General features: G+C 43.8%; 1 protein-coding gene across 2 annotated transcripts; it reads right to left on the bottom strand.

Annotated features, from left to right (window-relative positions):
• Positions 1 to 19,257: 19,257 nt before the first annotated feature.
• Positions 19,258 to 53,665, bottom strand: GATA6 (GATA binding protein 6). 2 transcript variants are annotated; one of them, XM_048508651.1, is made up of 7 exons: positions 53,550 to 53,665; positions 51,610 to 52,411; positions 42,017 to 42,183; positions 35,208 to 35,333; positions 31,872 to 31,959; positions 31,677 to 31,786; positions 19,258 to 20,756 (listed from the first exon to the last, which is right to left on the bottom strand). In XM_048508651.1, exons 2-7 carry the CDS (start codon positions 52,361 to 52,363, stop codon positions 20,589 to 20,591), a joined length of 1,413 nt encoding a protein of 470 aa, XP_048364608.1. In that variant the 5' UTR covers positions 52,364 to 52,411; positions 53,550 to 53,665; the 3' UTR covers positions 19,258 to 20,588. The 2 variants fall into 2 exon arrangements, with proteins under 2 accessions (XP_048364608.1, XP_048364606.1); XM_048508649.1 differs by lacking the exon at positions 53,550 to 53,665 and adding an exon at positions 52,799 to 52,874.
• Between the last annotated feature and the right edge of the window lie 18,424 nt (positions 53,666 to 72,089).

Genomic DNA, 72,089 nt, shown 5'->3' with positions numbered 1-72,089 from the left:
TATGTACATGTACGAACTTCTGAAACTGTCTTGTACTCTCAGGCATCATGAACCCCATTAGTACTGAGTGCAACTCTCAGGCATCATGTGTACTCTCAGGCATCATGAACCCCATTAGAACTTGAACCCCATTAGTAATGAGTGCAAACAGCCTATTGCTGGGCTCACATGCTTCTTCTCCTTTAACCCCCCCCTCCCCCTAATGCACAAGGAGTTTGACTGGTGAGAAGCCCTCCATTAAGCTCTAGTTTGCAATGACATCTATATAGATACATGAGAAAACTGGAGATTATTTCCTACCCACAAACTGGGATTCTAAAGAGCAATTTAATCCCAGTTTCGAATCTCAGACTTGGGGAAGAACATAAACTCAAATTGGCGCAAATGCCTGCATTTCGATATCATGGCAAATCAGGATCTAATAGACAGGTTCCCAGATTAGTAAAACCTGGTTCAAGGTGCAAAAAGAGAGAAAGGGCAGACTGCATGAGCAACCAACTTGAGTTTGTGTTCACCATGTACGCAGGTCTAGTTTTATTCCCGAGGAATTGTTTGAAAAACTTGCATTGCAGTAGTATTCAGGTAACTATTTCTCCTCTGAAGCTTTTAAAGTAAAGTAACTTGTAGGTGAAAGCAGCCAACTCTAGCACTGCATTTAATAATTCATAAATCAAATAAGGTTCAAATGGGTTCAGAGTTTAAAAGTTTAAATTTTTGCTCAAGCTTTAAAGTTTAAGATGCTAAAGATCTTGACAAAACAACACTTTCTGTCCGGTATACTATGCTATGCTATGCATCTGCTTTCTGTTTCTCTTGAGAATATTCTACTTATATGATTTCCCTTCAGTGATACATAAGATAAAATCAACATTTTTGCGCAGTTGTGCAAACCAGAAGTTTCTATTAGCTATTGATTACTGAAGATTTCAGATGAGTGACACACTGCATCTTTCTTTACATTAAGCACATACTATGCTGTCCTAAAACATCTTGAGAACATTTCTTTTTGATCTGATTTTTAAAAGTGGTTCAGAGGTTGAATCTTTTTATACTGCTGGACTCCATTCATTTTCCAGGAGTGTGGAAGTGTAGGGAGGCTTCCATATCATCACCCTGCAAAAATGTACTCACCTACAAATTTATATGAGTGTACTGATGATTTTTCTGTTTTATTTTTCTACAGCACCCAGTAGATTTTACATACTTTAAAAGACAGTAATAAGAGTAAAATCTGGTCAGGGGTACAGAAATTTCACTTGCAAGAGCATTGTGAAATGGATAAAGCATATTTGGGGGCTAGTTTAAACCATTCTTGAGGGTCTTGAACCCTTAAATATCATTGTGATGTACCTACTGTAGAGAAGCATTATTCTGCATGTGCGGAAGGGACCTCAGGTCCTCAGAGGTCGAATCCCCACTACCGTCTTAGCCAGGTTTCAGAACACAAACTAACCAGGTTTGAGGGACGACCTCCCTGGTCGAATCCCCACTACCGTCTTAGCCAGGTTTCAGAACACAAACTAACGGTCGTTTGTGTTCTGAAACCTGGCTAAGATGGTAGTGGGGATTCAACCGGGGAGGTCGTCCCTCAAACCTGGTTAGTTTGTGTTCTGAAACCTGGCTAAGACGGTAGTGGGGATTCGACCAGAGTGTCCTCTGTATTATATGGAGTATTACAAAACACATGGACTTGTCTGCAGTTTGAAATATATGAATTTGTTTTCATTTTTTTCTGACCACCCACAATTAAATGTTAGTCCTTATGCTTTCTTGACATAATCACTGTTCTCTTGACTGCTAAGTCACACACTAAAGCATTTGAACCATGCACTGAAGTATTGATAGTACAATTTAAGAAATAATTATAAAGTGCAAAAATTGCGCAAAAGTGCAAAGGTAATATATATGTAGATACACAATTCATATAACATAATGATAATAGACGCACAGATAACACATATAAATTAGTCCACTTAAGGTATAAACAGAAAAATGTGTTATTTTAATCAGTGGCTGAGTCCCTCCATCCTACCTCCTGCTGCTGTCCTTTAATTGTAGATTTCCTAAAGCACAATCCTAGTGTATGTCTTCTCCTCAATGGGGATTCTTGGGGTAACTCTCGGGTTGAGAATACATAATATGGAAACAAATAATTCCAATCTACATCCACAACAAAATCCAAAACGCACTCTGCAGTCCACACTGGCGTTTTCAACTGAAGCTGAATGTGTGGGATTTAGCCTAAATGGCATTGTGTCTGACAGGTTTTTTCTGCATCTCATCCCCATGATGGATGGAGGCAAGTGTAATAGTGATACAGTATTAGTCCACTGACAAAGGCTGCAGTTGAAAATGCCTGCTTGCACTGTGGAGTGCATTTTGAATCACAAGTTCAGCTAGACATGCATTGAAAATGACATGAAAATTATTCCTTGCACATGTAAAGAAAAATCAAGTGTAAACTGTACATGGATGATACATAGTAAACCAGCAATCAAGGTACTCCTCAGGAGTCATTGCATTTAATTTAAAAGAGAAGGAATGGTGCTCCATTTTCAGTGTCTTGGCCCATTGGCCATACAACCCAACCTGAAGAAAAGAAGGTCTAATAATAGAACTAAACTCCTATTTCAAATTCATCAATGAAGTAAACTTCAAACTTTGTAATGTGAGTCCCTTCCATATTTAAAGATTTTTTTTAAAAAAACCATGAAGTACCACACAGCTTACTTGAATACTACGTTCCTGAACACACTTATTCAGATGTATATTTCATAAAAATCCATGGTAAGTACTGTGGCAAACCTATCTTTGAGATTTTATATATAAATATTAATTTAGGAGAAAATTGTTTTAAATTATCTTTAGGAAGCTGGTATGTGACTTGAAATAAGTTGTATTAAATTATAGGAACTCACATACTGCGTGTTAGGGATCAGAGGAAAGAATGCAGTAATTTTTCAATATAATGACCTTGCTCGGTAGCAAAGAAATTTTGTAATAAGATAAATAAAGGCACTAGGAGGACAACTGGTTTAAAGTTTTGCTTGGATCCATTATTGTTTCGGTTAGTTTATAAAAATAATATTCCAGTTAATTATTGTGAATTAACAATGATAATGGTTGTCAGGGTAATTTATGAATAACACTAGAGATTAATGTTCTGTACATTGATAGTAGAATGGGAAAAATAAATTATATGGCTGTTAAATAATGTCAAAGTCAACAAACTTTATTAAAGTGAAAGAAAACACACAAAGATCAAATAATTTTGTCCAAAAATGAGTAACTTTTAAAACTTAAACTGTTGGTAAAATGTCACATACAAGTATGATTCAAATATTTGTATTACTATACAGTTACTAAATCACTTTTACAAATATCATCATCACTTTGTATGTATATTTATTATATAAAATTTAATGAAATATATATGAAGAGAAATAAATCATATTTCTAAAAAAAAAATTTCATGATATGGCAATAACATTTGAATGGGGCAGAGACAATGATCTGCTTATTGATTGGCTTAAAAAGTAAGACTCCCAAGAATGGGGGAAAGGGAGAAAATATAGCCCTGAGCTTACCCCGGACTGCTGTTGCAGCTGGAGAAGGGAGAGCTAACAAAGCCCTGCTGCAAAAGGGCAGGTTGCACAGGGTTGGGAGTCACATGACAGGGCCACGTCACAGGGAGCCTGGCCGTGCCTATATAAGGCAGCACCCAGCTGACCCCGCCCTCTTTTGAGACCATCAGAGGAAGTGGACCCACCCGCCCTCCCTGTGTTCTGGGTTGGATTGGTTAAATTTATTGTTGACTGTTAATTTGCTTTTTTGTCACAGCCTGGGTGGTTTTGGACATAGGAGCACATCCTTTCTGGGGAGGCTGAGCTTGCATGCCGGACCTGCCCATGGCTGGGGGCCTCAATAAGAGGTCTGGGGGTGTTCTGGGCTCTATAATGCAAGCCACAGAGGCTCTGCTAGGGAGTCTACTACCTCCGGCAGGAAGGGGTGTCAAATAATGGGCAGGCGCTCAGGTAGCACCAAGCAACTTTCTGTCCCAATTCCCCAATGGGATTGGGGACAGTGTGGGTTCAGCATGCTTGCTACTTGAAGGGCTGGGTTCAGCACACTTGGTGCCTGAATGCCAGGTTTAGCACTCTTGGTGCCCGAATGCCGGGTTCAGCACGCTTGCTGCCCAGTGGCCAGGATGTGCCCCTTATGCTTGCCCAGCTTCCTATGATGATTTTAATAAATGGGCTGTGGCCAAAGTTCATTCCAATTAAAGCTGAGTCTGTGGTCATTGGGAAGTGAGCCTCCACATATCAGCACACAATACGTTAATGAGCTTGAGTGGTAAAATTTTTTAAAGGATTGAACTACCATCTGGCAGTAGTGCCATTGACTCCAGTTCCTGACAAATAAAATGAGAGTTTTGGAAATTCTTGCTCCATGTTTTATTTCCGTAGGTACTACACAAGTAGTTCTACTCGTAATCACAATTCTTACTACATGCATTCTTTTCTATTACAAATACTTTTCTCCCTTTTCTCCTAGAATTCAAACAATAATTAAGTAGTGCACTGTCAAGTGTTTTTGGCCTGATCATCCCCTCCCTCCACTGGAATATTGTCTGAGATGTGGTCAATTCACAGATGGGCTGACATAAACTATGAAGTTACATTGGCATCACCGGGATGTTAAGTCACTGTCAGAGGTTTGCGTCAAGAAGACAATATCAATAAGCAGCTACCAGCAGATGGAGCTCTAGCAAGCTAATAGAGGAGGAATGCAATGGTGTTGAAGTTGACTTCAATAGGACCCTTTAAGCAACCATTACACTGTCATATTGAAATCAATAGTTCTTTTAAAAAAACCTTGACATTGCCTACTACATGTTTTATAATTTTGGCTCTTATCAAAAATAACAGAAATTGAAGATTGGTTTGCAATATATTCTTGTTCCTAGGCAATGTAACATTTCAGTTCAGATACTTACAACTAACCTCTATGGCATTCAGAAGGAGTTATTTCACATGCATACATAGAACAGGGCTCTAGTTATATGGTTCTTGGACATTACAGAAAACATTTGTTAATGACAGAAATGCACACGTACATAGATACTGAATGGTAGCCTTACAGGTTTAGCTCTAGCTCAGAAGAAAAAAAACCCTATTATTATATTCCCTGTTAGATTTCGTTTAGACTCATGGATATGCCCAGTAGTGTGTGTGACTGCAGTTTATAGAAAGTTCTCCAGAGACATAAATGTAAAAGGTAAAACTTACATTTATTCAATCATCTTCAGTTCACAACTTTGTTCCAAGAAAAGGTAAATAGAAAGAACCCTATCTAAAGAGATTACTTTCCCTATGACAAGTGGGCACAACTAACGCGCCATCACGTGTGTGGATGTGAGAGGATGCTGCAGTGGGAAAGGCCCCACTGAGCAGGCTGCCATTGACCATGCGCTCGGTTCAAAGGCTAGAGCAGAAGTGAAGCTAGCATGGGGAAGAAAGGAAGTTAGTGGGCGGTCTCCTGGCCCAGACAAGGAGGGGAAACAAGAGAGGCAACATCACAGAGTGAGATACACAGCACCCCCCCAGTGTCCAGGCGTGCAGAAGTCGCTTATTCCAACATTCCCCCCTATTTCTGCCAAAATATTATATTTCTTTGGAAAAGAGATGTTCCAAGAAAATACTCATGGACTGTTCTGTTCCCCACACAAAACTGTTTTTGGTGTCCTGTGCCCGGCCACAACAGAGTGGGAGAGTCACAAGCAAGGTTCAACAGTTCAAACAAAAGGTTTAATATTTAGAAGAATGGAGACCCTAACTCCTCCCTGGCTCTGCCTAAAATAAAGTACTTGCTTGACTGGACAGTAGAAGCTGTAGACTTGTTTTTTCTCTGACTGCTTCCAGGAAAATCCACTTCTTTAAGTTCCTTGAGTCTTTATCAGGCTACTATTCTCTGTAAACCTCAACTTTGTGCTCTGTGTACACATTTGACGTGGCAAAATACTTCTGCCTCCTAACTCCTTGGGCACCTGTACTGAACTGGACTGAGTTAAACAGGGGCATTTCTGGGAGATAACAGAAAGACTGCCTCTTGGAAAACTTCTTAAAGGGACAGGGGCTAACTAAAATTCCCTCCGTTTAGAGACTATACAGAGGACTAAACCCATGCTAGCTTTGGGAAACTGATCCTTAACAATGAAAATAATAAAGGCTTCTGTGGAGGCATGACATGGATATACATATACACATTTATGTTACCTACAGACAGAGACTGTGGGTTCACCCACCATGCATTTTATGATGGTTGGTCACAAACAGACTTTGTAGGGGTGACACCGAGGGGGGTAGGACTCTACCAAAATCTTGCTTCTGGCTGTCAGTCAATTTATAAACGGCTATTTCCAAAGGCTTTCAATAGTACTAAATTACTGTGTGATTATAAGTAGAAACTGATAAAACCCTCAATTAATGGACTAAAAAATTCTTGTTAGTAAGCTCCTTTATTTGTGTAATGACAAAATTATTGTGCTGATCAAATAGAGAGCAGCAGGAGTATGCCAACCTGAAATTTTGAAGGAAGAATGGAATAAAAATCTACCAAACAAATAAAAGTGTGTGTTTTTTAAAAAATTCTATCTTTTAGTAGAGTTTGGATTTTAATTCTGTTTGTTATATTATGAACCCAAGAAATAAATATTTTAAATAAAATAAAACAAGAATGGCATTATCGATATTGGCAGTTGGTTCTACATACGCTGTTGGAGCAGAATTATTCTAAACTGGAGAACATTAATTATGTTGGCAGCAGCTGTGATATTCTGGAATAAGTATCATCATCAGGTTTTGATACTTTGCAAGCACTGATCGTAATAATAGTTATGGTTTTGAAATAACATTTAGCAGTTGCCTCATAGCATCGACGTGAACTACTAAAACTGCCACAGACTGACATAGCTTATGGAGAACCACCTTAATTTTGGGTCAGTTTCAGTATAATCCTAGACAGAGTTACTCCAGATTGAGCACACTGATTTCAAGGGGCAGACAGTGCAATTTTGAAGGGGGGGACTAGACATGCTGAGTTCAGGGATGGCCACTGGCGTTCCTGCCTAGGGACATGGGGTACCCCTTGTCCCCGGGCGCATCGATTGAGGTCACGTGGGGGGCGCCAAAACATCCTCCTACACAGGGAGGGATTGAGCAAGCACTAGAAAGCAGGCACTGAAGCTGCCACTGCTCCCAGTGCCTGCCGTAGCCCCGCCCACTCTGTACAGTGGCCTGGAGTGTCCAGGGGCGGGGGAGAAGTCCCACTGGGCTCCCAGGAGCAGGACTGGGGAGCTCCGCCTCCCCTCCCTCTAACCCAGCATGCCTTATTCGCCTTAAATTAAGTGTGGCATTACTCAGAAGCCTTCTCCCCGGCAGCCGGGCGCCGGCAGGCACAGGAAAAGGCAAGCTGAGCAGGGAGCCCAGAAGCAGCAGCAGAATTGAAGATGATGCTGACGTTTGCTTGGTAAACCTTCAGATGGGGGGTGACTTGTGAGAGATTTACATGCTTAAAAGTTAATTCCCACTTGCACTGGCTTGGAGCTGTTTCTCAGGTTAGCAGCCTACCTCACAGGGTTGGTGTGAGGACACAATTAGGAAGTGGTGGGGAGAGAGCCATGTATGTTTTGCTGGGGGTAGGAGGTGATTTGTGAGAGATGATGCTGATATTTGCTTGGTAAACCTTCAGATGGGGGGTGACTTGTGAGAGATTTACATGCTTAAAAAAGTTAATTCCAACTTCAGCACTGGCTTGGAGCTCTTTTCTGAGGCTGGGAACAACCTACCTCATAGGGTGGGTGTGAGGACAAAATTTGGAGAGGGGGTTGTGGGGGAGAGAGCCAGGTGTGTTTGCTGGTGGTGGGAGGTGTTTTGTGAGCTGGTGCAAAAAATCATTGTTTGGTCGTTGTGGGGGAGGGTGGTCGTCCATACCTGGAGTGGGGGTGGGGGGGGGCACCAAACTCAGATTTTGTCCCCCGGGCTCCAGTTTGCCTAGATTCGCCCCGGGGATGGCACAGCCATGGCACCGCCACACCCCCTCCTATGAGGCTTGCTGCACTGCAGCCATCAACCCAACAGTGATGCTATACAGCACAATGAGCTACTCCACTGTTTTTGCCCGCATAAGTTCACATTTGCAAATGGGGGCATTTCCAGGCTGAAACGGCTCAGGAAGCCAAGTAATGCTGTCCCTGTCCCCAGGAATATCCTCTTTGGGGCCAATGCAAGCTCCTATGCCAGGTGGTGAATGTGGCTCTGATACTCGTCAGGACAGGGGGTGTCCCCTACTGGATTCCAAAATGCTCGGGTATGTGCATGTGTGGGTGTGTGAGGATTACTAATACATGTTTTGTTGAGGCTGCAATGTCATCTTGGAATGTAAACTTCCTAGAACAGTGATGGCGAACCTTTTCAAGACTAAGTGCCCAAACTGCAACCCAAAACCCACTTATTTATCGCAAAGTGCCAACATGGCAATTTAACCTGAATACTGAGGTTTTAGTATAGAAAAAACGGTTGGCTCAAAGGCACACGTTACTCAGGAGTAAGCTTGGTGGTAGTCGGTGGCTTTGCTTTGACGCAACTGTGCAACGCTTCAAATGGGTGAATCACGACCCTAGGAGGGTTTACTCAGAAGCAAACCCCGTTGCCAGTAACCGAGCTTACTCTCAGGTAAAGGATCACGCTTTCGTTCTTCCCTTGAAAATCAGTAGGGTTTAACAGTGCTTAACAGGGTTACCTACACTGCTTCCCCAAAACTAGGTCTTAGGTTTAATGCTGAAATAATTACACTATTATCACATGACGAACTCTGTGCACACGTGCCCACAGAGAGGGCTCTGAGTGCCACCTCTGGCACCCATGCCATAGGTTCGCCCCCACTGTCCTAGAAGCTATTGACAAGGCTGTTCATCTTTGACTTTCACTTTACCCATCCTTGGGGCAGAACTTGGTCAGGGCTGGAGCCAGCAGTATAAAACTGGGCTCAGCCAGGCTGAGGCCACAGTTTGACAATGGCTCACCCTGGCCAAATCCAGCTTTAAACTGCAGGATTGAAGTCTGCAGTTGAAAGCTGAACTGGCCAGGCTGCCCCAGCATTGAGCTGCACCCTGCCCCAAACTCCTAGTAAAGTTTGGGGGCAGGCAGGGAACACAGTTAAACAGTGGTCCTCACCCAGCTCTGTTGAGGTCCCACATGTAACTTTATTTATTTATTTATTTATTTATTTATTTATTTATATTTATTATCATATTTATATACCGCCCCATCCCCTGAGGGCTCTGGGCAGTGAACAACAGATTAATATCACATAAGCATAAATAATTAATATAAATAACATCATTAAAACATAAAATTACAGCGTTCTACAACTGATGGAGGGAGGGGTGTTTTTTCAAGGTGTTGGCCAAAGAGGCTTGCAAGATTCTGGGAAAAAAATCAGTATTGGGGGGATTGACTTATTTGGCTCCCTTTTGCTGCAGCCTTTTGGAGGGGGGACTGAAAAACCCTGAAAAATTCAGACAAGGTATTTTGGGGGGGGGGGTGTGTCTTATTGGATTATCCAAATTATCCAAATCTTATTGGATTATCCACCAGTAGTGGACACTATAGTCAAGTTGCTGCTGACTTATGGCAGCCCTGTAGAGTTTTCAAGGCACAAGTTATTCAAAGGTGGTTTGCCACTGCTTGCTTCTGTGTAGCAGCCTTGGACTTCCTTGGTGGTCTCCAATACAAGTACTAGCCAGAATGGACCCTGCTTAGCTTCTGAGATCTGATGAGATAGGCTAGCCTGGGCCATCCAAGTCAGGGCAAAGGCTGCTTACAAAATAAAACTAATAAAAACAAAACATTTTAAAAATTAACTAAACTCCAGGATTAAAAAAGCACCAGTCCAGCATAAAAACATGGATCATGAAAATGAGCCATAGACAGCTTAGAACAACAGTTTGCAGGGGAAAATAATGTTAAAAAAATCAATCCCTTAATTAAAGGTGCATATATGATCAGTGTGTACGGTACATCGAACAGATACATTCGTGTGATTTCTCTATTAAACTTTTTCCAAATACACCCTCAAGAGCCCTTGAATTAATGTATTACAACTGAACTAATATTAAATATTAAACTAATATTAAAAACTCAGATCATCAGCACAGACTGCTATATCAGAGTGTACTGCCTGATGGTCATGTGGTTTCAGATTGTTTCCAGATGTCATGCCCAGCAGCAGCAGTAATATCAAACCAGAAGGATCCATTCAATAGTGTAAGAAGCTACCATTGCTGTTTTGATGAGATGGTTGCTGTGTCATCCTCACTGATCCTGCTAGTTGATCTGAACTAGCAAGAAGAGGAGTGGGGATTGGTCAGCCCCCTGGTGGAATGTGTATGTTCAGCACACTGATTCAACATGCTGCCTGCTTGCAAAACAGTGCCATGGAAATCATTCTGAGGCCCAAATGTATTTCTGCTGGATTCATAGTACTATTGGCAAAAAAGCCCTGTACCTTCATCTTCTTATACCAGGTCATCAAGATATGGATCTATGAAAAGAAAAGATGTATAATAGACACTGAATACTGTGAGACTTTGAAAATGTCTGGCATTGTGTGGAAAGAAGAAAGTCTGGCTTCTTTTCTTAATTGCTAGAAAATTCAGAAGTACAAATTACAATTCCCTGTGCATATGAACAACACATTTAAAACATCAGCAAGGGAATACTAATTTTAAGGAACACTGAAAAAATAATGCTTCCCCCTCCATCTTTTCTTAAACTTATCTTGTTCAGTTTGCTCCAAGTATATGTCTGACTCTTCTACAAATGCAGAATCTAATTTTCAGTATGTATTACAGTTATATGTTCAGCTTTTCCTGCTTTCTTGGGATATATATTCTAAACAATTGGTGAAGATCACACCATATTCCAAATGAAATCACTGATTGATTTCATGCACTACCAGATTTGGCTGTGCGAGCACGAAGTTCTAATTTTAAACACGAACATATTTCTCATAAGTGGAACAGATATCATTAAATACCTATCAGTTTGTCTCACATTCTGCACAGTAGTGATGAGCTAGGAGCTTGTTTTTCACTGAGCAGTCCAACTGTTCATGAGTAGCTTGGGTATAGTGTAATTAGCATATCTTGAGTATAGTATAGCTTGAGTATAGTATAATTAGCATGTCCCCTCTTCCACAGACCAGTTATTGTGGCTTGCCACTAGGCAGCTATTCATATAAATAACATAGTGGAAAAATCAGCCAATGATTATGAATTAATGTATTTTTAAACATCTTACCATTTGTGTTTATGTAAATCTGTGGTATTGCAAAAGTTAACTGTGACCTGGATGGTCTAGAGTAGCTAGATCTCATCTGATCTCTGAAGCTAAGCAGGGTAAACTCTGGTTAGTGTTTGGATGGGAGACCTCCCAGGAATACCTGGGTCATGATGCAGAGGTGGGCCATGACAAACTTAAAAGCTCCTTAAGGGGTCATCATGAGTCAGCTGCGGCTTGACTTTACATGTACACATTGTGAAGGCAATTTCATACATGCATGTTTTCTCCTAGCCTAATTGTAGGATTCCCTTACATTATTTAGTTACCTGAGCTGACCATGCATAACTGGGGGGAAAATTAATTTCACCTGGGGCACAGATGCAAAAGCGACCTGCCAAGCAGAAGGAAATGAAATTAAAACAGAAAGCTGTTGGCAGCTACTTGAGGCAGATGCAGAGGCGTAGCAAGGGGGGAAGCATCCAGTGCACTGGTGTCCCCCCCCCATCCCGGAATGCCCCCGTCCCAGTACGCCACGCTTTGGAACACCAGGGCTAAAAAGGCCCTGGTTCTGGTGGAAGATAGCTGAATGTCCTTGGGACCAGGGACCAACAGTAACTGTTGAATCAGAGGATTGAAGGGTCTTCTGTGGGCAATGTGGGGAGATCCAGTTCCAAAGATATGACGAGAGATAGAGATAAACTGTGAACACTTCCAACGTGGATAGTGTCAAATATCTATTTGGCAGGGAAAGAGGAGAGGAGGTCTTGCTGCAGCAGTAGTCATGTGGTGTGAACACATGCCTGGATTGTGGCCAAGGCTTTTGAGACTGAGGTGTCAATGCTTGACATTTTAATGCCATTGTACTGTAGCTGACAATGTTTCAAGATAAAGGATGGGAACTGTTAAATAATGATGATTAGAATTAACCTATTTCTGCAGTCAAATCAATGGATTGCAATACATTATACCACACATAACTAGAGTGAATGAAATTAGCTACTACACCAGATGTTAGATGACACTGAAGAAACAGAGTGAAAAAAATGTATCCTTATAAATAAAGCATGTTTGAAAATTCAAAACAAATCATGATGCACCTCAATAATATTAACTGTATAGTTATTTTAAATGCTCTTAAATAAAAGCTTCAAGTTATGATGCAATACATTTACAAATTATATTCAAAAAACATTCCCATTCTGCATCCACTCCTGACAGAGCACATATTGTAGCAGTAAGAGCAATCCATAATCAAATTCTTACATAATACTAATTTGGCTGTAGTGCTGAATTAAATAAATATTTTTACCATGGATACAAAGGTACTAGCTGACAGCACAACATTAAAATAAACATGTGTGCCACTAGTGGTAATCCATTTTGCATCTGAAGAAGTGAGCTTTGATTCCTGAAAGCTTATGCTAGAATAAAAGTTTTTAGACTTCAAGTTGCCACTGGACTTCTATTTTATTCTCATGAGAACAAAAACATTAAATATTTTCTAGGAAATGCGGATAAAAAGTTTGTTCAGTCCCACTTCAAATCTAAATTTATCCACGTGTAAAATAACACACTGTGTTTTCAAAATACAAAACAAAATGTGCACATTTGTGCTTATATGTAAATTTTTAAAAAGCATATGCCCTTTTAAAAATATCTGCTCCCCCTGGACACCTTAGGTATGTTTGCCCATTCACCAGAAAACTGGGAAACACCTAAATCCCCCCTTTTTTGCCTCCAGTATTTAAATTGTTGCAAATCAGCTGTCTTTTTTAAATTTCTCATCCAAGGAAACCTCCAAGTTTTCTTATTATAGAGGTTCCCCCCCCCCCCCTAACTGCTTCATAGTAATAGGACGAGCTCTCCAAAGGAATAGACTGTGGTTTTAACAGAGAATGTGGCACACCTTCTCTAGAATGTTTTCCTACACCTTGTTACAATTTTGTATTCTCCCACCTCTTCCCTGCTACAGTTCCTGTCCTGTACTACTGCATCGCATCACAAAGCCCAAACTCCATATCAAATCAGGCATATAAATCACTTGTCCTAATAAAATAAATGCCTTTAAGCATAGCACGTGTGTCTGTCTTGCAGTTTGGTCAGTCCTGAGCAAAGTACACTTTTATTGGGCCAACACTGTGCAATAAACACAGGCTCCAGAGACCTTTGTCCTGCTGCCTCCCCACAGAATTTATGTTTTGTTTGCATTTGGGGGTGGAGGGCAAGTGGAAAAGGTAAGGACTGTTGTTTCAGAGTCCTAATACTGTGCCACATATTATGAAGGTAATCTCAGAGCAATATTAAGAAACGGTTGCTTTGCTGAGAGCAGGAATTAGGAGATGTATAGATTGTTGTAATCATGGGTGAATTAAAACCTGGGAAGAGATCAGTCAATTGATGGGATTAGGAATTACAAAGTGCTTACAATACTTGCAAATCGACTTTCTTTTAGAATACGAGAGAAACTGAAGATATTTTCAGGCCATTGATAAGTTTAGAGCCATTCATGTATAAGTTTGTTGCTCTACAAGGCCTGTTGCATAAAATTTATGCTTTGCTACAGGAAGTCGGCAATAAATGAGGTATAGAAAAGGAAGGCAAAAGGATAAAGAAATTGACAGCAAAATATGGAATAGAATACTTAAGGATGTGTTTCAGATGTCAAGGAATGTTGAGATTAGGACAAAAAAGTTCTAAAATAAACTACAGATGGTATTATACCATTGAATTATCTAAAGGCCAAACTACATGCTACATATTCAAAAATAATCTAAAGATGGTATTATACCATTGGATTACCTAAAAGCCAAACTACATGCTACATATTCAAAAATAATCTACAGATGGTATTATACCATTGGATTATCTAAAGGCCAAACTACATGCTACATATTCAAAAATAATCTACAGATGGTATTATACCATTGGATTATCTAAAGGCCAAACTACATGCTACATATTTTAACAAAATTCCCTGGATCTAACTCTTTTTTACCTTGTAACTCAGCCACAGCAGGAAATATCGCCTTTAAAGCCTGTAGGGGTTGATTTGACACAAAACAACTTTGCCAGTATGCCCATTTTATCTGAAGTTCAGTTTACAAGTAAATCCTAGTATTTTGAACATAGTTCAGTTGGGTTGTAGTGCAGAACGTCCTGAGCAGCCTGCCTGGAAACTGCAAAGAAAGAACTGGTTTACAACTTTTGTGGGTTGCTGCCAGTCTCATGCAACTGTAACTGGGGAGAGGGGGAAGCTGGGAATCAGAGATCAGTGGCATTTTGAAGTCTAAGGGACTTTGAGGTTGTTTTGGTGAATCATTCCCTCCCCCCTCTGCCCCCCACCCCGCCCCTGTCGCCCATGAAACGATACTGTCTGTGGAAGGAATGGAGAAACGCAAGAGTTTCTTGTAAATGTGATGGAGCTCATGTTCCCTCCCAACAGAAAAAGAACCTAGAAAGGTCAAGGAAGTTGTTATTTCCAGGATTCAGGGTGGGGAGTTGGACCTTTGGCCAAGAGTGGCTTCCTGGCCTTGGGTAAGATCAAATGCAGGCTAGTTCAGCATTATTACCTTGTATTATTACCAGAGCCCTTCGGGGATGGGGCGGTATATAAGTCCAATATAATAATAATAATAATAATAATAATAATAATAATAATAATAATAATAATAATAATAATAATAATAATATTCTCTGATTGTGCTTGGAGCCAATATTCCTGCAAAGTTGTGTGTGTTAAGTGCCATCCAGTTGCTTCCAACTCATGGAGATTCCATGAATAAATATCCTCCAAAAATGACATATCATTAACTGCCTTGGTCAGGTTTTGCAAACCGAGGGCAATGGCTTCCTTTATAGAACCAGTCCATCTCATGTTGGGTCTTCCTCTTTACCTGCTGTCTTCAACTTTTCCTATCATTATTGTCTGTTTCTGAGACTTTGTATCTTCTCATAATGTGGCCAAATAATGATCATCTCAGTTTAGTCATTTTAGCTTCTAGAGAGAGTTCAGGCTTGATTTGATGTAGAACCCACTGATTTGTGATGTGAGTCTGGCCTCCATGCTGGATTATTGTAACTCATTCTACGCAGGACTTCCCTTGAGACTGACTCAGAAACTTCAATTGGTGCACATTGTGACTGCTTCTAAATATCCTTCTTCAGTCTGGAGACTCTCCTGGGCTCATCCAGAGGGGCCATCATCCAGCACCCTTCCATGGTAGAGTGGTGACTCAGACCTGGGTCTCTCTTAGGCTGACATGTTAACTGCTACACTAGGCTGGCTTTCAACAGTCAGGGTCAACTAATGGCTCAAACAGTATGGGAAAGAGTCTCCCTGCTGCCTACTGTCAAATGATTCCCATGAATGATATCCTTCCATGGCACAGCCTCGCTCCCTCCCTCTGCTGCACTGCTGGAGAGAAGAAGAGTTGGATTTATATCCCTCCTTTCTCTACTGGAAGGAGACTCAAAGGGGCTTACAAACTCCTTTCCCTTCCCCGCTCACAACAAACACCCTGTGAGGTGGGTGGGGCTGAGAGAGCTCAGAAGAACTGTGACTAGCCCAGCTGGTGTGTGTGGGAGTGCACAGGCTAATCTGAATTCCCCAGATAAGCCTCCACAGCTCAAGCAGCAGAGCGGGGAATCAAACCCAATTCTCCAGATTAGAGTGCACCTGCTCTTAACCACTACGCCACAGTGGCTCTCTCTTGGGTCGGAGGTGGGCCAGGAGCAATCGATCATTGGTGGTGGTGGAGGATGCTGGCAAGGCCTGGCTCCTCCCTCTGCAAGAAAGCAATAGGAATTTGGAAAGTGGGAAAAGGGTGAGGGAAGAAGAGATGGGGGTATGCCAGTGGGGCTATATTGATATTCTTCACAAGATTGCTGGCTTTTTTCATTTGAGTCCTTTAAATTTCCTTTTGATATTCCTTATATCGCTTTTGCTTGTTATTAATTTGGCGGGGGGGGGGAGTGCCAACCACCAGCACCTCAGAAATACCTGCAAGGAGTGGCGGGGGAGACCAGAAGGAGCAGAAATCCCAAAGCAAGGGAAAACATTTGGTTTTTTTTCCACTTTCAGGAACCGTGGGGCTTCTAAATCAAATCCTACCCTGACTCTCCTTGTGCCATTCCTCAGTCCCCCCTATCATCCAATAGCCATATTTTGTGAAGATCAGTGGAACAGAGGCTATGGAAAATTTAGTTTGGCCTAGCACACTGTTAGCAGTATGCCAAGATGGACTGGTCTAAACTTCAAAGCAACTGTCCAGTGCAGGAGTCCCCAAACTTTTTGAACTTTGTGCGTATCTTTGAAATTCTGTCACAGCACAGCACAGTGGGTGAAGCCATAAAATGGATGGATCAGAATAGCTGCCTCAGAAGGCAGAGCCAGTTACAGAATGGCTGCCACAGCTTACTTTCAGCCAAACAGTGAAGTTCTTTGAGCTGTGATGGCAGCTGCTGAAGCAAGATTTTTAAAAATCTGCACAGCCAATAAAAGTTCCAATGGCCAACCAAAAGCCTTACTATGCAAAAATCCCATCTGGCTCCTCCCACTTTCTAAAAACACTTGGACACCACAAAAGGTATCACCGGATGCCATGGTGCTTTGGGGATCCTTGGTCCAGAGTGCCATAATTCCAGGAGTGTCTGCCTTTGATGTCTATCCATCTCAGAGAAAGAACCACTGCCTGTCTCTGGAGGTATACAGAGGTAGTTTAGGAGTTTATTGGCTTATATAAGAACATAAGAACAAGCCAGCTGGATCAGACCAGAGTCCATCTAGTCTGGCTCTCTGCTACTCGCAGTGACTCACCAGGTGCCATTGGGAGCTCACATGCAGGATGTGAAAGCAATGGCCTTGCATCTCTATTGGCTGTCCTGGACAGGGGAGATCTGCAGCCGTATGTCCCTTGTGTTTAAGTTTATTTTTGAAACCATTTGCCTAGGATGGGAGACAGATTGCTGCAGTTCCATAGCAAGATAGTAAAGATGCTAAGCCTTCCCCCATAACTGTGGTTCCTTACTGTAAATTTATCCTCAAAGTTACTCTTTGCCCTGCTGCAGAAATCCCGTAAGTCTTCTTTGACATAGCAAGTAGTAACCTGCAGTGGGGAGTTACCTGAGAAAAACTGTTTGGGGAAAGGGTTAATCTTCCTCTCTCTTCACTGAAGTCTCAATCTAATTTGACAACTATGGGAGACTACTCAGCTACTACAAAGGCAAAAAGAGAGAGAGACAACAATTCATATCACAGATTTCCAATGTCTGATTTTGGCCCATAGTTGAAAAGAGGAGGAAGTAAAATAACTGTGTAGAAAATAGAATTAAAGGCAGAACCCCTCTCCAATTCTATAAACAGGGCTTGAGTAGGTGGATTTCTTCTTCACTAGCCCCTCCCTTTTGCCCTGAAGCAACTTTCAACAGCTCTCAACATGTTGTCCCTTCTGTGCATATTTAGCCCATCTGTAGGCTTTTCTCTTTTGGTGAATGAAGTCAGTTTCGGGGAAATATATTGGGAAATTCCCCAACCATGTACCTTATCTGCGGCTGGCCCCAGATGGAATGGCTTTTGTTATCCATGCACAAGCCAACAAGTTTACTATCAGACATTGGGATGCAGATTTCTTTACTGGTCTTCCTTTTGGTTCTTCAGTTGTTTTATTAGGTCATGCTTTTAGTCCATCTTTATGACCGCATTAGAAATTTGCTAGCTAGAATCTTAAGGATAACTTATAACTGGAGCTTCTGATCTGTACAAAAGCTCTCATCAATAGTTTACTTACTGTAAACATGTAAAGGAGAAAGAATAGCAAAACAGATGAACAAGAAACTTCCCTTTTTCCATTCAGATATCCCAGTCATTCTTGTCTTAAGACTTCTGTATTATCCATACAATATGATAGCACAAAATAGAAATTCAGGAATTTGACAAAAGAGATTCATGTGGAAAGGCTGAAAAATTCTCCCCGCAAACAGCATGGTCTACAGTGGTCTGAAAAAACTTGTCAGTGGTACTGGTGGATGTGCAGATATTAAAAACCAAAGCAGATTAACACATTTTGTATCATGGGCCCTGGAAGTTCTAATTTAAACTTTTTCAGAGACCTTTATTAGGCATATACAGCATGGGGACAAAAGAAAAAAGTAAATCCAATAAGGAACAGTGAAAATAGTGTGAACAGAAGCCAAGGGAACCTAGTTCAAAGTGCACAGCAAAAATTTGGCTACAATTTCCGTTATTTCAGCCTCATGATTGTTGAGCAGAAGAATCACCTTTGTGTTGGTAGAGAGATCCGTGAACCCAGTCGAGATTAAGGCAGAAAAATCGGGCCTAAAGCTGTTATACTTTGGGCAGGAGAGCAAGATGTGTTCAAGAGAGTCGGTATAGGAAAGGCAGAGAGAACAATGTTGATCATGCTGAGGGATGTTTAAGAACCGAACTTGAAGTAAAGACTAAGGAAAGGAATTGCATCTTGCTCTTGAAAGTGCCCATCTAAGTTTATGGTTTGGCAGTTGCTTCAGATAGCAGGCAACACAGAGCTTTCGGGGAGTGATCCCAAAGTACAAGAATGAAAAAAAGAACTCTGCGCCTTGCTCAAAAGGCATTGAAATTCCTGATCAAATAATTTTTTAATTGGGAAAAAACCTTGTTAGTAGTGAGCATGAGCAGGGAGTCTCAAGCAAGGCCCAATGGGGAGATCTAAGCCTCAATTATTAACCACCAGTCAAAGGTCTGGAGCTCATGCATCACTAGTTGTACCAAGCTGTGTGAGTTAGTGGAAACAGAGGCGTACCCAGGATTTGAAAGTTCTGGTTCGCTGGAAGCCTGTGCATTATTTTGATGCTTACCTCACTGTTCCAAGCTTGCATGTAGATGCATCTTGGTATAACACAGTAAATATGAATCACATTGTACAGAAAACACATAACCATTTTATTTTTAAACCTTCAATGAAAACAACTTTCCATATGAAATCCCATTTCTTAAAATGTATACCAACCTAGCTATGGGTCAGCTACATTATACAGATTGCATATTTTAAAGAAACCTAAATATTTGATGGAGTATTTACATAGGAATCCATTAGGTAGTAAAGTTTCACTGCAGTCGATATGTTTCTAGCAATACTTTATTCAGTGTCAAAATAATGGGCATGAACTGGTAGTTATCTAGAAAAGCTTATGACTGAATAGTCATTTAGGGTCAATTTTTCCTGAGAAAATATTTGTTCTTGAAACTTTTGTTTTAATAATTGGTAATGCAGAAGTAGAACATCTTTGTTGTAATAAAAACCCTACAGGGATGCCTAGTTAACCTTTCTTTTAAATTATTTACGTACCATTAAGTTAAAAAGTTTACATTCATTCCATTCATTCATATAAAAACTGCTGTTAAATCTTATGCTTACGATTTAACACTGATTGCTGCATCAAAAATTGCACTTTTATAAAAAAAAATTATTGTATGCCTGGAAGGAAAAAAAAAATCTGAATGCTACCCTGTTGACAATTTCCAGCAGACTATGTATAGTTTAGTCACAATATGGGAAACTTCATCAACCTCCATCACAGTACATGTGAAAAGCAATAATGCAGCCTTGCAAATACTTTAAACCAAAGGTCTTGTTAGTCCTAATTTGAGAAGAGTATACCAAATGTGATTTACTTCATTGGGTGGAAACCTTTTTTTTAAAAAAAAAAAGCTGTTCAGAAACATGTGAACGTTGCGAGGAGAAAGTTGTAGCTGGAACACAGACTTGGGAGAGGAGACCGCATTAAACTGTCAGGTTTCATGATGCACACGCTGGAATGAGCCACACGCTTATTAGCTGTTCTTTGCCACACTGCTCCTAACAATGAAAGCTTTTGCTTGCTTTTGTCTATAAGAAGTGTTGACACCAATCAGATCCTGGATGTTGGCTGAGTGGGAGTGACACAAATACATCATGATCCTCAAATACACAAGGCAGCACTGGTAGCTGTGGTGAAGATCTACCTTTGGGACTTATCAATAGTGCAGAAGGGCATCCCTGGTGACAGTGGAACTAACAGAAGCGGTTTAGGCTGTAGAGACCTTGGGAGTAAACACCTCTAAAATCAAGGCACCGAGAGAACTGATGAGGAATATCCCTGCCAGCACTTTCATTGCTTCTTGGTCTGCTTGATACAAGAAAAATACACAACGCAACGGGTAGCTGACTTCAGGTTGCAGCCCAGTGTAAGTATCCATCTCCAACACTCAATTCATGCCAGTGCCAAGGCACACCAGGAATCCTGTCTCACGGAGGCTGTAACGTCTGCAGTGGAAGCCAGGCTGACTCCTGAATATAGCCCTTCCTGACCTGAGTATTTGAGTACGTTAGTCTCAGGACTGGTGCTCTCTCCTCGGCCAGGCATCACTGAAGAGACTGCCTGCAGCAAATATAAAGGGGGGGGGGGGGATTAAGTAACACATCTTTGTCAGTAAAAACACTTTTTGGCCTGGAAATGGAAGTTCTGTTTATGTGCACAGCAAAAGTTCCATGTAACTTGCAGGGCTGGAAAATTTGTTGATATCAGCACATGGGTTGCGTCTAGTTCAGAAACAACATTTCTCTACTCAAACAGGTACCCAGCACAGTGGCGTAGCTAGGAAAAATGGAGCCCGGGACAAATTCTGAGTTTTGCGGGGCCCCCTCATGGGCCCCCATGTGCTGATATCAACAAATTTTCCAGCCCTGCAAGTTACATATGGGCAGCATCCCTCCCCCACCACTGCAAGTTACATATGGGCAGCGTCCCTCCCCCTCATATGGGCAGCGTCCCTCCCCCACCACGACCAAACAACATTTTTTTGCACCAGGTCATCTCAAAGTCACCATCACATTATAGAACATGCCCCAACACACAAATCTGAACACACCCAGGGCTCCCTAGTTTAAACAACATTAAAAGTGATGCTATTTTTGAAGGGGGGGAATCCACCCTGAAACAGCATCACTTTTAATGTTGTTTAAGCTAGAGAGCCCAGATTCTCCTTTTAAATCCACCTTAAAGAGAGACTCTGGGCTCTCTAGTTTAAACAACATTGAAAGTGATGCTGTTTCAGGGTAGATTTCCCACCCATCCACCCCAAACAGCATCATTGTCAATGTTGGTTGTTGTGGGTTTTCTGGGCTGCGTGGCTGTGGTCTGGTAGATCTTGTTCCTAATGTTTCACCAGCATCTGTGGTGGTATCTTCAGAGGTATATCACAGAGAGAAGTCTGTTATACGCTGTGTCCAGATTTATCTTACAGGGATTTGGGTAAGTGAAGTTGAGAATAATTATAATATCAGTCATTTTATTTTCAATTCCTTTCCTAATAATCCCCAAATGGGGTTTACCTTTTTCACTGCTGCAGCATACTGGGTTGACGCTTTTATTGAGCTATCTACTATCCAAGATCCTTCCCCCTCTCAGTCTCAGCAAGTTCAGGCCCCATTACCCTATTTTTGAAGTTTGTATTTTTTTTTGGTCACAGTATGCATCACCTTATACTTATCCAAATTGAACTTCATCTGCTAGATTGTCTCCCATCCAATACGCCTGGAGTGTTTTACAATTACCTTTGGTTTTCGCCATCCTGAATAATTTTGTGTCATCTGCAAACCACTCATTCCTAGTTCCAGGTCATTTGTGGAATAAATTAAATAGTGCTATCCCCAATACTGATCCTTATGTGACCCCATTGCTTACTTCCCTTCATTGAAAACTGTCCATTTATTCCTACTCTTTGACAGGAAAGACAAGTGAACAACAAACATGTCTACCATCATTACATCTAGTTTGGCCTAAAATGTACCAAAAGTCTATAATGAACTGTTGGAATATATGATGATTTCTGCCAAAATATATTTGCAGCAACAAGGAAAACAGACCATTACCTAGATTTTACAGAACTGATGAACAAAGTAATGGAATATTCAACAATGGCAAATCTGATATCCTTAGTACATAACAGATCATCTACAGAATACAAAAGAACATGGATTTTTGGGGGGTGACTACATCAACAAAAGACTCAATTAACCAGGGACAATAAGGGTCATATGTGCAAGAATAAAATGTTGCACTTAGGTCTTGGATCTTATTTAGACTTAAACACTCCAATTGGAATTTAAATAGTTGTACATTCGGCGTTAATAGATGTAAGCAAACTTCCTACATTACTTTGTATGTAACAATTATTGTTATTTTTATGAAAATAAAATTTTAATTCTATTTTTAAAATCTAGTTGGCTTAGATGTTGGTTTGGGAGCCACTCAAGAGCTTCTGTTTTTTGTGCTCTCGAAGCAATGAAGCATTACCGAATCCACAATATCAAATCTCTTAACCACACTCATTAACCCAGTTTCAAGAAGAGTAAATCTGGCATGGAAAGATTCTACAGTACGGGAATCTCCCAAGGGACCCAGCCATCATAGGCCCCACTGTGCTGAAGTTAAACAAGGCCCCAGTTTTAATGCCTACTATATAAAAAAATACATAAATCATCAAAAGCACCCATAGGGGTTGTTGGAAATCAATAAGCATGACAAATTTTAAAACACAAAAGGAAAAGAAAACAGTTTCCCATAAATCCATCTTGAGTATCAAATAGAGAGTACTTTTTCAGGACATATACTGAAAATGGCAACATTTTACCAAGGAAAGCTTAACAGATGACATCATTGTGGTTCTTACTAACACTAAACTTAAAAGTGTCCAAACCCGGACATACTTTGAACATTAAGGATGCTATAATCCCCCGAGTTTAACTGCTGAAAACACCCATCATATTTTTACAAAGAATATTCCCTTCTGATTAATTTATATGAGACAAAAGCAAAAGGCTTTCCCATGTTCATATGCTGGACCTGTGCCAAGTGAGCAATTTTCACAGACATAAGCTGAAATGTTCTCCAATTTATCTCAAAATTACCAAACAGAATGGGAAGCCAAATGGCAGCATTTGCTGGATCTCCCTGGGGACTGAGGAAAGGTGGTTTGAGCAACACATTGGCTTCAATTGGTATTTTACTATTTTTCAAATAAAAACATAATTTTACAATCAGATGTTTCCCCCCTCCTGACTAATAACCCAGCAACTCCAGATTCTCTCCTGGTTATAATCTTGTAAATTTGTGGCATTAGAATACTTTATCAATTATCAGTTAAAATTTAAAATGTTTCTTTTAAAATAGTATTGGTTATCATTAATATTTCTAGAAATTCAAAGCCAGTTCCATCTCAGACACAGTATCAGGGTAAATTGTGGAAACCATCTGGGAAAAGGTCATCCCTGCTAAAATGGCTCACTGTTCCCCTGTAGGGAGATCTGTTAGATACATTGAGAATCATTGTACTGGATGGGGAAGGCACAGTGTCCACCTGAGAAGCTGGGATAGCAGGAGTGACCTTAGGAAGCATTCTAGCCCTGTTCCACTCAGCCATACAGTGGCAGGCCATCCATCTGCATGCCAAAGTCAGCCTAATCTTTCAGTGAGTTTTTCACAATGATTTATTTATGGCACAGGTTCTCCTGCTGCTGCTCTTTTCATAATTGTGCTGCTTGAAGGTCCAGCAGCAAGCCCTATTTTAGGCACAAGGAGGACTTGTGAGTGCCGTTATCAGTGGCACTGAACACAGGAGAGGGTGCAGCTGTGTGTGACAGACACTGGGTCTGGGCAACATGACAACCTCTGGTGGAGATTCAAAACATAATATCAGTGTGAATTCCAGAAGCTGACCTTGTGATAAGCAATAAGAAGTTGGAATGGAAAAATAGGCAAGTCTACAGTACAATATGTATATTTGCCAGATCCCAAGCCTTCATAAACAATTGCAGCATTTTTTTGCCACAAATTTCATTTGTTGTCCTAGAGCAGACCTGTTTTACACCCACTGAAGCTGATACACAAGAATCAGGTATGTCTTGATTGAGTTCTGCTGGACTTTCAGTTTCAGAAATTATTTTCACTGCTCCATTAATACACTCTGCACACACACTAGTGTGTGGTCTTTTTATGGTTTTAGGTATTCTTGTCCTCAGATGAGGCAGAGAAAAGACTGGTATATTTCTTATACTGTTTAGCACCTTCTGTTAGCAGCAATCCCTAACGTAGCACTCAGGAGTGCTGTGATGCCTGCCAATTTGTTTTCTGATGCCTACTTCCTTGCTGAGTAGTGGGGGACAAAATCCAAGAGTTTTAAATGAAACAGAACTAGCAAAGCATTGCTCATATCCTTTGCAGGTGCATTACTACTGTGCACCCTTAGATTAGCCATAGACACAGCCTTTCTTATGTCTCCGTGCTTAGAAGGCTCTTGCTATGGCTGAACATGGAGTAAATTCTTTTTAGAAGCTGTAAATATCTATGAAAGTACCTTATATCTGGTTTTTTAAAAGCTGTTTAAAAAAACACCCTGTAGCCATTCCTGTGCCCACCCCCCCACCCCCCATGTAGAGAGGATGCCTGTGGGCATCTTATTCAAGGGGTTGTAAATTCTGATCCCTTGATCCAGGCCACTTGAAACTGGGGAAGTCTGTGGAAGAGAAAGTGGACAAGGTCCCCTGATATTTAGGTACTGCTTTTTGAAAACAAAAACCATTCAGAGAAATCTAACAATGGGCACACATCAAATCCAGTCAATGAAAATGAAATGTGACGAATTTCACGATACAACATTTCTGAACATTCTTACAACTGATACACCTCCCCTTTCTTAAATGATGATTTGAAAGTAAAACAACATTTTTTCCATTGTACATCCCTAACATTCATATTTGAAGTTCCCCTCCTCCCCTCGCTTTGAAGTTCCCCTCCTCCCCACTCCTTTCTGCAGTCACTAGTATAAACATAATTGTTACATCGGAAATGGAGAATAATGATACTGATGCCACACCAGATCTCGCAGCACTAGTTTTGTGGCTTAGTTAACTCAATATGATGCCTATTAGCAGTAGAAATGAGTACAGTGTATATATTAAAAGGTATACTAAGAAATGAAACCCATGCTAAGCAAGTTTTCAATTATCATTGGCCGTTTCCGCACAAAGGCGGAAGCGGCCGGGTTGGCGTACTCGACGCCGACCCGACGACGCTGGGACCATTCCCATGAACGGTCCCAGAAAGAGCCGGGACGATGGCACCGCAGAGCACCGTTGCCCGACCGACCCGGCATGTCCCCGGGTTTCCGGCACGTCGCCGAGGCCTGAGGACATGCCCCCCGGCCCTGCGTGCCTGCTCTAGCGTCGCAGGGGCAGGGGGCGTGTCTCCAGGCCTCGGCGACAGGCCGGAGGCCCGGGGACAAGGTAAGTGCAGGGAGGGAGTGGGGGGGGGGAAGCGCCGGGAAGCCGCTGCTGTTCGCATGGCAGCGGCTTCCAGCCGGCGTTTCCAGAAAAGTGCGCTTCCCAGCGCACTCTGGAAATGCCGGCTTGGCGCCGGGCGGGCAGCACGAGGGCGGCACGGCTGCGAAGCAGCTGTGTTCCCTGTGCGAATGGCGGCCTGGGGACGGCATTTTTGCCGTCCCCAGGTCGCCATATTCCGCCCATGCGGAAACGGCCTAAGACTTTCTACAAGCTGTTATTTTAAAGTTTTAAAAAATCTGACCCTGAATAAGTCACCTTTGGCTATAATCAAAGGATGTGATGTGTTAGCTGCATGCTCTAGAGGACCAGCAAAGCAGATGGCAAAATTAGCCATGGTTAAGATAAAATGGACACAACAGAGTTAACTTTTTCCCTGTTGAATAGGATTCTAAGAAGGGATCACAATTTTGTTTAGAAACCCAATTGGTGGGGAGGGCACTAATTCTGCATAATTTGTACCCCTTGATTTGTATCTTATGGGTGCTTGGAATTAGATGTTTCCATTTCAATCCATGCAAGAAGTGAAGAAAAGGAGGAAGAAGCAGGCAGAACTTAAATTCACCTAATAGTGGCTCCATGCAGATTTTACCTGGTTTTCCAGTTAACCATGGTTTTCACTGCAGTCTGAATATTTCAACTTACAAAGAATACGCTGCCAAGGTCATTGATTGATTGCCAGAGGGAGAGAACAGGGGGGCTCAGTGCTGTACTGGTATCCTGGTTCCTGCCTCTTTCTCACCTGACAGCCCATCCTTTGAGCATCAGCTTCCACACCCTGTCCATGTTACAGCCAATGTTCAGCCAATGAGTGCCTCAGTAATAGATTGTGTCCTAATTATCAGTTCTGAAAGTTCTGCCTTTAAAAGAAATTATGATGGATTTTGGCTTAATAGGATTGTTGACCATATGAATTCCGTTGAATCTCATTCCCCTTCAGTTTCCTCATCGCTGGGAATGCTTTGGCTTCTTATCCAGAAAGTCATAATAAATCATTTCTGCACCAACAGAAGAATCTGCTGCATCCAATCCATTTACAACATTTTTTGTACTGAAAAGAACTGTTTCTTCATGTTCAGTCCCTAACATATTTTTAATCTGTGTCACTTTCCAAGTTACAAAGAATTTATTAGCACAAAATGTAAACGTCATGGAGTCACTAAATATAGAATGGGGTGAGTGGTAGACCAGCAACCTTTCCAGCTAACACGATTGTTGGGCTTTGTAATTTCTGGAGCATTTTTAGCATATTAATTGTTGTATCCATTCCCATCCATTGACAGAACAGCCCTGGAAAGTACGGTAGGATTAGGCAAGTTCAGCAGAGAAGTGATGGGAAGTGGCCACTGCATGGAGCAGCTTACTGGGCAAGAAAGCAGCCGTTTGCTCACTCAAGGGCCACATGCATTTCTATGGAAAACATTGTCCATTTCCTTTCTACTGCATGGGCCCATTCTCACATAACTTGGGTTAATTAGCATTGTGAGTTGCAGTCGCACAGCCGCTGAAGGAAACATTAATGTTACCTCAGTATTTTCTAAGGAAAACATGTGTGGAAATAACAGATGTATGGCTGCACATCTTCAAAACACCAAGTGCTTGGACCTCTGACCACATTGGGTTGTAAAGCTTCGTTGTGTAAGTCTCAGCAAGCTTTAATATTTCCTCAAGCAATTGCAGTGATAGCATCAGTACTCTGAGGCTTTTGCTTTATACAGGGTTGTGGTGTTTTTGTCTCATGTATTCTAAGGTGTCTGGAGATTGATCAAAAAGGTGGAATATAATTACAAGTGACAGTAATAGAGCATATCAAAGCTATTAGTTCACTATACATTTGTTGTTTATTGTTCTATTAACTTCACACTTTCCATGCCTCCTAATCTGTCCTGCTTCCCTTAAAATCTCAAACAGCTGGGACAAAATCAGACAGTGATGTTGTTTACTGTTCAGTGGTATCATTAAGAGGAGGCTTTTGCAATGCTTTTTATCCTGGCCATTATCCAGGCCCTCTTCTACAGGCATGATTCAAAAGACTGCTTTCTCTCTAATTTGGGGAACTGAGCAGCAGTGGCATAGTGGTTAAGAGCAGGCATACTCTAATCTGGAGGAACCGGGTTTGATTCCCCACTCTGCTGTTGAGCTGTGGAGGCTTATCTGGGGAATTCAGATTAGCCTGTACATTCCAAACACAGGCCAGTTGGGTGAACTTGGGCTAGTCACAGTTCTTCTGAGCTCTCTCAGCCCCACTAACCTCACAGGGTATTTGTTGTGGGGGAAAGGAGTTTGCAAGTCCCTTTGAATCTCCTTACAGGAGAGAAAGGGGGGAAATAAATCCAACTTTTCTTCTTCTTCATTTTGTACATGTCCACCTGCTCACCACTCTGGTTGTCATTGTTATTCTTTCTCACAGTCTTGCCTGTGTGTAAGTGTGCCTTCAAATCACAGCTGACATGATTTTCTAGGCAAGAAATGTTCAGAGGTGGCTTGCCATTGTCTGCCTCTACTTTATCTGAGAGAGTTTCGAAAGAACTGTGACTGACTGAAGGCCACCCAGCAGACTTCATGTGGAGGAGTGGGGAATTGAATTCAGTTCTCCAAATTAGAGTTTGCCACTCTTAACCACTGGTCTGCTTGCCTAGCCCCACCCATTTCATAATCCCAAACCCATTATTCAATGTATTTTTAAATATTATGTGTTCCTCATTAAAGATGTCTTTCAAGCTGCTCTTCAGAAGTGAAGTTTGCTGTTATTTAAAAAATAACAACTTGCCCAAAGGATTCAAAAATAACAACCTTGGAACTGCTTCATGCTTCTTATTTTATGCAGGGCTGAACATATGTCAGTTTCCGAATGGTGTTTGCCTTAGTAGATGTGAATGCAGTATGAACAAAAAATGTTTCTTGCAGCACCTCTTCTGGAGGAAAGGGAGGAAATTTGGGGGGGGGAATATTTTGCCAGATGTATAATACCTAGCTGAGCTTCTGTCTCCTTCCTGCCTTCAGGGGGGCACAGCTGGAGGCATGAGTCCTTGAGCAAGAGCCAAAGGGTTCTTATGGAAACTCACAGTGTGAGGCCTGTGACAGACAGCCTAACAAATAAGGACCCACACAGGATGTGTTTGTTTCGTTTGTTGTCTGGTTTATTTAAATTATATTGTTTCATTCAGTTTGTTTTGAAAATGTCCATAAGAAGCTTTCCTTATGTCCATAAGCAGCCTTTTTGGGGGGGAGGGGGGAGCATAGAAATGCCTTAAATAAATAAATAAATAAAAACTAAAGGCTAAAGACATCTTAAGATGCCAATTTTTGCTTTTGCTGCAATACTGACATGATTATCATTTCGGAGTATGAAGAGAAAATGTGTGTGCCCACACACGCACGCATGCTCACACACACACACACACCGCTTCTCAAATACCTGGGAAAACATGGACACATGCTGGGAAGCTATAATTATCTGTGGCTCCCTGGTGCATATACAGAGATATGCATCTCTCTCTTTCACACATTTACCCCGCAAACCCCAGACAAGGACTCATGGTGCCAAATAACATGCCAAATGGCACTAAGCCATACTTCAACAGAACTTATGTGCTTAGCTTTGCATCTTCAAATCTGAACCTACGTAGAAGAAAATCTCGCTGATGTGCCAGAGGAAGAAACAGACATGCAAAGTAAATGGCCACAATCCATTACAGAGTCTGAGTACTTAAAACAATATCTTTCTATAGACAAAAGTATATTTAGCTCACTGTGTTGCAATAGGTCAATAAAGCTCTGCACTTAACCCACGGACAGTATAATCCCCCCACCCCCACTAATACACTCACATTAATCTATATTTTTGAGAGACAACATAGTAATTTAGATTTAGAATCATCAAGCACAGAGCCCAGAATAGCCCAGCCTATTCAAAGCCAGTCCTTCACACGACGATAAATGTCCATACATAATATTTTCAGAAGGCTGGTTTCTGTAACTGCATGTCTGAACAGTGAAGCAAATTAAGGGAGTTGGGTTGGAGAACAGAAACTCTAAAACCAGGGATTAAAAGCAATAGTTACTGAGCTTACTTGACTGTAAAGTTCTGCCTCACTTTGTTTCAGGTTAAATTATCAGGCAATCATGGCCTACGATTTCAATCTCAGGGCCTGTCCGATTATGTCTGAAGGGCTCAAGCCAAATTAATTTATACCTTTAGTTTACTGAGTTATTGAGTGAACTGTTGCAAGCAACCTAGCAAGAACTTTCACTGTCCATCTCTCCAAGGATAGGTAAAACTCATCATGCATGATGAACAGTGAATGGTGATCCTGTTGCTCCACTCCAAATTCTTGGGGGTAATAGATGATGGGCTGGGCTGATCCTGGATCAGTGACATTACTGTCTGGTACTTTTTCCGATCCCTTCTCCCAGTGAACACTAGCAGCTCCATGCCAATGTTTAATGCTATAATGTGCTACTCAACAGTGGCGTAGCGGCAATGGGGTGGTGTGTGTGTGAAATGCCCCGGGCGGAGTAGTGGTGGAGGTATGGCCGGGGCATGGCTGAGGCGGGCGGCGCTGCGGCAGGGGCACAGGGCGCATGCACGCCCCGGGCACAGTTTCCCCTTGCTCCACCCCTGGTACTCAATGCACTTGACTATAAGGTGAGCATAGGAGGCTGCTCACTGCATACTCAGTACCTCTAGCTCTAGGAGGAGCTATAGTTGCCTCCCTTTCTCAGTTGGAGCCCTTTCTGTAGCCAGCAAGAACTAGAAATCCTTGCAATAGCAGCAGAGCTTAGCCTTGGCTAGATCAAGCCTTAGGCCAGGGCGTCACTTGCTATGCCTAACCTTCCTCACAGCCTTGCTACTGCTGCTATCACATTTGACCACCTGCCAGAATTTTCCGTACATTGCTGGAGAAAAAGCAGCCTCAATTCCCCTGTTCCCAACAGTCTATGTGTCCTTGCCTTCTTTCAAAGTACTATGCCCTATCAGAGTTTATTATGTGTAAAAAAGAAGAAGATTGGAGAACTGGAGAGGGGAAGAAACACAGCTTGGGGCACAGCTAGGAAGTTGAAGGATGTTAGAAGCCAGCAGGATCCCAAGAAGAGGCCTTTATACTGTACAATAGCAAGTGTCCAGAATTAGAATTTGGACTGTGATTGTTCTGTAGGGATTCCCCAGCCCTGCTAGGACTCTACTCACACATCTTTTAGGACCAGACATTACACAGGCATCATTTTACTCAAATATTCATTAAAGGCAAATCCGCTAATGTGTCAAAATAATGTTACTCTCCTGAGAACAAAAATCTCTATTCAATATATACACAATGCACAGCCTAGCACAAACCTTCCATTTTGGAATGGTATCACTCTACTTAAAACTGTAATCACTCAAGCATTGGTGATTAGATGCAATCAACCACCAAGCATTACAGTGAATTTTAAAGAAAAATTCATATTTAAAGCTTTTCAAAAGTCTACTAAATTCATTCATCTCCACACCACATATGTGATTGGCAAAGAAAGGGATTTCCTAGATTGTCTGTCCATTCCAAACAGCAGGAAGATAGCTGCTCCGTGTGTGTGTCCGTCTCCCCTGACTACTAGATAAAGAAGATTTTGAACCCCATAATGCACAGAAACTTGCCTGAGCTCGTCATTACCTCGTGCTGGATCTTAGCAGAGTAGTAAAGTAAAATACTAAACAACATGATATAAATAGAAGATAGCCCCTACAATTGTACATGTATACATCTTAATAACAATTAATAAAGATGTTTGTGAAGTACTTGAGCTTGAAATTGTGTTTACATTTATAGATAGTTTCCTCAAAAATCCCCATTCCAGTATCAGTTAACAAACCAAAAAAGTTTATTTAGATTACTGTTCTTCTAGATAAGATAAAAATAGAAATAACGTCTGCCATAGCAATACACTGGCTTACAAGTATAGATACCATTTTATCACTTACCCCGGAGGCTGGGGTTTGTGTACTTGGGGAAGCATTTTTGCTACAGTCATCTGAGTTCGTAGAAGACGTGGAAGTTGGAGTCATAGGAACTGCATTATTGTTATTATTACCTGTAACAGTTGCAAAGCAAGTTAGTACTGTGTGTTCTCCATATGAACAAATCTGACTCTTAGCAGAACTTCTAATTATATTTACCAGAGCATGATTTTGTCTTAGCTATATTCTTTGGTTTCCGTTTCCTGGTTTGAATTCCCTCTTTTTTCATAGCAAGGGGTCGGGGCACCTAAAAGAGAACATCACAATTTTTTTAAAAAAATTCTCTAACAGTACTAACCTTCAGGACAGCCATTTGCTGTAAACAAAATGTCTAAAAGCTAACTGCTTCAAGGCTGTTAAGCAAAAAACAGGATTTTTTTTCCTGAGGCGAGAGGCATAAGAAAAAACAATTTTGCAGAGCGCGACCCCTACATGATTATATTTAGAGCATTGAGAAAAAAATTCCGTTTTTTTGCTTAACAGCCTTGAAGTTTTTCACGAGGCCAGTAATTATCTACATTCTGGCTAGCTGTTGCTGATATTGTGTTGAAATTTGCTGTGTGCCTGTAGTATACTATCTGGATTTTATATTTTATATCTGATATTTTCTGGTCTTTGACCAAAATAAAATACTGATTGATATTATACAAATTTGTTTTGAAATAATTCTTAAACATTGCCATGATGTTATAAAATACTTTGTGACTGTTTAGTCTTCAGCCTGGTGGGTACAAATTTTCTCTTATCATTATTGTATGTGTGCCTTCCCCTTAATCTTAAGTATGCAGTACAATTAAGGCATCTTTTTTACTCCACCCCACCTTCCCCTAATCTGCTTCCACCCTTCCTGATGATTGGGAGGGCTTTTAAAACTTTATTTCAGACAAGACTCTGAATATTAGCTCTAGTGTTGAGACTCCCGGGTGTGATGAGATCTGTGTCTTTAAGGCTGTTGATGGGTGGAATTAAGAAAACCGGAAGAACTATAGGCCTATCAGCGTTCAGCAGAAAAACTGCCCTGCAGGACAGAGGCGTTCCTCCCATTGGGCAAAGTGGGCAGCTGCCCAGGGTGCCACCTTGTGGTGGGCGACAAAATTGCAGGTTTGTTTGTGGGGAATTTTGTATTTTCAGTGTTTTTTCTGTTTTGGCCTGCAGGGGGCGCAGATTTTAGACTAGCAGCACCAAAATTTCAGCGAGTTTTTGGGAGACTCTCCTGATGATATGACCCAAGTTTGGGGAGGTTTGGTTTAGAGAGTCCAAAGTTATGGACTCCCAAAGGGAGTGCCCCATCCCCCATTGTTTCAAATGGGAACTAATAGGAGATGGGGGCTACACTTTTGAGGGTCCATAACTTTGGACCCCCTGAACCAAACTTCACCAAACCTGGGTGGTATCATCAGTAGGGTCTCATGAAGATACTCAGAAATTTCTATCTTAATAATTGCATCCCTGACAGCAGGCACCCCCTAAATTTCCCCAGATTCTCTTTTTAAATCCACTCCCTTCCTGCCAATGCTTGTTTTCTTTGTATTGTCGAAGGCTTTCACGGCTGTATTCAACTGGTTCTGGTGGGTTTTCTGGGCTGTGTGGCCGCGGCTACACAGCCCGGAAAACCCACCAGAACCACTTGTTTTCTTTCTTTCTTTTATTCTCTCAATGCCGAATAAAGGTGGTGGTGGTGGTGGTGGTTGTTATTATTATTAAATCCACCCCCTTCAGCATGAATTTAAAGGGAGAATCTGAGGTCCTCAGTTTTAACATTGAAAGGGATTCTGTTTCAGGGTGGGGGAGAATTTGAAATAGCATCACTTTCAATGTTGTTTAAACTGGGGACCCCAGATTCTCCCTTTAAGGTGGATTTAAAAGGAGAATCTGGGCTCCCTAGTTTAAACACCATTGAAAATGATGCTGTTTGGGGGTGGATTCCAGCATCACTTGTTGAAACTAGGGAGCCCAGATTCTCCTTTTAAATCCACCTTAAAGGGAGAATCTGAGGTCCCCAGTTTAAATAACATTGAAAGTGATGCTGTTTCCCCCAATTGGGGGGACTGGATACAACACCATAAAATGTGTTCATAGCAGTAATAAAACATTTTGAAAGCATTTTGAAAATGTTTTCCAAAAAATATTTCTGCTGTGTGGCATGGCCCATTGCTGTGTTCTGATTTGTGAGTTGGGGCATGTTCTATAATGTGATGGTGACTTTGAAATGACCTGGTGGAAAAAATCATTGTTTGGTCACGGTGGGGGAGAGTGGTCACCCATGGGCAGGGGCATTAAACTCAGGTTTTTCCCAGGGCTCCAGTTTGCTTAGGTACGCCTCTGCTGCAGGCTGTGAGCTGGCTCCTCAAGTGTGAAGAGAAAATGTGACGAGACCCTGCTATAGCCCCACTGCACATATAAGAGGCCCAAGCTAACTGCTCCATGTATAATGGGGAAATCTCATTACCTCTGAAAAGATGATCAACCAGAGGTTGGTGGAAGTTAGGGAAGGGGCTCTGTTTTCAGTCTCAGTTGCTTTTCCTCACTCACACTTCTCATCAACCTAATGTATAATTAAGTGCAGTAGCAGCAAATTAACTCAGGATCTTTATGTAACTATGAACCACCTACATGTTTCTGTCATCTGGCATCATCCCATCCCTGTTATTTTTCACCCATGCTTGGGTTCTGGGCAAGATGAGTTAGGCAGTTTACATAGGTTTAGGTAGTCGTTCACCTTCTGCACTTTGTTGGATATTAAACGAGTTGCTTTATAATTATTATACATACTACTTTTAGACAGGTAAGTACATCACCCTGAGCCTGGCCTTGGTTGGGAAGGGCAGGATACATATTTATTTATGTATGTATGTATGTATGTATGTATGTATGTATGTATGTATGTATGTATGTATGTATGTATGTATGTATGTATGTATTTATTTACTTACTTACTTACTTACTTACTTACTTACTTATTTTAATAACAACCAGCGCTAGGGCAGCAATTGAGACATCTTCAAAGTGAAAAAAAAATCAGCATTGGTCAGATTCAGGAAGCAGCCCTGTTGGTATCCACACAAACACTACACCGATACATTACAACGTCCTAGGCCTCTGGGTGAGGCTCGAGTTGTAATGAAAGGCCAACAACCAGCTAAAGAACTGGCAGCTGTGATATTAAACAAAATTAATAATGTTTTAAATATTTTCATGGAGTGCTAAATACATAAATGAATTATTCTCTTGGACCTTGACAACATGTAATACCATGGATTTCACCAAGGACATTCTCCCAGATCAGTTAACTGCTGAGCACAACTTCATGCTCACATGCAATGAACAGTGTTCCCCCCTTTCTCCCTAGACTCTGTAGCAGAGTGTGTGGCATGGATCACCTATGAAACTTAATGCACATTCTATCTGAGGAATGGCTAAAGGATGGCGTGTCCATTAAACATGCACCAAGCAAAGACTGAAATAGTTACTGATAATACTGAAGTAGCCACATACCCCATGAAGTTTCATGTAGAGGCCACAAGCATTGCAAACAGGCTCTCCTTCTGCATTCCGGCGCCAGAGGGTGGTGGTCGTAGTGTGACAGTTGGCACAGGACAAACCCAGTCGTCTTGAAGAAGGCTAGAAGCAAGTATAAGAAAACAGCCAAATAAATACAAAAACATGGCATGTGAATAAATGCCATTGGAATGTTCCTGCTGATCTGGCGCTTTAGATGTTCATGGACTACAATTCCCATCAGCCCCTGCTGGCATGGCCAATTGGGAATGGGAATTGTAGGGGCTGATGGGAATTTTAGTCCATGAACATCTGAAGTGCCAGAGTTGGACACCCCAGGTTAAATAATCTCCTGCTCCCTCCAAGTACAAAAAAGGACTAAGAATACCAATTGCTTTTTAAAAGGATGCTTACTGCAGAATCGCAATGGTTTCAAGATGTTACGCCCACTTTTTCCAAAAGCAGCAGTTATTCTAGTATTTTAATAGATTTAGAATCTAGATTCTAATAATTCTTTGTGGGATTGCACAGATGGTTTGGGAAAATCTGAATGTTGTGAAGTACAATTCACTGAGCATTCACTCAGAATTAAGTCCAATTGGGTCCCAAACAGGCATACAGAAGGATTATAATTTTAATCATCTTCCACTTGTTCTACAAAAGATACGGACAAAATTAACATCCCAAGTTGATTTGGAAAACAGGGCTTTCATCTTGGTGTAGTTAGAGTTGAGGGGGTATCAGTGAGCTGGTGCATAGTAGAAAGGCCCAAAGTATAAACAAATCATTTATGATGCTTTTCAGTGGAGTTTGGAGCCAAGATGAAGCAACCTTACATCAGAATAACCATACAACAAAGAACTTTACAATGGCAGACCATAGATCATAAGTGAAGCCAGTCCCATAAACATGTGAAATAAAGGTGAAGGGTTGTAAAGTTTCCTGTAGCAAATGATCTCTTTCACATTAATCACCTACAAAGAATTCCAGCTACATCATAAATCTGTTCTTTTGCACAAGGATTGCACTATTAAAAAAGAATCGGTGAGCAGCTTCAATTTTACAAATATGAACAATTTTCACAGAAAACTCTGTTAAATACAGCTGTACTTTCCCCATCCAAACAGAAAATGATCACTCCTCCACCTCTTACCACCACAGAACAAATCAGCAAAGATTACATCCTTGCTTTTGCAACAGTTGCTTCTGGCTTGCTAGAGACACTTATCAGTGTCTGGTTCCTCAGAAACAGCTTGCATATGAACAAAAACCCAGCCATCTTCAGTCTTGTTTCAAAATCAAATACAAAGTTTTTGTACTTCTAATCACTTAACTAAGTGCTCTGCTTTTACCACTGGAAATTGCAAATTTAATTAGCAGTTAAACATGTATATTTTCTTCTACACTGAAGGAAATCAGTTACAGCATCCCTAGGGTACAGACACTACTGCTGCTCCTGAGATTCACAAGATAACATTGACTCATTTACAAATATTTCTAGCAGCTATGATTCAGGGAACAGGACTGTACTGCCAAATATTCGAATAGTTTTGTAGAAAACTGACAAATGTTTAATTATTTTCTGCATAGTGGTTCATTATTTTGTAATATTGGCAGCTGATAGTGCTAGTGGTACATTATAGCTGAGGCTACTCAAACGTAAAATAAAATTTTAAATGATGAACACAAACAAGGTAAACAAAAATGCACATAATGAGCAAAGGCAAATGCTAGTTGTAAAACGGTTCACAATTAAATTTCCCTTGATTTCAGTTGATGTTAACTAACTTTTGCTCATATTACATTTTGCTGTATTTTTATAAGAACATTAAGCAAATGCATTAATGTCTAGCTTTTTTCATGCCCCTTTTAACCAATATTAAGTAGTCCACATAAAGCAGTGGATACCTGCATGGCACTTGGGATCTGGCCCTGAATTAAACACATGTACACACAATATGTATAAAAAGGAGGTGTGGGACCTCTTTTCATGAAACCTTAAGGATGAGTGGAAATGTGTTTGTCTTAAAAGAACCACAGGACACCTGCTTGTTTTGGCTACAACAGACTCAAACAGCTGACAAACATTTTAAAAATTGCTTAGTAAGATCTCTGGTGATCATTTTGTTATTGTTGCTTCTTACATTCAAGATACCATAAGGATGCAGCTAAGTCAGACATTATACCTCTCTGCTATACACAGTTGAAAACATTTTGGATGCATTGTTGGAAAACTATCATTTAAAAATACAAATTATTTCCACAGAGGGTGATCATGGAAATACGTACCGTTCACTGCTATGAACACTATGCACATTGGGTGAAATAATATATTCTATTTGCTTACTTGGAATATACAGAGATGTTTTATAGAATACCATAGCACTGTTTTCTTCCATAAGGAGTCAGATCGTCTAGCAGTCTCTACTAGATAAACAGTAAGAAGTGGGGGAGGGAGAGACCTGGGCGGGGAAGGGTGGTTCCTTTTAGTCTCCCTAATGAGATTACACCTTACTGAATGAAATCAGGTAGATAGCCAGTTGCAAAACCCTAACAGTGATTAACTTTGGGAAGTTCTTTGGATTAAGGGTGTGTCACTGCTCCGATGAGGAAAGTGTGGCTGTAAAATTGCAGAGTCTCCTTCGAGAGATTTGGAGAGATTTGTTTGCGTGCTGGCCCTTGGACAGACTAGGGAAGATGACACAGCCTTCAGATAAATAGGAATGTATTACCTCATAAGTAAAATGGGATTAAATGGAAAACAGTGAACGGCAACTTCAAAAAAGCCTAAAATGCAATCAGATTTTTTACCCTGTTCCTATTGGTTTGGCTGTAAAGCCTCTGATCCCTAGATTGTTGTTTGGTGTGGGGAAAAACAGTTGACTGGCTGGTGATGTTTTTGCAGCAGTTTCTGTATGTTCTGTTTTTTAATGCTGATATTGCAAGGCTCTTTAAAAAATATTACACTTGGTTTAGGCTTACTATTTATGGTCTTAACTAGATAGAGGAGTCACAGCTTTCATAAAGAGGCAATATGTAGATCATTGTAAGGCATACAATAGCAAAAGAGAATGCCAGTGAATAGACACTAGGAGCCTAAGAGGGGAGAAAGCCCTGATCCATTAAGCTTAGGCGGATTCCGCATGGGCCAAAAACAGCTGTGTGAAAATGGTGTAAACTCTTTTACACTGTTTTAAACCATTTTACACCATTTTCACACTGCTGTTTTTGGCCCATGCAGAATCTGCCTTAGTGTGATTTTGTTGTAGAATAAAATTGGCGTTTTAGAGTGATGTGTTATGTTTTCAGTTTCAGCTGCCCTAGAAGCCTTCAGGGGAAAAATCAGGTGGGGGGTTATCAATCTAAATAAATGAATAACTGTTGCAGAAAAAAAGTTAGCATCAAAATGATTCCACACCTTCCCTCTGTCTTTCTAAGTGGTGGTGGGGATAGTTCTGTCCATATGCTACCATAGAATGGGCCAGTCATTTGTCAGCCAACACAAGGAACTGCAAATCCCCTCGATGGCCATGTCGAAGGGCAAGGAGGCTAAAAAATAAAGGAGGCCTTCTCCGAGGTAAAGTACCTCCAATTTCACCTCTTGGACAAAAAAGGCAAATCCTGCAAGGACTCAATGAACTTTTAAACATATTTTGTCCATTCTTTGTCTCTTCTGCCATGCAAGGAATCAGTCAAAGGGGTAGGAGTTAAAATGCTAGCATATCCTTTCCGCCGTCTCCTTGCAATTTATCCCACCTTCTCATCACTGAATAGTTGCACAGGTCTACATCCATTTTATCTTATTGTAAACTACCTTGCTCTAATGGCATGTTACTAGTAATAGAAGAACCAGAACCAGTTGCTAGTAATAGAAGAACCAATGTAAGGTAGTAGTGGAATTTCTCTCTACTCTACTGAACAGTTATATGGGACACAAGTTTCTTTAGGAAGTTCTCCAGAGGAAACATAAATAGTAATTGTGCAAATACATCATTGTGGCTGACGTGGATTTTTTTTACAGATGGCTGCTTAATTTTCTTTGCTTTAATCCTTTAACAAAGAATGGCAGTATTTGTTCATTCTCATTTCCTGGGGGAAATAATTTAAATTGTCCCAGAATAGAAATGATCAGGAATGTCTGCACTATTTTTTACGAATTGCTTCATTCTGGGGAACTGGTGGTTTCTAAACTTACTGTACACTGACATACTTTGAATTCCTGAAAATCCAACCCTAAAATCTCAAGGCACATTTGAAAATGATATGATTCCCAACTGTGTTTTTATTAAAAGGGGCACGTCTATAGTCCTTATGATCTGGGAAAGAATGCATGGAAACATATTCACAGTCATGTCCTGTTCACTGGAAGCCAACCACAGCTGTTTATACCAAACTACAGGCAGTCCCACCCTCAACATTTACATGAGAAACCAAAATAGGAGTCATTCACACTCACCAAGTTCATTAGCATCTGCTTTCAAATTGTGGCAACTTTGTCAGTCTACAGTAGTAGAACAAAATTCAAGTCCAACAATATTTTCCAGGGTAAAAACGTTTGTGAGTCAAAAAATCACTTCATTAGCTACCAAAGATACAGGCACCGTTTATTTCTAAAGTGGTTTGCTTAGGATCAGAGCTCAGCTGCCTTTCAACCCTGTCTTAACCCCACTAGCCTAGATCCAAAGTGTTACAATGGCTCATGCAATGGAAATGCACTCCCTTGGGAAACTTGTCACGGGACTTTTAAAATATACTTCCAGACACTGTTTTTTCACTGAACAGCTGACTCCTCGTCTTTTGCAACCCCCATGTGTTTCAATAGCTTTTTCCCATGTAGCACTGAGTGTTGCTATCTGAGAAGTCTAACAAAACCAGTCTTGCAAAACCAGTTTCATGGCTCTTTCTATCCTGACCAATGAGTTTAAGATTTGTGGCCGTGCCATCAAATTCAAAGAGTTATTTTATTGTTATTAGGATAAACTTTACAAATTTAAAACAGACTTTACTTATAACAAAGCATATACATTTATTTCCATCGTTTGTTAAATACATTGCAAAACCTCTGGTTGTGATAGATTACTAGTATGTTTGTCCAATTCAATTTATTGCTAAATGGTCCAATGAAATCTTCATTATATCCTAGCAAGATCACTCACTCACCCAAAAGGTGGCACAAGATGAAGGCCTTTTGGGTTTTATCAAAACACTGGGCCTACTTGGGGCCAGTCTGAATATTTTACTGGCCTTCCACAAATATATAATTCATACTGTCATTTTTTAAGAGAATTCAGGAAAGATAGAAATAGGATTCAAAGCCATGCTTGTAATTTGGGATGTAAAATAGAAAACAAGCAAATATTCTTCAAGATAATTTTTCAGAGTTAAGGGGCTGCAACCTGCAGCTCTCCATATGTTTATAGACTACAAATCCCATCAGCCCCTGCCAGAATGGTCAATTGGCCATGCTGGCAGGGGCTGATGGGAATTGTAGTCCATGAACATCTGGAGAGCAGCAGGTTGCAGACCCCTGGTTGGAACTCTGTTCCCTCTGAGGAATGTCTGATACCAAACTGATGACCTTTTAGGTTCTATTGCTTTGCTGGTTGTCTCCTTCATCTGATTTTACTATTATTCCTTTTGCTGAGATAATTATCACTTTACAGTTTCATCTGAATTTCCTGACTGTTTTTGTTCCATTTTAATCTTTCTGCCTGTGTTTTATTGCATCTTGTAATCTTCATATAATTGTTTCTTTATATTTACAATTATTATATTGCTTTCAGGATGATATTTTATGCACATTGTTGGCTTTTTGTGGCTATGTAGCTTCTTCATGGTTTGAACATATCTAATTTTTCAGTTAGTTATTAATTTTATAGATTTATTACTTTAAACAGATGTTACAATCGGCCTCAAGCGCTATAGTATGCAGAATATTCATAGATAAATAAGCATTTTAAAATGTACTGAATGTTCATTTTATTTAACCAATTATGAGGTATATTTGAGGTATGTGACTAGAGGTATGTTACAAAAGAATATCACATAAGTATAGGGCAGGAGCCAATATACAATAAATACAAATCCAAAACATTAAGAGCTTTGCCGGACACTGCTTAATTCCTTACCAAAATCAATTGGCTATTCTCTGCTTTTTGAAAATGGTATTAATTATTCATGACTCAATGCTACTGCCTCTTTCTAGGAACTAACTTTCAGGCATTTCAGGCATTTCACAGCACCAGTAGAATTAAAATGGTGCATGTATTGCCTTTAAGAAACATTCTCCTCTTCCTGACCATCATACATACCAATGAGCATGACCCAGCTAAAGGCAAGAGCCTTCGGTTTTCCATTTATTTGAATGGTGAGGGGAGGACATGAAATCAATGAGACTCCTATGCAGCAAACAAATACACACTTACTTGGAAGTAAGCCAATTGGAAATAAGCCCAGTAAAGCACTCTGCACTTCTAGTCTGTTTGTGATTATCCAAAACCAAAACTTATTTCAGTGGAAAATGGTGGACCACTGAGGCCCCTTCCGCACATACAGAACAATGCACATTCAATCCACTTTCACAATGGTTTGAAAGTGGATTTTGCTATTTCGCACAGTAAAATCCAGTGGTGAAGTGCATTGAAAGTGCATTATTCTGCATGTGTGTGTGGAAGGAGCCTGACTGATTCTTAAGGAATTTTTTTTAAAAAAAACACAGGAATGCAAAGGATGGATGGGTTCTTAGATGAGGATGGCAGGGCAGAAGGAAGAGGAGAACTTGCAGATCCCTTCCCCCAGCCACTCACCACTCTCTTCTGGGGTTTGATGAGGGGTCTGCTGAGACCGTTCATCTTGGTATATAGTCCACAGGCATTGCATAGATAGTTCCCAGTGCCGTCCCTTCTCCACAGGGGGGTCTGAATGGAGCCACAATTGACACATTCCCGGCTCTCTGACAGATCGTCCAGGAGGTCTGCAACAGAGGAAGGCAGAAGGCTTGGTTAACATGGAATTCAAGTGGGGAACATCTGCCTTTAAGATGTTCTGAGTTGTCTTTCCAACTCCCCCCCCCCAGTTCTTTTTGCTCCCCCACAAAAAATGGCCAGCCCCAATTTCATGTCCAGTCCTCCACAGTCCTCTATTTTGACTAGCTGGGGTATAAATCCCATTCGTCAGCCCATCATTCTAAAGATCTGATGGTAACCAAGACCAAAAAGGATTCATTCCCAGTCAAGACCACACAGCTCCAGCCTTTCTCTGTTGACTTGGAAGTAAGAGACACTGAGTTCAATAACACTCGCTCCCAAGTATATGCGCATAGGAGTGCAGGTTTGAGATCCATAGCCCCACACATTTGGAAGTAAGCCCCACTGAACACAATGAGGCTTGTTACCAGGTACAATCCAGTTCTCTGCATAGACCTCTCAATCCCTTCAGTCAGCTTTCTTTCTCCTAAATGTGGCTAGTTGGATTTTTAGCTCCTAAAACCATTAAATCTCTTTCATGTCAAGAGGTCCCTGAATGGTTTCCTAAAATATGAATGAATTCCTCTTCCCATTCACTGCAATCTACTTGTCCATGGAATTGCTTTACCATCTTAATATTATCTTCCTATAATGTGGTTAAAAAAATGACGCCCCACTTCTCTGCTTCAATTTAAGAGCTAACAATCTGATGCTAAATTTGTTCAGGCAAAACTCCGCTTGACAACTGTTATGACAACTGAACTTTAGTCTGTTTTAAAAATTCCAAGTTCAAGGTTCTAGGGACAGGATTCTGAGCAAGTGGAGGTAACCTCTGTGTGTGTGTGTGTGTGTGTGTGTGTGTGTGTGTGTGTGTGTGTGAGAGAGAGAGAGAGAGAGAGAGAGAGAGAGAGAGAGAGAGAGAGAGAGAGAATCAGACAGACAGACAGAGAGAGAGACAGACTTGACAATTGGACAGGAGCTGATTCCCAAGCAACCCCAGGGAAAGAAAAGGACGCCCCCACCCCATCTCCTCCTCCTCAACCCTTTCCATTTTGTCCCACCATTATTTTCAATTTATTCTGTATCTGCGATTGTAGGAGAACTGACTGTTTTTGCATGAAGCAGTCAGGGAGAATGTTCAAAATATAAATTGGAAGGACAGAACAACTTTCAATTGTGATTGAAAGTGCATTATTCTGTATGTGTGAAAGGGGCTGCAGGTTTCTTTGAAAAAGGCACGCCTGAAAAAGCGAAAGGGGAAAGGTGCCCTAGGGTTTCGGTGATCCGATGGGCCTTATTTCCCCAATGGACCTATTCTGAATGGGGGCTGCAGCTGTGAGTCAAGGAAGACCTGGCAGGATTTGCGGGACTGGCGCTTTAGGGCTTACTCCCAACTGGGGTAACCGCTGTGGAGGCTCCCTCACCCCCATCCTGCTCGTCACCCCAACCCTAAGTAAAGTTGCCCCCTTTTCTTTTCACGCTAAACCAAGCCCTCGAGCGCATCCACGCCTTCATGTAAACCCAGGCCAGCTTGGGCTTCCTGAGATCCCGCCAGCCCGCCTCCCCCCCGCTCGTGCGTGGGAAGCAGCAGGTAGGGGGGAATTTAAGGAGGTGAGGCCACGATCCGGCGCTTGGCCTGCTCGGGAGCCACTGGCCGTCAAAACAGATCTGCCGGAGCGGCCGGCCGGGCTCTGGCTGCTACGGTCTCTCACCCGCTGCTTTTCCGCAGCAGGAGCCTCGTCCGTGCCAAGCGCGCCTTCGCCAGGCGCCTTCCCGGGGAGAGGCGAAGGCGCCGGCCGAGCGGGCTGGACGGGGCGGGCAGCTGCGGACTTTGACTCCGTCGCCCGCCCCGCGGCTTTGCTTCAAACGCTGCCCACAACCAAACTGCGGCGGCCCGTCGGGCAAAGACAGACCTGCGGGCAGCGTTTGAAGCAGAGCGTCGGGATCCTGCGCCAGGACTCCGCCAAGGAGACCTCACAATCGGGGCCCTTGGAGGCACGCCCGCCTGGAGCTGCGGGGGTGGGGTGGAGAAACAGCTTGGGGGGGGGGGGGGAGAATGTGGTCATGTCGATCGTCGGAGTCCCCGTTTTAATGCCACAATCCGATCCATTAAAAGCCCCGAAAAATAGCAGGACTTCTTCTCCAGTATTTTGTTAAAGGGTACCAAAAAGTTTATTTCCATTCATTAAATTTGGATTTCCATTCATTAAATTTAAAAAAGAACATGTTTAATATGCATTTTAATATGTGTTTTATAATGCTAGGTATATCTCTGGTTTTCAGGAGTTATCCGTTTGTTAACAATACTATTAATTTATATGGGGAATCTTTGTCAAGGGGCCATTTTGTGAACCGACTACATTTGTAGTTTTATGCCCTCCCCTCCTCTAGATTTCACTTGAGACAACATCCCTGAAACTGATCATGAATTAAACTGCAACATTTTGCCCTTGTTGCCAATTTTTAAACCTAAATTAGTTGTTTAATGGGTTGCATAAAACTCAAGGCAGTCAAAGTGTCACCCCAGTCCAGAGATGTGCCGGGCAGCAAGAACCACCGATTTCAACAGAATAGAAATACAGGAAAAAATAACGTTAGCTGACAGCCAGGGATATTAAGCTACTTCAATCTTTTTCTCCCCACTACCAGAATGCTGACTTGGCAAAGCAGTTCCAATTTCTTTTCCCTCCGATTATCAGTTTTCTTCCAGGATAATATATCTATATATCCAATTATAAAATTAACAAGGATAATTAATTATTTTCAAGTGTTTAGGTTATTTATACAACCATGTCGTTTGTTGTAAAACTGTATTTCTACACAAATTAGGGTTTTCAGCAGAAAAAAAGTTGAAACAAATACAGAAGTTTGATAGAACTCTATACTGGTCTGCAAGCTCACTTTGATCCACCAAATGTGGGAAAGCAGCTTTCTGGACACAGAGATCCCCCCCCCCCCGCACATCTGGAAGGATGCTCCAGTATGCATTATGATAGTTTCATTTCCAGTGACATCCTTAGGATAGGTCTCCTAAAGAAGAGGTGCTTCCCTATCTGGAGCCCTCTCCAGGAGAAGTGGATCAGGACCAGACTGCATTCCACTTCATTCTATTTCATTTTCCAGAGTCCCAAGAATATTTGTATGGATCACAGACTCCCAAAGCGTGGCCCTGTTAATTTGTCAGTAAGACAACTGTAATAAAAATCTACAAATGACGGAAACAAATTTAAATAAGTGTTTTACATATTGAATGCTATCCTGACTATTATTATCACTTTAAATTCAGCATGAACGGGACCTGGGAGGGAGGTCTTAGATACAGAACTATTTCAGTGGACTTTAGTGGCACAAAATGGCTGGGATTCGCTTCTGTTCATGAAGGTAGTGGTGACTGCAGGTGGGGGTGGGAAGGCTCTTTTCTTTGCCTTCTGGAGGCTGTTTATGAGGCTGTCCCCTCTTTCACAAGTCTAGAGCAGGGAGTGGGGGTATTTGGTCACCCTGAGCTTGAAACCTCTGCAAGACTTTCACAGCATATCTTTTTGATAGCCGCTGTCATGCTGCCAACTAGCACAGAGAATGGAAACTCCAGCTGAGAGATGGTGGCTTTATCTAAGCCCACCCCCACCCCCCCAGAATTCACTGCTCAGCTGTAATTGGCAGTTGCAGGACCTGCATGCAAACAGCCACCCTTCTAGCCAGCTACAAACTACTCTCCAAGCAGATCAACAGCTGAATCCTGAAGTAGGAATGGCACAGGAAGTGTTGAGATAGGGACCATAATTTTCATTTCTGGAACTAGGCACAGGCTCCGTCTCTTGTTCCTTACTTTGACATTCAGGGCCTCTGCAGTTTAAATCCCGTTGGTTTAAATAACTTCCTTAGAGTCGGAGTGCTGCGGAGTGATTGCAGCACACAGGATTTCCACACAGGGAAAACGGGCACCTTTCAAATCCCCAGTCATGGTCATATTGGACCTGAACAACCTGAAGAAATGGCATTGCCAGGCAGATCCCTGGTTTTGTTTTCGTAGACAAGGGAAGGAGGACTGGAGAGGGCCTTCACTGAGGGTGGCCGAGAGGAAATTTGTTTGGGGTGAAAGAGAAATGCGAAAGGAAAGGCGCTTGTTAATGATCCTGCATCTCAACCAGTCCAAAACTGCCTTGGAGAGTTGTGGAGTCTCCCTCTTTGGAGGTTTTTACACAGAGGCTGGATGAACATATGTCATGTGACGGCCCTTGTGGTCTCTTCCAACTCTATGATTCCATGAAAGCCGTCGATCAAAACATCTTACATGACCTGTAATTATATTATTTGGGATCAGCCAGATCAGCCTGAATTGCAGAACTAGCCATTTCTCTCACACTGATAGAGCTGGAAGAAATTTAAATATCAATCAGGCCTCTCCTACTTCTCGATTGTTTTGGAAATTCCCCTTGAGGAGGAGACCCAAAAGGCAGGCGTCTGAGCTGGGTTGTTTGTCCTCTGACAGTGAATCAATTGGCTGGGAGGAATGAGGTTCATTCATTAGCTGGAACCACCCTGACAGTTATGAGCAAGGATCCTCCACGGCAAAGCCAGCTGGAGTTCCGGAGACCTCCCTTGTACGTCAAGGGCCGATAGTCAAAGGAGGCCTCAAAGATAGCGAAGACAATGGAGCCCCGCTTGGGCGTTCACCTCGAGCAAAAAGCGCTTCAGCTTCAACCTTTGTAAGAGATCTGCCGAGCGCCCCCGCCCGCCTGGACGCCGCGGGTAGCGCTTCTGGCAAGTGGGTGGGTGGGGGGGACATCGGGTGGGAGATCAGCCAAAGACTTGGAGTCGCTGCTGCCCCCTCCCCAAGGTCTTTCCTCCTGGCCGCCTCCTTTGAGGCCGCGGCTCACCCCCGACTCCCCTGGCAAAGCGCCTTTTCCGACGGCAGCGGCGCCTCCCAGCCGCCCAAGCCGATAACGGGGACCCGCCGCCTGCATGGCTGGCAATTTCGGTGCTGAGTGGCCAAAGGCCCCGATCCTGAGCCCTCGCTCTGTGTGGCTCATTTCGCCAGCCTTATTAACCAGCAACGAAATGAAAACGTCGCAAGAAGTACTCTGAAATGAGTCTGCTTTTTAAGAACCAAAAGTCGTCCTTATCTCCCGAAGAGGAGTGAAATAGCCCTGGGCGTCTCTCTCTCTCTCTCTCTCTGTATCTCCTGCCTTCCCCTTTCTTTGGAGACCACCCACCCCTCAGGGTGTCTTTTGCACTCAAGGCTAGCCCGATCTCAACCCTTCCTCGTTCTTACAAAATTGCCCATAACTATATTATTATTACAGATCACTCAGGCAGGCGATGGCAAAACCACTCTCTTGCCCTCAAACCCTGCAGAGTTGCCACCAGTCAGCTGTTTGAGAGCCCTTTCAAATACCGTATTATCACTCTGTTAACATATTATTTTCTTCTTGCTTTTAAAACCAGCCTCCAAGTAACGTTTTTTTAAATGCTGTTATTATTATTTGATCATCTTAACTTTTTGTCATCAGTTTTTTATATATATTGCATGTGCAATCTAACGTTTTGGACAGTTATAATCATTTCATGTGCCTTTCACAGTATTAACTACTGAAAAGGTTTCCATCCACCCTTTTAACAAAGATAATAAAAGTAATTCCTTAGTGAAAAGCAAAGCAAAAGCAAATGAGAAGCTATACAAATAAAATGGAGGAGAACAGAATGTGTTGTTTGGAGACCAGTTTGGAAGAAAGGTGGCGCATAAATTGACTCAATACATAAATAAAATCAACCTATATCTGAATGAAGGAGCTGCATCTATTAGAAAAAGACAGGAACATTTTTCCAAGTACCCTAAAATAATGACTTGGCAGAAATTGTAATTCACAAACAACAGACTTCGTTCCAAGAAAGCCAACATTTTACAATGGCTTTTCCAAGGTTAACACTGTAATTGTAAATAGAGTTAGGCCCTGCTGAACAACCTGATTTTAATGGACTTACAAATGTTTAGGATTGTACTATAAATACATTTTAAAAAGAGTTTGTGTGCAGTTTTAATTGGTGATCCTAAACTATTCTCTAGTTTTGCTTTTCACTCAAGTTCTAAAAACCTTCTCATTGATTTTCTCCCAGAATTGAATCTCCTCCAGAGTCTTAAATACGTTTGCTAGGGGCAAATCCTATTTACCCACTTGAACTAATGTTCAAGTCAAGATCAGGGTGCTGTGCTAATTTCCTTTCATAAAGGGAGCCTACACAATCCCTGAGTAAGGAGGGGTGTTTAATGCTGATCAGGTCGACTGAAAGGTTTTATGTGCTTGCCTGCATAGTAGTTAGGGGAAATGATGCTGCTGTGAACTAAACAATTTGTTTTTAAAGAAAAAAAGTTCTACTGTGAAATTCAACCACCTACCTAAAATAGCCATTTGCAATATTTTAAAAAATCAGATTTCTGTTAAATTTTCCCCAAAATATCTCATACAAGTATTTTAAAAAAGTATTTCTTAAATATTATTTGATTGTTTTTTACTGCCAGCAACTTTTTTTTTGGCCGGGCAATATCCCAATTTCTTCCACCAGGAAAAGAATTAAAAGACAAAATTTCTGAACAACTCTATGAACATCTACTCAGAAATAAGCACTATTGTTTTCAATGGAACTGACTCCAAGGTAAATGTTCTTAGAATTGTAGCTTTAATCTTTGATGCTTCTGGCATCTTTCATGAAAAATCCTGCTGGTTATCTATCACTCTTTAGACGGGCTACCTATGCTTGTGGATGTCTGATTTTCAAATATAAACTTTAAACAAGGGGAAAACGATTTGTAAATTTTCATTAGTCCTGTAGCCAGCTTTGTCTGAAACATCTTAATCCTAAAGATCCAAAAATTCGCAGTCACTTAAGAAAACAGAAGTTCACTGACCAATCTCCCAGATTTTCTAACAAAAAGCTTGCTTGTATAAAACCTATGTATTTTCGAGGGCTTGCTTGGATGTCTTTCTGAGTGCCCAGAATCATCTCTTATGGCTGAAATCCTGTCAGCGCTAAAAAAGCACTGATCAGGGCTGGGGGTGAATGGAAGAATATCTCTCCTGAGCCGGCCTGTTTCCAGCAGCCTTCAAAAGAGAGTGACTCCTCATTTCCAGAGCCACCCAGCGATTGCAGATCTAGATCTGTCCAGCTAGAGGAAAAGTTCCACACCTTTTCCTCCCCCTGCTGATACTGGTGCATTCACGATGATGTCATTCAGCCTACCTGGCTACAGTCTGCCCCTCTCCATTTCTCACCCCAGATCCCGACTGGCGCACAGATGCCCAAGGCCTGTCCTCTAAATGCTGAGAGGTCCTGTGGGTGGCAATATGTGGGGACAAGAAATTACGGTGAACCAGGGCTGCCAACAGGCCTGCAGGAAAAGGTCTGTGATGGGAATAGAAACTTAACATATGGAAATGGGCAGCAGAACCTTTTCCTGGTGGGGCATTTCCCCTCTTCAGGATATTGGCAACCCGACTCTTAATCTTTCCCTGCTTGCTTCAGATTGCTTCTTCCATGAGCCTACAAAGGTGAAAAGGGAGTAAGGGGAGGCCAAAACAGGAGTTCAGGTTTTTCTTTGCCCTTTTCCTTTCAGGATTCAGCAGTACTACTTTGATGCTGCCAACAGGGTTGACTGACCAACCTACCTATTTATTCGTCTGATAAACCTAAAGCGATCATCACTGGTATTTAATTCCTTTCATCACTCACCCAAAGGGAATTGAATCTCCACTCTTCAGAGAAACAGGCTCACGATCCAGCTCAAGTGGTTACTTTTGAGCCTCTGTGGTGTCCAGTGAAATTAGCTGAACTGCACATCTTGCTTGTTCAGGAGTGCTCTGACTATGGCCCCTTCTGCACATGCAGAATAATACACTATCAATCCACATTCACAATTGTCTGGATTTTGCTATTCCAGATGCAAAGTCCATTGAAAGTGGATTGAAAGTGCATTATTCCGAATGGGCGGAAAGGGCCTATCTCTTCCATGAAATCAACATACTTTCCCAGCAGACTTCAGTAGGATTGATTCCACAGAGCAGTAACTTTAGAATTGCCGCATAAATGCCTAATACTAGTGAGATGAGCCCAATTGAAGAGGAAAATAGAAGTCTTACTGGCCCTGACCTGGCTAGCACATCTGGTCAGATCTTGGAAGCTAAGCAGGATCAGCCTTGGGAGACCACCAAGAAATACCAGAGTCTCAAGACAGAACCTGGCAACGGCAAACCACCTCTAAGCCCCTTGCCCTGGAAACTCCACCAGTTGCTGTAAACCAGCTGCGACTTGACCAAAAAAATGACCAGAGAAAGAAGTTCTGTCCTCTTTCCAGGAAAATGCTGCCCAACCAAAAGCAATCCAACAACCCAGAAAACAATTAGGAAGAAGGGAGTGAGTAGGAAATCAGAGCCCCCCTGCTCCCCACCACCACCACCAATCCTGACTGGCAGCAGCTAAACTCATTACCATGACTCATTACCAGTAACATTTTCCGGTGTGTGGAATACAGTTCTCTATCACCAATTAGTTCTAATCACCCTGCAGTGTGACTGGGCATAATTGTTGAAGAAGTTCTATGGGGCCAGACCCACTTTGAGAGATTAAACCAGTGATGGTGAACCTTTTCGAGACGGAGTGCCCAAATTGCAACCCAAAACGCACTTATTTATCGCAAAGTGCCAACACGGCAATTTAACCTGAATACTGAGGTTTTAGTTTAGAAAAAATGGTTGGCTCTGAGGCGTGCGTTACTCGGGAGTAAGCTTGGTGGTAGTCGATGGCTTTTCTTTTAGTTCTTCGCATGAAAATCAGTGGGGTTACCTACAGGGCTACCTACATTGCTTCCCCAAAACTAGGTCTTAGGTTTAATGCTAATAATCGAGCCCAGCGGCCCAGGTCAGCCTAGATGTGTGCAAGGGGGGGGGAGGGCGATTTCCCCCCACATTACAAACTCTGTTTGTGTGTGCCCACAGAGAGGGCTCTGAGTGCCACCTCTGGCACCCGTGCCATAGGTTCGCCACCACTGGATTAAACCCATCCTGGGAGGGGGCGTTCTCCATGGGGAAATCTGGGGGACTGGGTCAAACTGGCCTGAAATCAAAGGTCGCAGGATTCTTGGCTCCCCAGAGCAGACGTTCCCAACCTCCTGGAGGGGATTCTCCATTCCTTTCTTAGTTGTTTCCAGTTGTCTCCTCGGAAGCCCGTTCGCCCCGGTACGTGAAGGAGGGCTGGTGGTGTCCGGAGGGTGCTGTCTGGGTCTCTCTGGCATTCGGGAGTCTTCAAAGTCGGTCCCCGAGGCAGGCATTAAGGCGCCGCCCAGAGGCTCCAGACAGTCCTCCCCCCACATTTCCAACACCAGCCGCCCCCGCAGGGCCCCCCGCTCACCCCCAGGCTCCGGCTTGGGCTCCCCCGGCTCTTACCTGCGCTGGTGGGGCGGACGGCGAGGGGCGACCGGCTGGGCAGGCAGTGGAGCACCGAGTTGTCGAAGGGGCCGGCGGGCCAGCTGGGGGGCCCGAGCTGGGCGCCCATGTAGGGCCCGTAGTAGGATCCGTTGAGTGGCCGGAACTGCTCGCGGGGGCTGTAGGCTGCCGCGTCGCGGGAGGCGCCCCCGGGGCCCGGCGGACTCCCGGCCGGATAAGCGTAGCGGCCCGAGACGCAGCCCCCGCCGTAGGCCGACGAGGGGCTCTCGGGGGCAGGCGGCGGCCAGGAGGGCGGCGGGGCGCCTTGGCCGCCCCCCGCGGGGCTCTGCAGGTAGGGCAACATGGAGCCCACTCGCGTGGTGGGCACGTACACCGGGGAGCCGGCGGGGGCGGCGGCGGGCGCGAAGGCGGCGGGCGGGGGCCCCTCGTAGGCGCCGCCGGGTAAGCCCTGGTGGGGGTGGGGGTACATGTCCTCGACGGGCGGCGGGCCGGGCTCCGGGCTTAGCTTGGCCGAGGCGCGGCTGGACCACAGCAGCTTGTTGGCCTGATCCAGGTCGGCGAAGAGCAGCAGGTCCTCCCAGCTGGGCAGGCTGGACGGCGCGGCCGCCAGGGAGACGAAGGGGCCGCGCAGGGCCCTCCCCTCCGCCAGGCCCTCGGGCTTGGCCGGCGGCGAGGGCGACGGCAGATCCCGGCCAGGGGGCACGTCTGGCCCGCAGCGCTTCAGCAAGCACCAGCCGCCCTCGGCCAGGGCCATCCAGGCCCGCGGCGCTCACCTCCGCCTCGGCCCTTCCGAGGCTGGCTCCTGCGAGGGAGACACAAAAGGAAACAGAAAGGCCAGTTAAGGACCACGGGGCCTCTGGGCATGAGCAGAGGGCCACACGCCTGGCGCCCGCCCTTCAAACGGGAGCCTCGGCGGCGCCCCCTACCCTTCGCTCCAGTCCCCCAGTAGTGGCAGCTGCCCCTTCCGCAGGCTCACGGAGTCTCGTCTGAAAGACTGGGAGTTCCCAGTGTGGGCTAAATCGAAAATGTGAACACCCCCACCCCCTCCGAAGCAGTTGGCCGATGCCCGAGGCTTGGCAAGTCAAAAAACCGGTGGGGGGGGGGGAAGAGTCACAGGGAGACCTCCCCCCCCCCCGGCGCTCGACCGAACAAGAAGGGCCCAACTGAGGCAGCCCCCGCCTGCCCCCACCTCTGGGTCCTGCCGGCCCCGAGATCTCTGCAGTCTTCGTGTCTGCCCCGGAGGAGCCTTCGCGGCGTTTGCGGACAGACCCAGAGAGTGACAAGAGGGGGGGGGGCGTGGGCTGTGGCCTGGGCGAGGCCCCCTCCCTCTTTGGCTCCGCTTCGGTTTCAGCCAATGAGTCACCGGACTGCGTTCCGGAATGAAAACAATTAGTAATGCAATTAAGGGGGGGGGGTGGTTGCGGGGCAGCCTAGAGCCTTTCCTCGGTCGGGGGCGGGGGGAAGAGGAGAAGTGGGGGGGGGGGCTGAGATCTGTGTCGGGCTCCGGTAGGGCTGTGATTGCCCCCGTCCGGCGGGCCAGCCGGAGGGGAGGCGGAGGGAGCCGGTGCCAGGCTGCACCACGTTCCCTCCCTCCCTCTCCTTCCTGCCCTCCCAGGTTTACGCAGCCGGTTCCAAGCGCCAGGAGCCCCGCGGCGGCACACCTTGGCCGTGGCACACAGCCACAGTCAACAACACACAGCTCCGCTCCCGTGGCCGCTCGCTCGGGCTTTCCACCGCCCAAGCCACAGCACGCAGCCCTCCGCCCGCCTGCCCGGACCCAGAAGCCGCCCGCAGGGGGCCACCAGGCACCCCCGCCCGCCTCCGCAGCCCGGCCACGCGAGCCTCCCAGGCGCAGACGGAGATCAGCGGCACCCAACCTCCCTGCCTCCCCCCCCCGCACCCCAAACGGAGCCGCAGCGCCCCCCCCCCGCGGCGCGCACCTCCGGGCTGGACATGGAGCGGGGTCCGTGCGTCCCGCGGGCGCTGCTCTCCGGGCGGGCGAGGAGCGGCGGGGCCGATGTATAAGAGGCGGCCAGGAGAGGAGGCGCCTCTGCCCGCCCGGCCGGAAAAGTCCTGATTGGATTCCGGCCGCGCTGAACAAACAGGCCGGCCGGCGGGGCCCCGCAGCCAGCGCCCCCTCGGCCCGGGGGGAGGTGCACGGGAAGGCCCCAGAAAGGGGGAGCGGGCGCAGCCTCCCCCCCAGTCACTCAGCCCGGTTCTCACTGGGAGGGGACCCTAACCCCCGGGGGGGGGGATTCTCAGTTTGTGTCTGGGCTCCACTCAGCCGCGCCTTTGCCTGTTGGCAGCAGGGGGAAAGGGCAAGCAGACCCAACCATGGGCGACGGGGCGGGAGGTGCCCTTGTTCCTGCATCACCTTCGGGCCCCTCGCTGGCCACTGAGCGGGCCCAAATTCTGGCGTTCCGCGGACCCCCTGCGGGTGGCAATGGAGGAGCTATTCTTGGGGCCCCGGCGCCTCCCCCCTGCCTCCACCTCCGGCTGCTGCCTCCCCTTCCTCTCGCCTCTTATCTGAACTGCAGACAAAACGATGGGAGATTCCGCAGGGCAGTGGCTGGACGTGAAACCAGCGGCCGGTCAAGCGGGGCTCTCTCTGGCACCTTCCGCAGCAGCAGGAGGAGCAGCCTAATGGGGGCTTTGCGCGGCGCCTTCCCCTCTCGGGACCCCCACCGGCGCCGGCAACCGACGGCAACAACCCAGCCGGCTGGGGGGAGTCCCCAGGCGAGGTAAGCGGAAAGCCCCCGAGAGTTAGCGGCTCAGGGGCTTGGGGTTCGGTTCATTTGATTTCGCGGAGGGCACTCTGGACTTTTGTGTCTGCCTCGGTGTCAACACATGAGCAGCGAGTGTGTGTTTGTGTGCGTCGACGTTGTAAACAAACAGCGCTTGTGAACACGTTGGCTTAGAAAAAGGACCCTCGAGTTCCGCGCAGCCTTTTCTGCAGCCAGAAAGAAGGGTTTCCCTGCGGGGGCGGGGGGCAGACAAATTGCCCGCACGGCACATGAACCAGAAACACGCCGCTGGGCGGGGGTTGGGATCCGACTCGAGGTGAAAGCCCCCTCGGGAGGCCCTGGCGGCGTCTAAGTAGTAAACGGAGACCTCGGCCTGAGCTGCTGTGTGGTTGTTTGCTGGTTTGTTTGTTCGCTCCTTGGGGTCTGGTCTGGTTTTGTTGGCCGTTTTCATGCTGCAAAGATGAACCGCCGGCTTCTGCTGATGGCCCCGGCAGCCGACTTGCGGGCAGCGTCCTCCCGGCTCTCACGTCCCACATCTTAGGGGGAGGGGGTGTCCCGGGATATCTTCACACAGGACTGTCTGCGGCCGCCTTCCTGGATTCTGCGGTTCTGTAAAACCTGGCGGCGATTGCAGGTCTGGAACCCGGTGTCCCCTTCCTCCCCGCCCACCGAGGCAGCTGACTGTCGGGGGGCACCGCCGACCGCCCTTAGCCGATCCGCCACTTTTTCCGAGGGTCACCTTGAAAGCGGCTGACAGCGCCGGAGATGTTGCTTCGGGAGAGACCTGAGCGCGCTCCGCTTGACGGGTCTTTCTGCTTTCTTTCAGAGCCAGCCCGGGGCTTTGCTCGGCGGATCTTCAGCTTTCCAGCAAGTCGCCGCCTGGCAGTCCGAAGGGAGCGGCGGGGCTGTGATCTCCCTCTCCCCGCCCCCGGCCAGGAGAGGAACTGCTACGGCCTGGCAGAGGCTCTCTCGAAGGGCTCTTTAACTTCCAGCCGGCCGAGCCGTCCTCCCCTTCCTTTCCACCCCATCGACCGCACTTTTCTTTTGATTTTGCCCGGTCGCCTTTGATAAGGAGGTTCTGCTGGCGCAGTTCTGGGACTCCGGAGACATTCTGGTCTCTCTCGGGGGATGATGGACCGGCTTCAGATTGGCCCTTTCCCTCCATGGCTGCGCCTGCCAGACTTTGGGGACCAGAGAGGCAAGGCCAGCACGACCTTGGCAGCTGAGATGCGCTGTGCGAGTGTGTGTGTGTGGGGTGGGGGGGGGGTGGGGGGGCTTCTGGTGTCCAGAATATGCTCAGGATGGAGACTGGAAGGGCATTGAAGAGCCCAGCCTGGCGCTTGCCATGAGCCTCCTGTGATGGACAGATTTGGCCAAGTCACCCACACCCTAAACTACAGTCCAGTCCTCTAGGAGAGGAAAGCAGGGGATGCCAGACAGGTCCCCAGGGACAGGTTGCAGGTGTGACAGTAATACTAAATCACAGACCAAAGCCAATGACCACTTGTCATAAAAATGAACATTAATATTGTTCGTTATTTTTTAATAAAGCACATGGCAAATATGCAGTTTCCAATAACAAATATTAATTTGTTTGTTTATTGACAGCAACTCACAACATGCATAGATTAGCATGGGATCCCTATGCTGCTGGGGTCTGGGGCAACTTCCTTAAGATGGCCTGTGTGCAGGACAGCCCCGGGACCTCTCTGCTTCCAGGAAACCAGGGTCCTTCCTCCAGAGCCTTTGAACCTCTTAGGGCCACCCTGCTCTGTCCCTGGGCCAAATTGCAGGTTGCCAAGACCTCCTTCGGAGTCAGGCCTTTGCATCTCATCCAGGAAGGAGAAAAGAGGGCCCCACCAGTGCTCCCCTCCCGGCAAGGGCAAGGAGCCGCTTTGTATAGCCAAAACCTGTTATGCCAAGGCCCACTCTGCCAGCTGCACTGAGGGAAGGGGCAGGCTGGGGGGGGGGTCAATGAAGCTTGGGGGGCAGTCAGTGGGGGCTGCTTCGGAGCCCCCTTTCGCATTGTAGCCAGCTGCCCAGGCTGAAAGAGGACTCCAGCATCAATTCATCGGTTTGGGCTGCTTCTTTTTTTAAAGAGGTAGTTTGGAAAAGGATATTGTTCCTTGGGTCCTGTTCTGGGAGGATCTGGGGGGAATCTGGGTGTTTTACGTGGGCCACAAGAGAACCTGGAAGTGGCTCCAAGCTTCATGCGGGAATAATATTTCGTTGGTCTTTAAAGGGTGTCTGGGGACTCCTGTTCCTTTTAGTTGTGGGTACTCCCAGGCAGAGTTGCTACTGTCTAAGCCCACCCACCGCAGTGAGCTAGTATTGCTTGGGCCCCTTCCGCACATGCAGAGTAATGCACTTTCAATCCACTTTCACAATTGTTTTGCAAGTGGATTTTGCTATTCCGCACAGTAAAATCCAGCTGCAAAGTGCATTGAAAGTGGATTGAAAGTACATTATTCTGCACTGCATCCCCCCTCTAGAATTTTCTTCTGCCTTTGTCCTACAGGAAAGAAGTTCCCGCCTGGCTCAAATGTTTAGAATTCCTTCTGTGACATTCCGGCCAGTCATGTGGTCCATGGGCAAATCTCACCTGTAGGCTTGTTAACATCTTTAAACCACATTTATGTTTTAATAGGAGAAGGATCAGCAAACCAAGTCAGTGTGTGTGTATGTGTGGGAGGGGCGGGGTTACTGGTGAGGCACTCTATACATGGGGTGCAGTGTGGTTTCCGTGTGTTCTAGCAGCATTCTCTCCTGATGTTTTGCTTGCATCTGTGGCTGGCATCTTCAGAGGATCCTCTGAAGATGCCAGCCACAGATGCAGGCGAAACGTCAGAATGCTGCTAGAACACGGCCATACAGCCCGGAAACCACACAGCACCCCAGTGATTCCAGCCACACAGCACCCCAGTGATTCCAGCCGTGAAAGCCTTCGACAATACTCTGTACATGTTCAGAAATGCTGAGTTTTGTTGGTCACCATAGGGAGAAAGCTGGGGTGCAAATAAATTAAACTCTCTTCCCTATAAACCCTTATCCAAATATGATCTTGGTATGGGGGGAAGGCACAGTTAGGGGTAGTCAGGAGAAAAGCAGCAGCCTAGAATTACAGCAAGCCTGGAACCAGGAGATCCAGTGCAAATAACCACTGGTTGCAATTACAGACCCACACTGGAGAATAGGACATTTTTGTTCTCCCTTCCGCACATGCAGAATAATGCACTTTCAATCCACTTTAAATGCACTTTGAAGCTGGATTTTACTGTGTGGAATAGCAAAATCCACTTTCAAACAGTTGTGCATTATTCTGCATGTGTGGAAGGGGCCCAAGAGAATTTAAACCTGGGGGAGGGGAAGGGGGCAACAGGCTCTGCTAAAGATGGAGAGCCAGTCCTGGTCTCTGAAGTGCCTCTGGCTGAATCTGTCCCTGTCTGGCCCAGCTGCAGCCCCATCCCAGGGATGCGTCTGATTCAAAGGATGGCTGGCAGCTCTGCAGCCCCATCCTGGCCATTTTTAATGGGAAAGGGCTTGTAGCTGCAACGGAGCTGCAGGACGGTCAACATGTGCGAAGTCCCGCGGGCCCCCCACCCCACACAGTATATATACTGTGTACATCTATGTTCTTTGGCCTTTGGAGAATCCATCATAGACGAGTCTGGAATAAAGCAAATTGCTGCTCTCCTCGCGGGAACCACAAATGTCCAATGAGCTACGAAATGTGAAGCTGACCTTGAAATGTGAAGCGGATCTCCCAGCCACGTGCTGCAGCAGCGCTGCCACATTTCAAGGACCGTGGGGTTCTGCAGGCTTATTTGGGAATAAGTCTTTTTGATTTGAGTGGGATTTATTTCCGAGTCTGCAGACGATGTCTCCAGGGACCCTGGGTGGCCCCCATTCATTCCGTCCATGTCCTTTTCGGGGTGAAGATGACAGGAGATTTCCTGGACCGCCTTTCTTCTGGAATGCTCCACTTGGGTCCTCGTGCCTAGTGGGGACAGAGCTAGGTAGGTACCAAGACCCAAGCAGAGCACTGCAGGATAGAGACGGTTCCGGAAATGGCAGATGAATCCACAAATTTCCTGTCATCATCCTGAACAGGGTATAGTTTACAGGGTTCCCAGCCAGGGCCGTGTCCTTGTTGAAGTGTTGGGCTGGAACTGAGGAGAGCCAGGTTCGAATCTGCTCTTACCCTGAAATTTACAGGGCGAGGCTGTCTGTCATTCTTTTTGAGTCTAGCCTATCCTAAATCATGTCACAGGGCTGCTTTGAACATAAACTGCAGGAAATCCACCTCAACCACCCGGAGCTCCTTGGAAAAAAAACCCTGAAGAGTCAGTGTGGTGTAGTGGTTAGTGTTTCTGACTTGGATTCAGAAGCCTTAAGTTTAAACCTCCACTCTGGCACAGGTTACTTTTGCCCAGTCACACTTCTTCGCCTGGCCTGCCTCATAGGGTTGTTGTGAAAATAAAATAGAAAAGACAAGATGTAAGCCGCTTTAAGACCCCATTGGGGAGAAAGGTGAAGTATGAATGAATGAATGAATAAACTCTATATAAATTTACACCCTGGATGAGCTCACTTCACAACCTCCCAGAACTGATTTAAATCAATAGCTCCATTGGCTTGCTGGTACATCACCATCTGATCTTATGTTTACTTCGAGATAAATCTTCCTGGGTTCAATAGAACACTTTAACAATTTATTCAGAGTTGCAGACTCCTTTGGAAACAAGTGCCATCAAAAGCAAGAACGTACTAGAGACATGTACTGGTTAGGACTGGGTAGAAAATTCGTTGAAAATGCTGCACTCCGCCTTTTGGGCTAACGGATTCAGGCGTCAGTTTGGGGGTGGCACCGTCTCTGAAAGCTATTAAGAGCAGAACTGAGGCCCCTTCCGCACATACAGAATAATGAACTTTCAAGCCACTTTCACAATTGTTTGCAAGTGGATTTGGCTATTCTGCACAGTAAAATCCAGCTGTAAAGTGGATTGAAAGTGCATTATTCTGCACGTGCGGAAGGGGCCTGAAGAAATCTCAGGGCCTCCCAGGAAACTCGTTCTGGTCTCTTGTCTGCCGGAAAATGACAGGAGTGGAATAATCCGGCCGAGCTGCCGAATGAAAGACTCCCAAGCAACGGGCTTCGCTCCGTAGAAGGGAAGACCTTCGCAAGACTTTCGATTTCGGTGAGAGACAAGTTGGAACTTGCTGCAGGGGTGGCTTCACCGACTCACTCCTTCCGAGGGGCGCGCAGGGGAGGGGGGCGGTCCCCTCCCCCCGGCGCCCACGGCCTTGTAAGCGCTCCGCTCTGGCTGTTGGGGGTTGGGGAGGGCGCCTGGCGCTCAACCCCCCCGGGACCACCCCCCCCCCCCCGGCAGGCGTTTCACGATCTGTCCTGGAGGCACGGAAAATGCAAGGTTACTTGGGTAGCCGTCGAAGGGGAGTGGAACATTCCTCTCAGAGACTCGCAGCGCTTTATCAGCTGCTGACCAGCAAAGAGCAGTAGGAAAAATGGCATTCGCATTTCGTCGTCGTCCCGCCCCCCACCCCCTGCTCAACAATCCAATTTTTAACTACAGGGTGATCCCAATGAACAAGGATTCCCGCTTTTAAAGCGTCCTAATGGCAAGCTCAGCAGCTAACTGCATATCAATGGTATCCATCCCCCCCCCCCCCATATTCCCCCTTTTAAAAATCCATTGCTTGACTTCCCCATTTCTTCGTTAATTCAGCGATCTGCTTAATGCACAATGATTGATTGGACCATCTAGAAATCAAGAAGCCTGATAGTAGCTGCATATTTTGAAAAGAGCTTTTCCTCTTGGGATCTTTTTATCCTACAGTTTTTCTCCTCAAAAATTGATCTCCCTCCCTCCCTCCCTTCTCCTGCCTTTCTGTCCATAGTGGCCCACAAGAGATTTGCACAAATATAACGGTTTATTTTATTTAAAACATGTCCTCGCCAATCTTAACCCAATTCATGTTGGGTCAAGGCATCAACATTTTAAAAGCACATGTGTATAAACAATTAGCTAAAACATATAAAAATAATGACACAAATAAGATGCAGAAAACCAACAAAAAAGAGACTGCCTGCTTTCAGCTTGTGGACTGGTCCAGTGTGTCCTGGGCTGGCTCACTCAGGCTGGGCTAAGAGTCACTTGCAAATATCACACAGGCAGGCAAAAGACCCCACAGATGGGATTCTCATTTTAGACTGGCCTATTTAGTGGCCCCCTGAAGACTTGGAAAACGTCCTGGTCCATTGGGCTGGGCAGCTAGCTATTCTTTCTTGATAACATTTTTATCCCACTCCATAGGGGTGTATAAGGTTCACCAGCCATCTATTTCATCCTGACAACAACCCTGTGGAGATGACAATTGGCAGTAGTAAAAAACCCCCAATTCCTCCCTTTTAATACAAGACTGATGGAATGTTATCTACCATTAGAACTCACTGGATGAACTTGGGCCAGTGACACGCTCTCAAGCTGACCTGCATCACAGAGTTGTTGTGAGGAGAATGGTGTTAGCTGCTCTGAATCTCCAGTGGGGGAAAAGGTGGGGTGCAGCATAACTGAGTAAATAAATAAATTGGAGTGTTGTGGGGTTTCCGAGCTGTACGGTCGTGTTCCAGTAGCATTTTCTCATGTTTCACCTGCATCTGTGACTGGCATCTTCAGAGGATCTGATAAATTTCAGAGGATCTGATAAATAAATTTACTGGGTGATGTTGTTTACATGCCATAAAAAGCTTCAGCTGCCCATTTCCACATATGAAAGGATGGGACATTCCCCCCAAAGCTGCTGACAACTACCTGCAAGGAAAGTTCAGTTGAGAGAAAATGACCAACTTCAATGAACGAAAATGGCAAAAGGAGGGAAATATCCTTTCTTGTTCCATCTTCTTGAGAATGTAACTCATGAGATTCTACAACATGGATAGTACCTGGAAAGCAGAAGTGGCTCCCTAAAGATATCTCTTTGGCGAGATGTATGTCACACCAATGTCAATGGCCTGCATTTCTAAGCAACCTAATCTAGCTTCCTGCCAATGCTGCACGATAGGGCCCGGGTGTTCCAGATAAGGAAGGCTTCACGCAATCCGTCCCACAATGTTCCCCAAGCTTAGATCAGCTGGCGATTTTAATCACTCAGCTTTATAGGCCTGAAATTGTCACAATGTTAGCTTTTCTTATCTTATCCATACTAGAGAGTTATTCCAAGCTTGTTTTCATTTTTTTAAAGTTCTCTTTTCAGCTGGTGATTTGTACATTTTTCTCCACATGTTTCATCACAGGGTGAAAATGGATGTGGCTACGTGATGCAGCCAATCAATTGACCTCTCCTTGCAAAACTCACAACATCAGTGATTTGTGATGAATGAAACAACCACTCGGGGAATTTCTGCCCCCTCCCATCTTTCTCCACACAAAAGCAAAGAGCCGAGCCTGGCTTCTCTTCATTGGAACTTGGAAGTGCTTCAGAGAAGCCAGGAGGCATCACTTTTGTGTCTGTGGAGACCATCCAAATCAGCTGCCTCCCCCCACCCCATCCACACACACCTGTAGGACTAGGACAACACTTGCTTTAGAACAGGGGTGTCCAACTCTGGTGCTTCAGATGTTCATGCACTACAATTCCCATCAGCCCCTGCTGGCATGGCTAATTGTAGTCCATGAACATCTGAAGCACCAGAGTTGGACACCCCTGCTTTAGAACCTCCAGACACTTTGTGATTGACCTGAGCTCTCATGACTGTGTCCACTGCCTTTTCTTAGAGTTTCATACATACCCATGTAAAGCTCAACAGGTTTGGGGATCCCCCTGCTAGCAAAACATCACTCATTGTGATGCTAAGCTAGCAGCACACTTGGTCTGTACTGGTCTGACTGCTGGGAAGCTGCTGGTAATTTGATCAGCCTCCATGTCTTTTAAATCACTTACCTCCCACTTTGTAGTTTCTTCCCCCACCCCACTCCACCCCACCCCACTCCAGATATATCCCATGGCAAGGTGGAGCCAGCCTGCCTGTGATTGGGCAAGCTGTGTCTCATCCCTAAGAATGGCTCAGAGTTTTGAGATCAGTGATAAGCATGGGTCCTTTCCCGCCAGTTTCCCACAATGGTTCCTTCTGTGAGTGGTTTATCTGCCAAGGGTGGGGGTTTATCTGTTTGCAGGCTTTTCAAACACTCCGTGAAGCTGTGAATGTTGTTCGGCTTCTGTGCATTTAGTCACATTTGGAGAATAATGGGGTGATGTCATCTTTATCTTTATTGTACAATTTGGCTGTCTTGTGGCCATGACTGTCGCTGTGGGCGTAGTTCAGCATTAATCAAAGAATGAGCGTTTTGCTATCAGCTGCAGGGAGCCTTTCTTTGTGTTCAGGGTTTTGAAACACTTTTCATTTAGGTTCTCCAAACCAGAATGCATTTTGACAATGGCTGTAAAGTTGTTGGCATTGTTTCAAGATTACAATGCTTGTCATGATTGTTTGCATGGCCATTCTTCACAGCACGTGCTAGCAATAAGAACAGCTGTTGCTGTGTGGAACATAACATGTCATAACATGTCTGTGTAAGATAGTAGCAGTGAGAATCCATGATCCTGTAGGCATCTTAACTTCTGCATCTTCAAAGCAGTTATTGCCTTCCATGAAGGAAAACAACAACACGTAACACTTATTCTCTCCAGAAACTATCTGCCAGTGCTAAGAAGTTGAGGCATGTCTGCATGAAACCATAGCATTTTGCAGAGAAGTCTTTTGACCTTGGGTTCAAAAGTTGTTTATGCTGGGAATTAGCTAAGCTTGCTAAGTTTTACTATTGTCCTACCTTGAATTGAGGGCCGAACCAACCATGTCACTGGATACATGATTATATCCTCAGATGGGTATTTGAGCTTCCAAAGCTACTGGCAGAGAGGGATTGGTATGGACTGGGAGTCACAATAATAGGGGCGACTGAGTTTGAATTCTTTTCCCATTCAAAAATGTTTTAAGCTCTGGGAGGGCGGGGGAGGACAAATGTGTGTGTCTTTTTCCCTCCCAGGTCTTAAAACAGACTCTGTTTGTTGTGTGTGTGTTGGGGGGAGCTGTGCAGGCAGGCAGAGATTTCCCAGAAAGGAAATGGCATGGGGTGACCACCCTCATTTCCCAGCACTATGGCTGTTAGACATATATCTCCACTGGCTAGTTTTTGCTGGGGATATGATCATGCAACACTCTCTTTCAGCTAGTAGATAGGTAGTGCTGCCAACAGTCCTGGGGGGAAAAACCCAGTCCCTGTTACAGAGCCTTAATGTGTAAAAAATTGGCAGTTGAAGCTTTTTATGGAGTGGAGATGTTACACTTCATCAAGCCTTCATTAAAGAGACAGAAGGTTTCTTTGCCAGGTAGTTGGCAACCCCTAGGCTTGTAGACTTCTTCTGACTGGGGACTTTTTGCCTGGCTTTAGAGAAGCACTTTGGCTTCTTGGAAGAAAAAGAAAAGCAGTTCACTCATAATGAAAGTTAGAACTGGTTCTGTCCCAACAGTGGGATTGATGCATGAAGTTCTTTGCAACAAAATCACCAGCCTGTCATAAGCATTTTATTGTCATTGTGCACGCACAACGAAATTTACACGATTTCGTGAAGATAACAAGCTGTACTCACTTCAAAGAGCAGATTCCAACCAGGTCACAATTTTTTTCTCTTTCAATGTCTAGTTCTGTATACCATTATCAACATGAGCTCCAATCCAAGCAGAGGAAAGGGGGAGAACCTAGTCCATGCACCAGAGGCATGGATCAGCCTCTGCTGTGTCTAGTGCAGAGGTCTGCAACCTGCAGCTCTCCAGATGTTCAATTGGCTGATGGGATTTGTAGTCCATGAACATCTGGAGAGCCGCAGGTTGCAGACCCCGAGTCTAGTGGGATTCCCAGTCTGGGGCCACTGATTTGGAGCTTCTGATTGCCAGGCTAAGAGCCATGGAAATAAACTGATCAGATCTGCTGCTGAAGGGTTAGTATGTTTCAGAGCAGCTGAGCAATGAGGCCACTCTTGGGTAGTGCTGTGTCTTCACTGTACTGACGCAGCATGTGTGTATTTCTATATGTGAGTGTGTAAATACAAATACAAGTGTAGTGACCTTGGTCAAAATTAAATTGTAGTCAGAAAGACCTAAATAATGGCTTTAATGTAATGTCACAAATGCCTCACAGCAAGGTGGGGGTGGAGGGTGATATTTTCCCACTTGTGAAGGCACTGTGAGTTACACTTTAAAACTGCAAGAGGTTTCATCTCTATTTGTAACAAGTACATTGTGAGGAACTCGTTCCCCCCAAAAAGTTTTGTATATGCCTATAATTAAGGTTTTGTTTTCCTCCCTGCTCTGTAAGGAGTCCTCATTAGTTGTAATTCATTTGTAGTATGATGCATTACACACAGGTTGTTTTTCTGCATGCTATCTTCTGCTTTACAGTTGAAGCCCAGTGAGGCATTGGTTACATTACATTAAATTTGTTATTTAGGTCTTTCTGACTATGATTTAATTTTGACTAAGGTCACCACGGTTGTATTTGTATTTGTATTGTTCCATCCGTGTCACCGTTACTTTATCACCTTGAGTGTGTGTATAGGGCAGCAGAGTGGTTCTACTTCATGGAATACATATTACAGCTTCTCACAATATTATGTTAACTGATATAATTTAATAATCAAATTTGGTAATGGTCTCTTTCTTACTTGTTGGTAGGTAACTCCATGTCCATATATGTGCCCGTTCATTAAAAAAAAACCAGCAACTTGCCTTAACAGCTAAGTGGAACCTCCATGTTCAAAGGCAGTATATTCTGCACATCATGTACTAGCAACAATATTGGGTTGATGTTTGGAGTTCCTGTGAAATAACGCTGGAAAAAATGCTAGACTAGGCTGAAATTTGGGCCGTTTCCGCACGAGCATTAAATGGCGACCTGGAGACGGCAAAAACGCCGTCTCCAGGCCCCCATTCGCACGGGGGGCGCAGCTGCAACAGAGCCGCGCCGCCCTCGCACCACCCGCCCGGCCTGAAGCCGGCGTTTCCCCAGAGCACTGGGAAGCGCTCTTTTTGGGGAAACGCCGCCGTGAAGCCGCTGCCGAGCGAACGGCAGCGGCTTCACGACGCCTCCCCCACCTGGCACTTACCTTGTCCCCGGGCCTCCGGCGCGTCGCCGAGGCCTGGGGACACGCCCCCCTGCCCTGCACCGCTGGAGCAGGCGCGCAGGGCCAGGGGGCGTGTCCCCAGGCCTCGGAGACACGCCAGAGGCCCGGGGACATGCCGGGTTGGCCGGGCGCCGGCCCTCCATGGCGCCGGCTGCCTGGCTGTTCCCAGGACCCCAGCGTCGTTGTGGGGTAGTTTGCCTTCGTGCGGAAACGGCCTTAATCTGGTTAAGAGTTAAAAGACACCAATACTGAAAATGCTATAAATTTCCCAACATCACAATTTCGGATTTTAAATGCGAAATTGAAGAGCAAAGTTTGTATTTATGTTTTAAATGTGAAATCTGACCTCAAAACCTGGTGCATCTCTTGACTGCTTGTATTTGGGTGGATATAAAACATGAAATCTCCTGACTACCATCTATCAAATATTAATTGCCATTCTTTGAGATCAGAAAGATAAAGGTAAAGTTTTCCCTTCAGTCGTGTCCGACCCTGGGGTACCACTGTGAGCAGTGATTTTATAGGCAAGCCTCTTTTGTGGGGTAGTTTGTCATTGCTTTCCCCGGCTATTCTTTACCCCCTAGCTATGAGCTAGGTATTCATTTACCAACCAAGAATGGCTGGCTGGCTGAGTTGACCATGAGCCAGCTGCCAGGATATTCTGACCCACCAGGGTCTCTAACTCCTGACCATGTGAGTGGCAGTGCAAGCACTTAACCACTACGCCACACTGCTCTTGGAAATACTAGTACAGGTAATCAAATGCAGTTATTTATTAAATAGTATTGTATGCCAGTCATAAAATATGATAGATCTGTCATTTGGAAAACCCTAAATAAACTTTTCTGTCATTTGGAAAACTCTAGATAAACTTACTACTATTCTTATCAGGGAACTCTGCAGATCCAAGAATTGCAGCAGCCTTGCCACTTATAATGTATGCAAGCATATAAAAATACATGCAAATTTAAGTGACTGATTGATTGATTGAAGAGGTCACAGCAGAAAGAACTTATAGTTAGCCTTAATAGATACAGGATTCCTTAAAGCAGCAAAATAAAGGAATGGAAATCCATTTTGTTGAGGTATACTGGGATTCAGTTCTTTCAGTTTTGTGTGATGAGTGTGTTGATCCTAGAAATCAAGTGAAAAACTTTCCTTCCAAAGAAAGCTTCAAAGGTTAATGTTGTGTTCTGGTGAAAGGGTGAAAGGGTGTGTGTTCATTCCTAAGTAGCAAAAGCTGACCCTATCTTCCATCTGTACTTTTGGGTGATTTCCATACAACTTGGAGACTCCCAACAGATCTATAAATTATCAGATAATGGTTTAGAGAAAGTCAACATAACATTTTATTATCTTGTAGACATTTACTGAATGTAAATAAATCTTCTTTCAAGGACTGGAAATTTGCATTTCTAGGGGGAAATTGGGAAATCAGCTAGGTGTTTAGGTTTGCATAAAATATTAGAAAGCTGGAAGGGAAGAGATGGTCACATACAAGTTCATTAGATGCCATCTTAAATGGGGGAAAAACTATTTGAGTGCCACTGGGAAATTTTGGATCTGTCTTGTTTCAGCCAGAAACAGTAAGAAAAAAGGAAGGCGTACAGAAGGCAAGCTTTGAAGGACATTAATACAATTTGCTACCAAAAAGTTATCCAATTGAACTCTTTTACACCCAGATTCTCTTTAATTTCCATTGCTTCCTCACTGGTATAAATTTTAGGTTTTTCAAGATAGGATAAATTTGACTGCATTTTTTTCTAGTTGCTCCCCCAAAGTAAATATAGAGATCACAGTGTCATATTTTTCTCTTGTCCCTTGAAATGCTATTCACTTTGCTTTGGAGCAAAATTAAGTCTGCATTTTCCATGATGATTTTTCACTCTTAAACTGCAGAGGAAGAGAGCACAATCAGTGCCCTCAGCAGAATGCCACTGCAAATCCCCTTAAGGCTGAGATCCACGGTCAAAAGCTATTGGAGAACTTTTTTCTTTTGTTTGGCTTCAACCTATTTTTCAGCTCCTGACAATGTTTTGAATTTTCTGTCTTGTGATTTACGACAGATTTGAGACGTGAGAGCTTTCTCTCCACATTCACACATGTTGAGTTCAATTCCAATGGGCAACATGAAAACAGAAAACAAACTGTGAATGGAACAACAAGAATCTCACAGAGCAGTCATCAGTCACTAGGACTCCATGTTCACACCCATGGATGGATGTAGGGAAGCAATTTTAGTCATAAAATAACCAGCTCAATGCTTCTATCTCACACAGAGACGGCCGTTTTATTCCCACACACGCACGCATGCACGCTCAGTTTTATGTCAGGCAATGTTTACACATTCAGTTTGTAACCTTTTAACAAATTTAGCACATGAAATAAATAGCTTGTATTTCTTCTTCAGCAACCCATGTCTTTCAGGTAGAGTGATTGCTCTCTAGAATTCATGCAGTTTCTGAAACAAATTGGAAAAATGTATCGCTCTGCTTTTCAGTGTGTGCAGAGTTTTTCTTTCTGTCATTGCTTTTGACAAAGTCCTGGCTTTGACAGTACTGATCTTCCTTTGGCTTGATTTACTGAGTGCTGTCACTTCCTTGCTCTTTACTTTCACAATCACACATTCAAACCCGATAAAGTTCAAGACCCCAAATGCTTCAAGTTCTCTTAGATTTACAGGGTCTCAAAATGGATGTCTCCTAGGGCTGATTGAATCCTCATGCTTTTGCACAGAAGAGCTGGCACAGATAAACTTGAAGTCTGGGGAGAGAAATAGAAAGTAGTTTCCATCTTGCAGTGTCAATCAAGACATTTATTAATAGACTAGATATCTAGGGATGTGCACCTAAAAATAATTCAGTATTTTTTCAGATTTGGATTCAGTGAGTGTTTGCTGATACTGCTTTGGGATTTGAATTTGGAGCTTTTTGTGGGGTGGAGGATTCCATCATTATTTGGTTTCTATTATTTCCTTTGGAGGACTGTTTTCATTGTGTGTGTGTGACTAATTTTCAACCAAATGACTTCAGACTTGCAGTGTACCTAGTGATGCCTGTAACTAAAAATTCCCCAAGCAGATTGGATCATGGAGACAAGTTCTATGGGCCCCTGAACAAGGTGTGTCCAACCATACATTTGTCTCCATTGTTTCCTGTTGGGAGTATAATTCAAATAAGCCATTAGCCAAACACACAAGACCAGCCATGGTGGTCCACAAATGTAAACTGTATCAACAAGTCCAACAGAACCAATACCAAACCAGAGAATCCCAGCAGAACTGAGGGGCAATGTGTCACATCCAGCAGAAACAAAACCTACATAGAAAGTTTCTTCAGAACCTGCTGCAACATTTTTAAAATCAACAGGACCACCCCAAATCTCCATGAAACCATTCCCTCAAAAATACACAAAACGACCTTTAAAACAACTACAGAAGAACAATTGTTAAACCAGAACCAAAAGAATGGGAAAATATTAATGTTTTTTAAAAACGTAGTAACATTAACCATTTACAAATGAAAAAAAATTAGAAACAGAAAAAATGCAAAAGTAATTAAAAATTCTAAACCAGGGAAAATCATTTTTAAAAGAATCAGAAAGAAGGGAAAGGGTTCCTGGGAGTATTCAGTTATTCTAGAATATTTCCAGATTTGGGAGGACATTTTTGCTTAATTGATATCCTGAAAAAGATCCTGAATACTGTCCAGATACCCAACTATTTTGGGGGTATATACTGAGACTGGAGATATCTGAGTGCACATACAGGTGCACATTCATTTTCCTTCTGAAAACTTCTACACATTTCTCTTAATGCAGATACATTTATATAAGGCTCATTCCGCACATGCAGAATAATGCACTTCCAAACTGCTTTCAGTGCTCTTTGAAGCTGTGCGGAATGGCAAAATCCACTTGCAAACAGTTGTGAAAGTGGTTTGAAAATGCATTATTTTGCGTGTGCGGAAGGGGCCTAAGTTTAGGCAACAAGTTACCCTTCAGGTTAAAGACACCTATGGACGAAAATAATGCATTTGGCATAGACCACTGTGGCTCTGTTACAAAGCCTTGTGGTTTGGGGGAGGATTTATGAATCTGCAGCCAACCAGTATGCTATGCATTGAATTTGATATCAAGCAATGATTACCAGCTGAACTGGAGCTTGGGGACTTTGTGAGCATAACATCAGATGACAGTGGATTGTGGAGAATTGTAGCAAAATGCCTAAAATCCTAGTTCAGAATACATTTCTTTGCTTGCTGCTATCTAGATGAAAGCTGCTGCACGCAGCGTCGACCCCAATGCACTTCAGAGAAGGCAGTAACTCTGTGAGTGTGCCAAAGGAGGTCTTATATGGACAGTTCTTCTATCTTTGAAATATATGAAGAAATGCTTGCTAATCGGGGAATCTCAAACCCACAGCATGTCTCAAACCCACAGTAAATTGCTAGATTCCACTGAAAATGACTCATCTTAAGTTATTTTCGAATGTGTTCATGATCAAGGCAGAAGGACAATAAGAATCTCAGCACAGGTTACCCAGGGAGATATTCAACTCATTGTGGCAGATGAGTACCTCGCTGGGTAATATGATGAAATAAGAGTGTTCTTTTGGACATGATGTCTTCAGTGCAAGGACAAAAGTAGCACGGAGATTTCAAATCGTGTATTTATGATGTCACTTCAACCCCAGTCACGTCTTTTAGGGAGTTCAGAGTGGCACCTTACAGAACAGGAAAATGAGCAAAAATAATTCCTCTTGTTTTATAATATGCATTCAACTACATATTACTATGCCGATCGGTAAAATGGTAGTAACTTTTGAGTTATTAAAACAAACCTGTGTGCTGTAAAACCTCTACATCTGCCTTTTAGAGAATCAAAGATTATAGACAATTGTTATAAAGTAAGTATAGTTTTTTTTAAACCTCTATCACCAATACTTAGACTCAAGAAATAAACATTTCCATCTGATAACTTTAGCAGAAGTTGCTGACGTTTGCTTCCATCTGAAAACTTCAAAACAATTCACTTTTGACTTTACCATGGAACTTGCTTTCAAGAAGTAGAAAAACAGATTGCTGTTGCTTACAGTGATGAACTGCTTTCTCAAGGACTTAGAAAGAGAGGGGAAACTCTGAGATATCACATACAAAGGTTTCCTGTACATAAACCATGGGATGGATGTACATATACATTGTAATTCCTGCAGTTAATAACATATTGTAAAGGTAGCATATCTTCAAGATTTTGGGGGAAGGGCACGAAGCAAGTTAGAAGGAAAAATGCATATTAACAAACTAATGTAGTGAGAAACAAGCATGTTGTATGCATTTATGGCATTCAATTATTGCACATATATATTTAAGCTGTGTAATTCCCATCCAGTCTGGCATAATTTGAATTAATCTCCTAGCAGCTGCAAAGTAATAGTGAATAATTATTTATTTCATATATATGGCTGCCAGCTCATGTGCTTCTCACATTGCATTAAATATGTCCCTTTTTTGTTTCTTTCCAAAAACAGAAAAAAGGACAAGTGTGTGTGTGTGTGTGTGTGTGTGTGTGTGTGTGTGTGTGTGTGTGTGTGTGTGTGTGTGTTGGGGGGGGTGACAACTTAAAATCAAGCAACTAAACAAAGTTAAAAAGAAAAGAGAGAAAAAAGACATACATAAAATCGAGACAAAAATATAACAACACTAGAGGCGAATCTGTACATTTCTATAAATGGTTTCCAAATATCTAAAAATAAATGCATATGCAATTGCCACCTATATGCCATGTGATCAGATATTGATAGAGGAAGGTGCTCAATCTGTTGATTTAGTTATTCTTTAAATTTATATCCCACCAAATCTCTCCCAGGAGTCAGGGTGGCTCACAATAAAAACATACAAAACAATCCATACAATAAATATAATAAATAGTATAAAAATAAACATTTAAAACATGATAAATAATGTAAGCTTTATCAGAGGTGGGCCTTTATCTTCCCAGTGTTGTAATACTGATCTTTTACATGAACTAAGGGCACGGAGGGTCCATTTTTGTTGACCATCAGTTAGCCTTCAAGAGACAGGCAGCTAATTTAAAATAAATACATTTTTGATTGCACAATATAAGCGTCCTCAAAAATCAACACACATAATACAAAATTGATGAGTAATAACTTTCTAGGAAAACCGATTGACAACCAAATATTATGTTTAAGAGACATGTGCTGTTATTTACTATGCCAACATTTAGACACTTTACATTGCTAAACAGTTCACAGTATCCTAAACAAAATCTTTGATGAATAATCTTTGCTGAATAATCTTTGCTGAATGGTGAGGTATAAACTTTAAGGCTACATCCCACAGCTTTGGCAAAGTAGGGAATCCAGCATTTCAGTCAATTTATTCCTGAGACTCTGAATGACATAAGTATTAATCAACACCACATATTTATAAACAAATATTGTTGATTTTGTTTTCTGCCTTGATTCAATTAGTGTTTCTCAGAACAAAGGGACTCAGTGACACTTAATGCTGCAGGGCC

Source organism: Sphaerodactylus townsendi, linkage group LG09 (assembly GCF_021028975.2).
Source record: "Sphaerodactylus townsendi isolate TG3544 linkage group LG09, MPM_Stown_v2.3, whole genome shotgun sequence".
Taxonomy (NCBI): Eukaryota; Metazoa; Chordata; class Lepidosauria; order Squamata; family Sphaerodactylidae; genus Sphaerodactylus; species Sphaerodactylus townsendi.
This window is presented reverse-complemented; position numbering and strand designations above follow the sequence as displayed.

Coding starts and splice junctions, on each gene's coding strand:
- GATA6 (XM_048508651.1), bottom strand. CDS start 52,363: ATGGCCCTGGCCGAGGGCGGCTGGTGCTTGCTGAAGCGCTGCGGGCCA. Junction 31,787..31,871: donor TAAGACAAAATCATGCTCTG/GTAAATATAATT, acceptor CAACTGTTACAG/GTAATAATAACAATAATGCA. Junction 20,757..31,676: donor CACAAACCCCAGCCTCCGGG/GTAAGTGATAAA, acceptor TATTTGCTGCAG/GCAGTCTCTTCAGTGATGCC.